General features: G+C 54.0%; 2 protein-coding genes across 6 annotated transcripts; one reads left to right on the top strand and one right to left on the bottom strand.

The window, feature by feature from the left end:
• Window positions 1–15,187: 15,187 nt before the first annotated feature.
• Window positions 15,188–37,944, top strand: HID1 (HID1 domain containing). 4 transcript variants are annotated; one of them, XR_004055121.1, is made up of 20 exons: window positions 15,188–15,403; window positions 23,727–23,876; window positions 24,414–24,584; window positions 25,244–25,360; window positions 25,995–26,101; window positions 26,348–26,464; window positions 28,410–28,632; window positions 28,721–28,777; window positions 29,604–29,744; window positions 29,892–29,982; window positions 30,176–30,327; window positions 30,435–30,513; window positions 32,700–32,864; window positions 34,431–34,658; window positions 35,055–35,161; window positions 35,613–35,693; window positions 36,035–36,122; window positions 36,336–36,427; window positions 36,615–36,773; window positions 37,046–37,944. XR_004055121.1 is itself a non-coding variant. In XM_010387638.2 (19 exons), exons 1-19 carry the CDS (start codon window positions 15,338–15,340, stop codon window positions 37,107–37,109), a joined length of 2,364 nt encoding a protein of 787 aa, XP_010385940.2. In that variant the 5' UTR covers window positions 15,188–15,337; the 3' UTR covers window positions 37,110–37,944. The 4 variants fall into 4 exon arrangements, 2 of the variants coding, with proteins under 2 accessions (XP_010385940.2, XP_010385939.2); XR_004055122.1 differs by lacking the exon at window positions 36,035–36,122 and having other exon boundaries at window positions 35,613–35,712; XM_010387638.2 differs by lacking the exon at window positions 36,035–36,122 and having other exon boundaries at window positions 25,247–25,360.
• A 757-nt stretch (window positions 37,945–38,701) lies between these two features.
• OTOP3 (otopetrin 3) lies at window positions 38,702–53,591 on the bottom strand. Of its 2 annotated transcripts, none has more exons than XM_010387640.2 (7): window positions 53,370–53,591; window positions 47,212–47,628; window positions 46,984–47,120; window positions 45,660–45,718; window positions 45,281–45,399; window positions 41,217–42,031; window positions 38,702–39,432 (listed from the first exon to the last, which is right to left on the bottom strand). In XM_010387640.2, exons 1-7 carry the CDS (start codon window positions 53,386–53,388, stop codon window positions 39,262–39,264), a joined length of 1,737 nt encoding a protein of 578 aa, XP_010385942.1. In that variant the 5' UTR covers window positions 53,389–53,591; the 3' UTR covers window positions 38,702–39,261. The 2 variants fall into 2 exon arrangements, with proteins under 2 accessions (XP_010385942.1, XP_010385941.1); XM_010387639.2 differs by having other exon boundaries at window positions 47,212–47,595; window positions 53,403–53,508.
• Between the last annotated feature and the right edge of the window lie 419 nt (window positions 53,592–54,010).

Below are 54,010 nucleotides of genomic sequence, written 5' to 3'. Positions count from 1 at the left end.
AGATTCAAGCATTCTTGTAACTCATTGTTATTGGGACCCAGAATGTGCTGGCGCCGTTGATAATCTCTGAATAATGTTGTGATATATCCAACAAATGACTTGTATCCAGAATATAGAAAGAACACCTGCATATTGATAAGAAAAAGGCATGCAACCCGGTAGAAAAATGGGTAAAAGATTTGACCAGGCAATTCACAAAAGAGGATACACAAATAACTCAATAAACATGCAACAAGGTACTGAACTTCTTTAGCCATCAGAAAAATGCATATTAAAACAACAATGAGGTACCACTACCCAATCACTAGAGTGGTTTTAGAAAAAACAAAACAAAACAGGCCAGGCTCGGTGGTTCATGCCTATAATCCCAGCACTTTGGGGAGGCCGAGGTTGGGAGGATCACTTGAGCCTGGAGTTCAAGACCAGCCTGGGCAACATAGCAAGACCCTATCTCTACAAAAAAATTAAAAAATAAAAATTAGGTGGGCATGGTGACACACGCCTGTAGTCCCAGCTACTTTGGGAGGCTGAGGTGGGAGAATTGCTTGAGCCTAGGAGGTTGAGGCTGCAGGGAGCTGTGGTCATGCCACTGCACTCCAGCCTGGGTGACAGAGCAAGACCCTGTCTCAAAAAAAAAAAAAAAAAAGACAAAAAATACCTAGTGTTGTCAAGAATGTTGAGCAACTGGAACTTTCTCACCATGCTGGAGGGAATACATAGGACGACAACCATTTTAGAAAACTGCTTGATGTGGCCGGGCGCAGTGGCTCATGGCTGTAATCCCAGCACTTTGGGAGGCCAAGGCGGGTGGATCACTTGAGGTCAGGAGTTGAAGACCAGCCTGGCCAACATGGTGAAACCCCGTCTCTAAGAAAAATACCAAATTAGCTGAGCATGGTGGCACATGCCTGTAGTCCTAGCTACTCAGGAGGCTGAGGCAGGAGAATCGCTTGAACCTGGGAGGTGGAAGTTGCAGTGAGCTGAGATTGTGCCACTGCACTCCAGCCTGGGCGATAGAGCAAGACTCTGTCTCGGAAAAAACAAATTGCTTGATAACCATGAAAGCTGAATAATGTAAGCTATTGTAGGTTGTGTTTCCAGGCAGCTGATCCTGAGATGGAGATTAGCATGCAGTAAGTTGATTAGGGATATCAATCATATTGGATTAGAGGGGAAAAAAAGAAAGGAAGTTGACTAGGGAGTGCTCTCAGGATCAACACCTGCAGGAAGGTGAGGGAAGCAGGGTTGGTGGGGGAGAAGCTGGGTTAGGATGTAGCCTCTGCAGAAGCCTCCTCTGATCCCTGAAGAACTTTGAATCTGGGGTGACCCTTCAAAGCTATTCCAAGTATCAGTGGGGGAGGGGGCCTTTATATCCTCCACCCTTACATATCAACCAGTCATTGAATGATGCAGGTCATCCCTAGGAGGCATGTGTGACCTTGGCCAAATACGTTCTTTTCAGCTGAGGCTAGTTTGCACAGAGGCCTGGACAGCTGGGACTGCCAGCCAGGGGTCCTCCCAGCAGCTAAGGGAACAGGTCCTTTCATTCTGAAAGAGCTAGTGATGCATCACAGCAGCCACCACACACGCATACCCTATAACCCAGCAGTTCTATTCCTATATATGTACAACAGAAATATGCACATACCTTATCCCAAGGACATGTACAAGAATATTCATAGCCACAGTATTCATAACAGCCCACACTAGAAACACCACAAATGTCCATCAACAGTTGACGAAGAATATGTGGCATGTTCATGTAATGGGATGTTATATAGTACAAATAAAATGATCTACTGTCATGGGCTTGGGTTAAAAAAAAAAAAGTTGAGTGAAAGATGCCAAACACAAAGAGTAAATACCTGTATTTGTCTCTTATTGCTTCTGTAACAAATGACCCCAAATTTAATCGCTTGAAACAATACAAATTTATTATTTTACAATTCTGTAGAAGTCTGACAAGGATCACTGGCTAAAGTCAAAGCATTGGTAGAAGCTGTGTTGTTTGTGGAGGCTCCAGGGGAGTATCTGTTTCCTTGTCTTTTGCACCTTCTAGAGGCCACCCATATTCCTTGGCTCATGGCCTCTTTGTCCATCTTCAAAGTTAGCAACAGCAGGTGGAGTCCTTTTCACATCGCATCACTCTTACCTTTTCCACCCCCCTCTTATAAAGGACTCTTGTGATTAAACTGGGCACACTGAATAATCCAGGATAATCTCCCTGTCTCAATGTCCTTAACTAAATCACATCTGCAAAGTCTCTTATGTTGGGTAAGGTAATGTATTCAGAGATTCTGGGGGTTAGGATGTGGATATCTTTGGTGGTTATGATTGTGTCACAGCACTGCACGATTCCATTTTATATAAAGTTCATGGCCGGGCAAGGTGGCTCATACCTGTAATCCCAGCACTTTGGGAGGCTGAGGTGGGCGGATCACCAGGTTAGGAGATTGAGACCATCCTGGCTAACACGGTGAAACCCAGTCTCTACTAAAAAAATTAGCCAGGCGTGTTGGCAGGCACCTGTAGTCCCAGCTACTTGGGAGGCTGAGGCAGGGGAATGGCGTGAATCCGGGAGGTGGAGCTTGCAGTGAGCCGAAATTGTGCAACTGCACCCCAGCCTGGGCAACAGAGCGAGACTCCATCTCGAAAATAAATAAATAAATAAATAAATAAATAAATAAATAAATAAAGTTCATGTGTCTGGAATCCCAGCTATTGGGAAAGGTGAGGCAAGAGGATCACTAGAGGCCAGGAGTTCGAGACCAGCCTGGTCAACATGGCAAAACCCCATCTCTACCAAAAATACAAAAATTAGCCGGGCCTGGTGGTGTACGCCTGTAATCCCAGCTACTCAGGAGGCTGAGGCAGGAGAATCATTTGAACCTGGGAGGCAGAGGTTGCAGTGAGCTGAGATGGCCCCACTGCACTCCAGCCTGGGCAACAGAGTGAGACTCTGTCTCAAAAATAACATAAAGTAAAACAAAACAAAACAAAATAAAATAAAATAAAATAATTAGATGAAAAACACACTATGACTGGCCTAAACTCTTCCATGAGGAGGAAAATCAGGTCTGCCTTCAAGGAGGAAATTCTTCAGCCTCCATGAGCTACAGGTCAACCAGCCCCAGATCCATTTCAAGCCTTTTCCTGTGATGTAGTCAAGCAGGGTAGAGAGCCCACCCAGGGGTGGCAAGTACAGACCACCTGACCTGACCTTGGTATCCCAGGACCTGGCACCTCACCTGAGTGTCAGGAAACCTATTTTGTGGTATTCCTTGTGGCAGCCATCAAAACACGGCGCTGATGGCAAAGAGCCCTGGGTGGGCTCGATGGCCCCCAAGCCTTGGGCACTGTGTAGCCCTAGAGTTTTGTGACCCCGGCGGCCGGGAGCACTTCCCTGCGTGCACCCCAGGCTCCCAGAGCTCCCTGGCACCTCCAGCCCAGGTCCTGGATGGGGGGAGCAGGGCACAGGCAGGGGACCCCGGGAGCTCCCGGCCACCGCGCGAAGATGGCCAGGCCCTCCCCGCGAGCGCCGCTTCGGCGCGGGGCGGGGCTGGGGACCCCGATACGACAGCTGATGGCACCGTCGCTGCTGCTCACCCCTAGCCTGCATCCCCCACCTCGGTGCGCAGCCCGGATCGGCCCAGCTCACAGGAAGTGACGGCGCGCGGGCTGAGCTGGCGGCTGAGGGACCGCACCGCCCCCAACCGCACAGCGGCGTTGCGGGAGGCGGAGGGCGTCGACCGACCTCGGGCGCGGCGCATCTCGGGTTAAGGTCAAAGGATCGGGCGACACCTGGAAACCTTCCTCGGGTCCCCACACCTCTGCAGGCGGCTCCTCCCTCCCTGTCCCCGCACACGGTCGCTCCAGCGCTGGGCGCACACTATACTGAATGATCTCGCCCCATCTGTCCCCTCCGCCAGTCTGAGGTCAGCGCCTGGCGGGGTAAGGCGCTCAGGACATTGGAGTGAGTGAGGTCATCTGCTGCCCATCCCCCTCTCCCCCATGCACCGTCTGAGTTTGTTCCAGACAACGTGTGCTCTGAAGGGTATATTATTTCAGATTCTCACGGTCCTTGTGGTCGGGGAGTGCCTCCATATGTCTACCTCAGATCCCTGCAGTGTGAACCCTCCAGTCCTGTCATCGGTGGGGTGAACCTTAGGAGACTTGTGCTGATGATATCCAACCTTACTCCTCTGATACCTCCTGGGCTGGTTGGGAGGGTAGGATGAGTTCATGCACGCCCAGGCCTTAGATCAGCGCTGGGGTCTGCCGAGCACTAGTCAGTGACTATTAGGGTCTTATTATCGGTTTTCACCTGGAGGAACTATTCCTTGTCCCTCACTACCCCGTCTCTGGCAGGGCTCCTAAGGCAGGCTCGGGATGCCTGTGCAGGGACTTTACCTTCCTGGCTGGGGAGGCAGATGGAGCCTGCAGTCAAGGCTCAGTCTCGGGAGAAGAGACCTGGGGAGAAGCCTCAGGTGCCTTTGCCCGCTGCGGGCCGCCTGGGCTCCGCCGCCTCTAGCACAGCCGCGTCACAGCATGGAGGCCCTCTGTGTGGGACCCTTCCTCTTCCTGGCAGACTGAGAACTCCTTGAGGGCAGGGACTCTGGCTGGCACATGGCGGGTCCCCCAATGAATGAAGAAACGTTCTAAGCGATTTTTCTTGGCCTTCTTTCTTCATCCTTCCTCTCAATGACCCCCTAACTCCACATTTCACAGCTTTCCTTATCCTTTTGCCCCAGGTCAGATCCACCTGCCCCGCCTGAAAAACTCCTAAAACTACTCAAAGATGAATCTGCCAGGCGCGGTGGCTCACGCCTGTAATCCCAGCACTTGGGGAGGCCGAGGAGGGTGGATCACGAGGTCAGGAATTCGAGATCAGCCTGGCCAACATGGTGAAACCCCGTCTCTACTAAAAATACGAAAATTAGATGGGCATGGTGGTGAACGCCTGTAATCCCACCTACCAGGGAGGTTGAGGCAGGAGAATCGCTTGAACCCGGGAGGCAGAGGTTGCAGTGAGCCGAGAGTGTGCCATTGCACTCCAGCCTGAGTGACAGACTCCATCTCAAAAAAAAAAAAAAAAAAAGAAAAAAAGATAAATCTGAGAAACAGTTGGCCAAAATGTGTCATTCCTATTGACTAAAGTGGGCTATCAAGTGGCTCCTCCTCCTGTAATCACCCAAGCTGGAAGCCCAGGAGTTATTGTCATTCATGTATCCAATAAATATTTATGATGTGTTAGGCACGGTGCTGAGTGCTGAGGATACAGAGAACAAGATGGACTCAGTCATTGCTCACAGGAAGCTTGAATTTCAGTAGAAGAGAATAGGCTGGGCGCAGTGGCTCATTCCTGTAATCCCAGCACTTTGGGAGGCCGAGGGGGGCGGATCACAAGGTCAGGAGATCGAGACCATCCTGGCTAACATGGTGAAACCCCCGTCTCTACTAAAAATACAAAAAAAAAAAATTAGCCAGGCGTGGTGGCGGGCGCCTGTAGTCCCAGTTAGTCAGGATGCTGAAGCAAAAATATTTACAATAGTGTTAAGAACACAGGGGACCGAAGTAACAACGGTGGAGCTGCGAAATATCTCAGGGAAAGAGACTTTTTTTTTTTTTTTTTTTGAGGCGGAGTCTCACTCTGTCACCCAGGCTGGAGTGCAGTGGCATGATCTCGGCTCACTGTGACCTCTGCCTCCCACGTTCAAGTGATTCTCCTGCCTCAGCCTCCCAAGTAGCTGAATGATCTCACCCCAATCCAAGTAACTGGGATTACAGGCACCTGCCACCGTGACCGGCTAATTTTTGTATTTTTAGTGGAGATGGGTTTCACCATTTTGGCCAGGCTGGTCTTGAACTACTGACCTCGTGATTCAACCCCCCTAGGGCTCCCAGAGTGCTGGGATTACAGGCGTGAGCCACTGTGCCCGTCTGGAAAGAGACTTTTAATATAAGACCCCGGATGATGAAAAGGGGACAGTCACATGAGGAGTGTGAGGAGGGATGTCCCAGACAGAACGAACAACCTATACAAAGATCCTGGGCAGAAAGACATAGAGCAGTGGAGAAAAATGAAGGAAGACCCACGTGGGTGGAACCCAGGGACTGAAGGGAGGAGAAGCAGGCTCAGACCTTGCAGGGCCTTGGAGATTGCTCCTGACGCAGTGCTCAGAGGAGTCTTCGTGGGGGAGTGTTGTGAGTTGCATGTTCAAATTACTTGGGCTGCAGAGAGTACGTGGGAGAGGGGATGAGTGGAGGCTGCTACAGGAGGTGATGGGAACCTGGCAAAGGTGAGGGCGGGGGAGATGAAGGGCAGTAGGAAGATACAATATATATGTTTGACTGGATAGCACCATAGGACTTGGTGATGGACTGGCCGGGGTTGAGGGGGTTGGTAGTAGGAAGAGAGGCATCAAGGGTGACATGGGGCCAGGCGTGGTGGCTCACGCCTGTAATACCAGAACTTTGGGAGGCCAAGGCAGGCAGATCACTTGAGGTCAGTAGTTCGAGACCAGCCTGGCCAACATGGTGAAACCCCATCTCTACTAAAAATACAAAAACTAGCGGGGTGTGGTGGTGCACACCTGTAGTGCCAGCTATTTGGGAGGCTGAGGCAGGAGAATCCCTTGAATCCAGGAGGTGGAGGTTGCAGTGAGCCGAGATTGCATTTGCACTTCAGCTCAGGCAACAAGAGCGGAACTCTGTCTCAAAAAATACATACATACATACATACATAAAAATAAAAATAATATAAAATACGGTAGCAAATTATGTGACACTCCTTCCATGGAGAGGTGGGGTAGAGGTCCTCTCCCTGGGAATCTGGTGACCTTGTGATTATTTTGAGCAATAGAGTGTGCTACAAGTGACTTTCTATGTTACCCCTCCCAGGCTGGGTGCTGAACAGACATGCAACTTCCCCCTTGTTCCCTTGAACACCCTGTTTCCTTTTCTTTCTTTCTCTCTCTCTCTTTTTGGTTTTTCTTGAGACAGGGCCTCGCTCTGTCACCCAGGCTGAGTGCAGTGGTGAGATCATAGCTCATTGCATTCTCAGCCCCTCAGGCTCAAGTGATCCTCCTGCCTCAGCCTTCGGAGTAGCTGAGACTACAGGTACTCACTACCACACCTGGCAAGTATGTTTTTTCTTATTTTTTTTTATAGAAACGGAGTCTTGTTATGTTGCCCAGGGTGGTCTCGAACTCCTGGGCTCAAGCGATCCTCCTGCCTTGGCCTTCCAAAGTGCTAGGATCACAGGTGTGAGCCACCGTGTCCCCCTCCTCTTTTCATATGCATCTTTTGGGTGTTCCCTCACAGAGCCCAGTGTCCTTACTGAGAGAGGCCCAAGCCACGTGGAGAGATCACACGTTGATGTGTCTATCTTCAGCCTCCCTGAGCCCAGCCTTTGGGTCCTGCCAGCTCAGGCATCAGATATATGAGTAAAGCCACCTGGTGATTTCAGGTCCCCAGCTGCTCCAAGTTAACCCCAGCACCAGCTATTCTGGTCTTCGCAGCTGGGACTCCAGACATTGTGAAGCACAGACCAGTCACTGCAGCTGAGTAGTGTCTGAATTACTGACCCATGGAATTTGTGAACATAATAAAATGGTTATAGTTTTACACCAAGTTTGGTGGAGAGGTTGTTATGCAGCAAAGGTACCTAGAACACATACGAGATAGAAAACCAAGTTCCAGCCAGGCACAGTGGCTCACGCCTGTAATCCCAGCACTTTGGGAGGCTGAGGCGGGCGGATCACAAGGTAAGGAGATTGAGACCATCCTGGCTAACATGGTGAAACCCAATCTCTACTAAAAATAGACAAAATAGCTGGGCGTGCTTGTGCACGCCTGTGGTCCCAGCTACTTGAGGGGCTGAGGCAGGAGAACCGCTTGAACCTGGGAGGTGGAGGTTGCAGTGAGCCGAGATGGCACCACTGCCCTCCAGCCTGGCAACAGAGTGAGACTCTGTCTCAAAAAAGAAAAAAAAAAGAAAAAGAAAACCAAGTTCCAAGACTCCATCTCGTCAATACCACCTGCCTGCTTCCTCTCCATCCACCTGTGACTGCTTTGGTTCAGCCCTCATTAGCTTTCACCTCCCAGCTGGATTCCCCAAGTTCAGGTCATTTCTCTCTCCTGCTGCAGCCAGGATGGCTTCATTAGGATCTAACGACATCTCATGACATTGCTCCCCTGCTTCTCAGGCTCTTTGTTGCTCATGGAATAAGATGAATGCCTCTTATCAGCATGTATGCAGCCCTTTATGGTCTGCTCCTGGTCCACGTCAAACTTATCTCCTGTCTCTCTACATTTCACTCAAACCAGGTGTCTGCCTTCCTCCCTCCCTCCCTCCCTCCTCTCTCTTTCTTTTTTTGATTTTTGAAAATATTATAATAGAGGCCAGGAGTGGTAGCTTATGCCCGTAATCCCATCACTTTGGGAGGCCAAGGTGGGCAGATCACCTGAGGCCAGGAGTTGGAGACCAGCCTGACCAACAAGGTGAAACCCCGACTCTACTAAAAATACGAAAATTAGCCTGGTGTGGTGGTGTGTGTCGGTAATCCCAGCTACTCAGGAGGCTGAGGCTGGAGAATCACTTGAACCTGGGAGGCAGAGGTTGCAGTGGGCCAAGATCACGCCACTGCACTCCAGACTGGATGACAGAGAGACTCCGTCTCAAAATTAAAATAAATAAAATAAAATAAAATAAAAATACTATAATAGAGACAGGGTCTCACTATGTTGCCCTGGCTGGTCTCAAACTCCTGGCCTCAAGCAATCCTCTCACCTCGGCCTCCCAAAGTTCTGGGATTACAGGCATGAGCCACTGTACCTGGTCTTATTTATTTATTTATTTAGAGACAGGGTCTCACTCTGTGGTCCAGGCTAGAGCATAGTGGCGTGATCGTGGATCCCCACAGCCTTGAACACCTGGGCTCAAACCACCCCTGACCTCAGCCTCCCAAGTAGCTGGGCCTACATGTGCATGCCACCTTGCCCAGTTAATTATTTTATTTTATTTTTTGTAGAGACAAGGTCTCACTATATTGCCCAGGCTGGTCTTGAATTCCTGGGCTCAAGAGATCCTCTCATCCCAGCCTCTGAGTAGCTGGGATTATAGGTGCGTGCCACCATGTCCGGCTCAACCAGGTGTTTCTGTTCCCTGATGAGCCAGGCTCTCTTCACTTCCAGGCCTTTTTTCTGCCTGCTCCCCCGAATAACTGGATTCTGGAAATTTTTTCTTTTCCTCCTTCCTTCCTTCCCTCCTTCCCTCCCTCCCTCCCTCCCTCCCTCCCTCCCTCCCTTCTTTCTCTCTTTCTTTCTTTCTTTCTTTCTTTCTTTCTTTCTTTCTTTCTTTCTTTCTTTCTTTCTTTCTTTCTTTCTTTCTTTCTTTCTTTCTTTCTTTCTTTCTTTCCTTCTTTCTTTCTTTCTTTCTTTCTTTCATTCATTTTTTAAAGGGAGTCTCGCTCTGTTGCCCAGGCTGGATTGCAGTGGCATCATCTCATCTCACCGCAACCTCCTCCTCCTGGGTTCAAGTGATTCTCCTGCTTCAGCCTCCCAAGTCGCATAGACTGCAGGCACATGTCACCATGCCCTGCTAATTTTTTTTTTTTTTTTGTATTTTTAGTAGAGATAGGGTTTCACCATGTTGGCTAGGTTGGTCTCGAACTCCTGACCTCCAGTGATTCGGCGGCCTCAGTCTCCCAAAGTCCTGAGGTTACAGGTGTGAGCCACTGCAGCCTGGCCTGCCCTTCAGATCTCTTTCCATCTTTTGCACTCTGCTCCATGCCCCATCAGGCTGAGCTTCCGTGGGGTCCCTTGCTCTCTTGTTTTGTGTGGGTTTGTCTGATGGGAAGCACCAGCAGGAATTTTGAGGGCAGTGGAGTAAAGGTGGGGTATTCCACAGCTCCGTCCCTTCCAGACCCTGGGAGGCCTCATCTCCTGCTGGGGCTCTTCTGCAGCAGCCTTTCTCCAGGTTCTGACAACCATTCCATCCCTGACCCTGTCAAGGCAAAGTTCCCCACTGCTTCCAGCCCGAATGCTCCGTGGGCCTTTTTGTCTTCCCTTATTTTTGTAAATTGTCCCTTGATAAACTCTGTTTGGTTACTCTGTATGAATGTTCCATTGTTCCATGTGTTTCTGTTGAGACCTTGGCTGATACCCTCTGTCATCTTCCAGCTTCAGCCTGGCTTCCTCAACTCTGTCGAGTCTTTCCTTCTCTGTTTCCAGTAGGGCCCTGGACAGACTTCCTCTCCTGACCCTGTGAGTCTCTATGGCCTGTATTGTTGCCCTCGGTGTCTCCCTCTCTCCGCAGTAGAAACTTGCCATTGTAGCTGAGTCACTAGCCCCTTGTACTAGCAGATACTCAGTACCCAGTACTAGCAGATGATCAATAAATTTTATTTATTTATGTATTTATGTATTTATTTTGAGATGGAGTTTCGCTCTTGTTGCCCAGGCTGGAGTGCAATGGCGTGATCTCAGATTGCTGCAACCTCCACTTCCCAGGTTCAAGCGATTCTCCTGCTTCAGCCTCCCAAATAGCTAGGATTACAGATGCCCACCACCACGCCCAGTTAAATTTTTGTATTTTTAGTAGAGACAGCGTTTCACCATGTTGGCCAGGCTGGTCTCAAACTCCTGACCTCAGGTGATCCACCTGCCTCAGCCTCCCAAAGTCTTGGGATTACAGGCGTGAGCCACTGCGCCGGGCCTCAGTAAATGTTTGTTGGATGATTGACGGTTGAACTCAGAAAAAGGGTGCCAGGGAGGGCCATGACAGCCACAGACCTGCGAGTCTTCCTTTTATGCTGGGCAGTGAAGGAGAACAGGACATGGTTTCTATATGAGACATCACAGCAAAGAAACTACCAGGGAATAGCAAATTGATCAGGGACACGTCATTTAAAAAATTTTGGGCCGGGCGCGGTGGCTCAAGCCTGTAATCCCAGCACTTTGGGAGGCCGAGGCGGGCGGATCACGAGGTCAGGAGATCGAGACCATCCTGGCTAACACGGTGAAACCCCGTCTCTACTAAAAAAATACAAAAAAACTAGCCGGGCGAGGTGGCGGGCTCCTGTAGTCCCAGCTACTCGGGAGGCTGAGGCAGGAGAATGGCGTAAACCCGGGAGGCAGGAGTTTGCAGTGAGCTGAGATCTGGCCACTGCACTCCAGCCTGGGTGACAGAGCGAGACTCCTTCTCAAAAAAAAAAAAAAAAAAAAAAAAAAAAAAAAATTTTGAGACAGTCTCGCTCTGTCACCCAGGCTGGAGTGCAGTGGTGCGATCTCGGCTCACTGCAAGCTCCACCTCCTGGGTTCATGCCATTCTCCTGCCTCAGCCTCCCGAGCAGCTGGGACTACAGGCACCCACCACCATGCCCAGCTAATTTTTATTTATTTATATTTTTTTTAGCAGAGACGGGGTTTCACCGCATTAGCCAGGATGGTTTTGATCTCCTGACCTCGTGATCCACCCATCTCGGCCTCCCGAAGTGCTGGGATTACAGGCATGAGCCACGGCGCCCAGCCAAGAATATTTTTTCTTCACACATCCAGACTTATTTCTTAAGGTGTTTACTATAAAAGTTTTCACACACACAAAAGTAGAGAGAATGGTGGAACAAATTGTTTTTCTTTGCTGCAGAAGATTTAAAAGCAAATACCCAGTCACCACAGACATCAATATGCATCACTGGAAAACAATTGACAGCATTTTAAAAACATGATTATTGGTGGAACTAGCGAGGATGTTAAGCTTAACTTACAGAATGTAAACAAGGGGCAGGGATGAATCGGTATTTTTCCACTTAGGTATGTTAGTGGCCAAGTTCCTAAGGACAATGTTGTTTTTTTCCATGCCATGGTGGGGTGAATACACAGGGACATTGTAAGATTTCCTGGCATTAAGATGATCTAAGGGCCGGGCGCGGTGGCTCATGCCTATAATCCCAGCACTTTGGGAGGCTGAAGCGGGTGGATCACGAGGTCAGGAGATGGAGACCATCCTGGCTAACACGGTGAAACTCCGTCTCTACCAAAAATACAAAAAAAAATTAGCTGGGAGTGGTGGCGAGTGCCTGTAGTCCCAACCACTTGGAAGGCCGAGGCAGAATAATTGCTTGAACCTGGGAGGTGGAGGTTGCAGTGAGCTGAGATCACACCATTGCACTCCAGTCTGGGTGACAGAGCAAGACTCCGTCTCAAAAAAAAAAAAAAAAAAAAAAAGATGATCTAAGGAGGAGAATGCCCACTTGAGTGGGAGAAAACCCCCTGAGGCTAGGTGAGGGTGGACTCAATTAAATCCAGTAATATTTCCATGTCACTTGGAGTTCCTGGTTGCAAACCACAGAAATGGCTCTGAGTGATGGGCAAGACCAAAGGGGTCAAAATTTCACCTGGAGTGGCTGGTTAGCAAGAGTTCTCAATTCTTTTCTTCTCCTTCTCCTCCTCCTCCTTCTTCATACCTTCACTTGCCTTTATTATTTTTTCTTCTTTTTAAAGGCTGAGCACAGTGGCTCCTGCCTGTAATCCCAATACTTTGGGAGGCCCAGGCAAGAGGATCACTTGAGCTCAGGAGTTTGAGACCAGCCTGGGCCACATGGCAAAACCACATCTCTATAAAAAATACAAAATTAGCGGGGGCATCATGGTGTGCACCTGTAGTGCCAGCTACTTGGGCTGAGGTGGGAGGACTGCTTGAGCCTGGGAGGTAGAGGGTGCAGTGAGCTGTGATCATGCCACTGCACACAACCTGGGTGACAGAGGGAGACCCTATCTCAAAAAAAAAAAATAAATAAAAAATAAAAAAAGAAATAAAGAAATAAAGAAACTGTCAGCATATTGCCAGTTTTTGAAAGTCATTGTGCTAGCTATGTAGTGTTATCTTATTGTGGTTTCAATTTGCTTTTTACTAATGATTATGATTGAGAGTTTTTAATGTCACTCTGGCCTGGAATGCGGTTGAGTGATTTGTAGAATAGACTGGATTTTTTTTTTAAATGCCAAATAAAGGAACTATTCATTCATTATCTTGGAATGATTAGAAAAACCGTGAAACCTGCCAAGGATTTTGCCCAGGGCGGGGAAAACTCACCTCTGGAGAAAGGCTAGAGTTACCCTGTGATTGGAGTTTGTTTGTTCAGTGAAATGGCGACACCCTTCGCACTCCTCTCTCCCTCCACACCCGCTCCACCCTGCCACACTTTTGCTCCCAGATGGCGCGCCTCTCATTTTTCACCTGTAGAATTCCTCTTTAAGTGAATGTCACATCCTTTTGAAGCATTTAGGGTCCAGGCATGGTGGCTTACATCTGTAATCCCAGCACTTTGGGAGGCTGAGGTGGGAGGATCCCTTGAGGCCAGGAGTTCGGGATTAGCTTGGGCAATGTAGCAAGATCCTGTCTATACAAAAAATGGAAAAAAATTAGCTGGGCATGGTGGTGTGCACCCGTAGTCCTAACTACTCAGCAGGCTGAGGAAGGAGGATTGCCTGAGCCCCAGTATTTGAGGCTGCAATGATCTATGTTTGCACTACTGCACTCCAGCCCGGGCAACAGAGTGAAACCTCATCTCTAAAATGAATGCATGAATTAATGAGTAAATAAATTATAGGGCTGGGCGTGGTGGCTCATACCTGTAATCCCAGCACTTTGGGAGGCCGAGGCAGGCGGATCATTTGAGGTCAGGAGTTCAAGACTAGCCTGGACAACATGGTGAAACCCTGTCTCTACTAAAAAATTAGCTGGGGGTAGTGGTGGGCCCCTGTAGTCCCAGCTACTCTGGAGGTTGAGGCAAGAGAATTGCTTGAACCCAGGAGGTGTAGGTTGCAGTGAGCTGAGATTGTGACACGGCACTCCAGCCTGGGTGGGCGACAGAGCGAAACTCAATCTCAAAAAATAATAAATAAATAAATAAATAAAAATAAAAAAGCATCCAAGATTTCCAGCAGCTTCCAGACATAGCTTGCAAAATTATGTTGTGGAAAAAGCGCAGCCTCATTTGGATGAGCTCCTTACTATCTGTGGGACTTTGGGCAAGTAACTGCTTGAAGCCTCATTTTCCCCAAGTGTAAAATGTGGATACAATAATATCTCAGAAGTAGCTATTACAGATATCGTCATCGTCGTCTTGTTCTGATTTTTATTTTCCCCCAAGATGGGGTCTTGCTCTGTCGCCCAGGCTGGAGTGCAGTGGCGTGATCTCAGCTCACTGCAACCTCTGCCTCCCAGGTTTAAGCAATTCTCCTACTTCAGCCTCCTGAGTAACTGGGACTACAGGCGTGTGCCACTATGCCCAGCTAAGTTTTGTATTTTTAGTAGAGACAGGGTTTCACCATGTTGGCCAGGCTGGTCTTGAACTCCTGACCTCGTGATCCCCCTTCCTTGGCCTCCCAAAATGCTGGGATTACAGGCGTTAGCCACCGCATCCGGCCTTGTTTTGATGATGAATCTGCCTCTATTACAGGCTTACTTGGCTGTACCCTGGCCGCTTCTTTCCTTGTCCCTCTCCCTAGCTGCTCACCCATAAAGAGCAGGCTGTATGATTTATGTCCGCTGCGCCCCGTCCCTGACACAGAGTTGACAAATACCAGACCCTGAGCACATTTGTTGAAATGGATGAATCTCAAAGGATTCTCTGGGAATCTGGTGGCTAGAGGGGTCGGGACCACGAGGGACTCCCGCTCTCATCAAGGCGAGGAGCTGCGTTCTTGGAGTAGGGAAACTGAGTCAGCGCCTCCCCCCCTCATAACCGAGGGCCTGCGGGACTGTCTGAACACGTGGGTTTGACAGGTCAGAAAAAGGGGGAACCAGGAGAGTGGATGCTCAGAAAACATTAATGGGAAAGACAGACTGAGAAGGAGGAAAGTGGGGTGGAGAAGGCCAGCTGAGACGTGGGCCCAGGGCCGGAGCAGGGATGAAGGGTGAGGACCTTGGCGGGTGACGAGCTGCGAGGAGGGTTTTGGGCCCTGGGGACTGCGTGGCAGCGGAGGAGATGGAAGCGGAGGCGGGTACAATGTTCCGACGCAGAAGGAAGAGCTCCGAGGCTCCGGGTGGGAGCTGAGAAGGCACCCAGCGTGCGGCGGCGCTGGGTTGAAACCGCGGACTCCGCGGGTCTTCGGCGGCGGGCGCGGCAGGTGCAGGAGGCGGAGCCACGCGGGGGCGGGGCCTGTCGGGGCGGGGCAGCGAGGGGCGGGGCCGACGCGGGCCGTGGGCGGGGCGCGCCGCTAGTCTCCTGCTAGAGCCGCGGGGGCCGCGGAGCTGGAGCTGGAGCCGGAGCTGAAGCCGGAGCCGGGCTGGAGTCGGGGCGGGGGCCGGGCCAGAGCGGGCTCCAGCGCCATGGGGTCGTCCGACTCCAAGCTGAACTTCCGGAAGGCGGTGATCCAGCTCACCACCAAGACGCAGGTGCGCCAGGGGGGCCCCGGCCTCGCCATCCACCTGCCGGGCTGGGGGCTGGGCAGGGCCGGGGGTAAGCGAACTTGGCTAGCCGGGAGATGGGGGACGGGCGGGCCCCGAGCGTGACGCCAAGGCCAGCGCCGGAACGGGACCCTGCGGCCTGTACCTCAAAGCTCCATCCCCTGGCGCTAGTCCCCCACCCTCAGCCTCCTCTCCTGGGAACACCCCTCTCCCCGAAGCCGCTGCTGCCACCTTAGGCTGACGTGTGCCTACTCCCCGAGCCGGCGACACCGCTGTCCGCCTCCTGTCCCGCCCCCCGGCGTCCCCAGCTTCGCGTCTCCAGCCTCCTGCCGCCCCCACCCACCCATCCACCGTCCGCTCCCCTCCCTGTCCCTCATTGCCCGCGGGTCCCGGACGCAGAGTCCCGGTTGACTCAATACAAACAAAGCCTGGATGGCGCCGGCCCCGGGTCAGAAAAACAGCTGGTGTGCGCGGCAGCGGCCTCGCTGGGCCCTGGTGGATGCCCGTGGGTGGGCAGGGAAGGCCCAGGTGTTCCTGGGAACACGCAGAGAGTCGCGGGCAGCGAGGCAGCCTGGCGAGGGCCCCTGTCCCCAGGCCTATTGAGCACAGCCTCCCAGCTGGGGACCTCTCCAGGGGCCTCCCCGCGAGGCCCTGCGAGGGAAAGACTGTTAGCCTGTGTGCTCTGTTCTCTGGCTCAGGGGTGGGAACCCACAGGATGGCCCTCAGTCAGCTGGTGAGGGGCCTAGGGACCCTCCAACCTAGTCCGTGCTCTTAACTCTCCGGTGAGTCCACAAGTGGCCCAATGGCCACCTCCTTGTCCCTAACACACATCACCTGGCCACAGCAAGACTTCTTGTCTGCCCACCCCTTCTCTCCTGAGTTTTTGAACCAGGCCACTCTGGCCTCAGAGATGCTCAGCCCTGACTCCCCAGCTCCCCCATATTCAGGGGACTTAGGACCTGCTGCCTTCTGGGACCTTCCTCTTTCCTGGTTCCCCACCTCCTGCTCTCCAGGGCTCTCTCTTGCTGCAGGCAGAGTGGGATGGAGGAAGCCAGCTCCCATGGCCAGCTGGTCACAGTTCCAGGGGCCAGACCTTGCTCCCTCACCCGTTTCCCCACCCTGGAAGGGTCAAGTGCGCAGCAAATGCCCAGAGCCTTTGGAGAGTCCAACCTGGGCTGAAAGACTCTTGATAGAAACCAGACCGCACTTCACTCCCCACGGCTCCTGGGTCGTTCTGGAGCTTGGCTTTTTTAGGATGGGGTTTTCGTTCTGTGGGTGGCAGGGAAGGTGGCGAGTGGGCTAGCCCCTCAGTGTAGGGCTGCAGGGAGAGGAGCGGGGAGGCAGGGAGGAAGGGAGGCTCCCATGTTTAACTGCCTAGAGAAGAAACACCTTGCTGGAGGATTGCACTGTGGGTTCGGCAGCTGGGGTCCTTTGCCAGGCCAGTGGGGCCAGCTCAGCAGGGTACCAAAGGCTCTGGAGTGGCCTAGATTCCTACCTGCTCAGGCCTTTTCCCCAAAATACTGTGCTTTTCCCCAAAATACTGTGTCCCTCTTTCTTTCCCTGGCTACAGCCCTATGATGGGCCACTTGAGATGGTGCTGTTCTGTTTCCCAGCTGAGGAGAGTGAGTGGCCTTGGAATAGAACCTGGATAGGCTGGAGATAAGACCAGCCTTCCGGAGAGCACTAGGTCCTGTAGGCGGGCAGGGGCCTGGGATGCCCGGAGAGAGAGGCCCTCAGCGGCTGAAGCCTTGAACTCTGTGTAAGTGACCTGGCTTGGGTGGCTTGGGTGTGAGGACCAGAACCCAGATGGTCATCACTGACCTTACCACTTGGAGTCCCCAAGGAGATTCAGGCCAGTTGTCCATAGGATGATATGTGGTTCCAGGCTCTTACAGGGTGTGGCTTGGGCAGCAGACAGGCAGACCCAGCACCTCTTCCCGTGGCCTTCCTCGCCTTCCTGCCCTGCATCCTGTTTTCTTCCTGCCCCACCGTCCAGTCCTGGGTCAGGCCTGACCCTGGTCCTGAGAGCCAGCCGCTTTGGCTGTTTCCTGGCCATTCCTCATAGTAGGTGGGGCTCTGGAGGGAGACATTCCCAGACTTGGAAGCTTCTCCCAGATCCCGCGTGTTTGGAGTTCTCTGCTGCAGGCCGGATGAACCTGGCGGGTGCAGATTTACACGTGTATACATGTATATGCATGGAAATGCATGGTGACACAGTCCTCCACAGCAGGCTTAGCAGGCTCGAGTACTGGGGTACCTTCCCCCTGCACACTTGAGAGTCAAAAGATACAACTGCTCCCCAGGTCTGAGTGGGGGTCTGGTCTGAGCAGGGGCCTGGAAAAGCTGAGTTAAGAATATCTGATTTTGGGGGGCTGGGCTCGGTGGCTCACACCTGTAATCCCAACACTTTGGAAGGCCGAGGCAGGCGGATCACGAGGTCAGGAGATCGAGACCATCCTGGCTAACACGGTGAAACCCCATCTCCACTAAAAAAAAATACAAAAAATTAGCCAGACTTGGTGGCGGGCGCCTGTAGTCCCAGCTACTCGGGAGGCTGAGGCAGGAGAATGGCGTGAACCCAGGAGGCGGAGCTTGTAGTGAGCTGAGATCGTGCCACTGTACTCCAGTCTGGGTGACAGAGCAAGACACCATCTCAAAAAAAAAAAAAACATCTAATTTTGGGCCAGGCGCGGTGGCTCACGCCTGTAATCCCAGCACTTTGGGAGGCTGAGGTGGGCGGATCACCTGAGGTCAGGAGTTTGAGACCAGCCTGACCAACGTGGAGAAACCCCATCTCTACTAAAAATATAAAAAGTTGGCTGGGTGCGGTGGCTCAAGCCTGTAATCCCAGCACTTTGAGAGGCCAAGACGGGCAGATCACGAGGTCAGGAGATCGAGACCATCCTGGCTAACACGGTGAAACCCCGTCTCTATTAAAAAATACAAAAAAACTAGCCGGATGAGGTGGCAGGCGTCTGTAGTCCCAGCTACTCGGGAGGCTGAGGCAGGAGAATGGCATAAACCCGGGAGGCAGAGCTTGCAGTGAGCCAAGATCTGGCCACTGCACTCTAGCCTGGGCGACTCCGTCTCAAAAAAAAAAAAAAAAAAAAAAAAAAAAAAAGTCAGATTTTTTTGGCCAGGCGTGGTGGCTCATGGCTGTAATCCTAGCACTTTGGGAGGTGGAGGCAGGAGGATCGCTTGAGCCCAGGAGTTTGAGACCAGCCTGGGCAACACAGCAAGACCCTGTCTCTAAAAAATAAAATAAAATAAATTAGCTGGACTGGGTGGGGTGTGCCTATCGTACCAGCAACTCAGAGGCTGAAGTGGGAGGATTGCTTGAGCCCAGGAGTTCGAGGTTACAGTGAGCTATGATTGCGCCACTGCACTCCAGTCTGGGCAATGGAGCAAGACCCTGACTCAAAAACAAACAAAAGAAAAAGAATAAGGGAAGAAGAATACCTGGTTTTCCACCAGAGTAGCTCAGTTTCTGTGACCCTAGAAGCAGGGGCCTGCCTACCTCCAGCAAAAACACTTCCTTCAAAGATCAGATATGAGAAGCTTCCTTGGGCCGGTGGAGGCCAACTGGGGTCATTGAGGTAGGCGCCGAGCCATGTATCTCCCATTAGAAGCCTAAGGGGCCTCCGTGACCCTGACTAATGCCTGTAGCATCAACTTGGCCTGGGCAGGTGATCACCAAATCTGAATGTCCAAGCCACAGTGGGACCAGGAGAGGAGGCCCAAGCTGAGGAAAGAGGGAGGCAAAGTCCTCTTCCTAAAGTTCAAGGCTGGGATCTGTCACGGCTGGGATCTCTCCTCTGCTTCCGGAATGGGCTATTAAGTCTCTTTCTTCATTTTGGATTTAGTCCCCCAGTGACACTGCCTGATGAGCTAGGTCAGAGGTCATGCCTGCTTGTGCTTGGTTTCTGCCCTTTGAAGGGGGTAGTAGCTACCTGGGAGGTGGGAAAAGTGTCAGGGATGGCAGGTTCCCAGAGGCGCTCCCAGATGGTCAGAGGTCATGCCTGCTTGTGCTTGGTTTCTGCCCTTTGAAGGGGGTAGTAGCTACCTGGGAGGTGGGAAAAGTGTCAGGGATGGCAGGTTCCCAGAGGCGCTCCCAGATGGCTCTCAGGAAAAGGACATTTCCTGGGATGTCCTTCCTTACCCCACCATGGCGTTGGGGTGCCATGTCCCTGCACTCCAGGGAGTGCCAGAGGGCTGTCCTGGCTGAGGGCCCAAGGGCCAACAAACCCCAGCCCCAGGGCCCTCCTTTAGCCTTTGTTCCTCTCCCCCAGTGAAGAACTCGCTCTACCAGTTCTGGGACTGAGAGTCATGGCCACATGTTACCCTGCAGCTCCCTGGGGTGGGGTGGGGGTGTCTGCTCGGGGAGTGGGCTGGGGTATGCTTGGACCTTGGTGAGGCATGCAACCCCAACTCTGAGTTTGGAGAGCTCCACTGGTGCTCAGCCCTGCTCTGTGGTCAGGCTGAAGGGGTCCCCAGGACTGAGGGCAGCTTCGGTGGAACAAATATTAGCTGAACATCTGCCATATGCTTTACCGGCAAGGTCAGGAATTGACAGGGCTTCAAGGCATGTGCACCCACACTGTGGAGGCAGGGACTAAGGCACGTGCACCCAGACTGTGGAGGCAGGAACTACGCAGGGTGCGGGGAGGGGTGGGGCTGGAGGTTCCCAGGTGGGAGCAAGCAAGTCTGGGTTCTGGGAGGCTTCTTAGAAGAAGTAGCTTCAGAGAACAGAATTATTATTATTAAATATTTAGAGACAGGGTCTCAGTCATGTACGCTGGAGTACAGTGGCACAATCACAGCTCACTGCAGCCTTGAACTCCTGGGCTCAAGCGATCTTCCTGCCTCAGCCTCCTGAGTGGCTGGGACTACAGGTGCGTGCCATTACATGTGGCTAATTTTTTCTTTTTCTTTTTCTTCTTCTTCTTTATTTATTTTTTTTGTAGAGATAGGATCTCACTATGTTACCCAGGCTGGTCTCCAACTTCTGGGCTCAAGTGATCCTCTCGCCTCAGCCTCCCAAAACACTGGGATTACAGGTGTGAGCCACTCTGTCACCGAGGCAGGAGTGCCGTGGTACGATCCTGGTTCACTGCAGCTTCAACCTCCCTCGGCTTAGGCAGTCCTCCCACCTCAGCCTCCCAAGTAGCTGAGATGACAGGTGTGTGCCACCATGCCCAGCTAATTTTTTTTGATTTTTTTTTTTTGTAGAGATGGTATTTCGCCATGTTGTTCAGGCTGGTCTCAAACTCCTGGGCTCAAGCAATCCATCTGCCTCAGCCTCCCAAAGTGTTGGGATTACAGGTGTGAGCCACCGTGCCCAGTCATTATTATTATTATATTTTTTATTTTTTTATTTATTTTTTATTTTTTATTTTTTTTGAGACGGAGTTTCGCTCTGTCGCCCAGGCTGGAGTGCAGTGGCCGGATCTCAGCTCACTGCAAGCTCCGCCTCCCGGTTCCCGCCATTCTCCTGCCTCAGCCTCCCGAGTAGCTGGGACTACAGGCGCCCGCCACCTCGCCCGGCTAGTTTTTTTGTATTTTTTAGTAGAGACGGGGTTTCACGGTGTTAGCCAGGATGGTCTCGATCTCCTGACCTCGTGATCCGCCCGTCTCGGCCTCCCAAAGTGCTGGGATTACAGACATGAGCCACCACGCCTGGCCCCAGAATTATTTTTAAACAAGATATATATTTTTTTCTGATGATAAGAGTAACGTGTATGAAGTGCAGACTTGTGGTGGTAGCAGCGACCTCAGGTTTTATTGGCTGTAGGATTTCAGAGAAGGAAGAAAGCTGTGTTGGAGAAAGCAGGAAGGGTCTTGCAGGAAGTGACACTCGGAAGGAGCCATAAAGCGATGGGCCTGAGGAGGTGCACGTGCCTTGGACACTCTGGTCCCTTAACAGATGAACATTCAAGAGAAGAAAAATAGTAACGTGTTCTTACAGAAAAACATAAAGAAAAATATAAAACCACCTAAAGGGAGAGTTGCTATTAACATTCTGGTTCATTTTCTTCTAGTCTATTTTTTTTTTTTTTTGAGACAGAGTCTTGCTCTGTCACCCAGGCTGGAATGTAGTGGCACGATCTCGGCTCACTGCAAACTCCGCCTCCTGGGTTCAAGCAATTCTCTGCCACAGCCTCTTGAGTAGCTGGGATTACAGACACCTGCCACCATGCCCGGCTAATTTTAATATTTTTGGTAGAGAAGTTTCACCATCTTGGCCAGGCTGGTCTTGAACTCCTGACCTCGTGATCCACCTGCCCCGGCCTCCCAAAGTGCTGGGATTACAAGCGTGAGCCACCTCGCCCAGCCTATTCTAGTCTTTTATTCATGTATAATTTAACATGAATTGTGAGCATCCTAGAGGAGGTTTTATATCTCGTGTGTGTGTGTTTTTTTTGAGATGGTGTTTTGCTCTTGTTGCCCAGGGTGGAGTGCAGTGGCATGATCTTGGCTCACTGCAACCTCTGCCTCCTGAGTTCAAGTGATTCTCCTGCCTCAGCCTCCTGAGTAGCTGGGATTATAGGTGCCTGCCACCACGCCTGACTAACTTTTTGTATTTTTAGTAGAGACCGAGTTTCACCATGTTGGCCGGGCTGGTCTCAAACTCCTGACCTCAGGTGATCCACCCACCTCATTCTCCCAAAGTGCTGGGATTACAGGCGTGAGCCACTGTGCCTGGCCATCTTGTCTTTTTTTTTTTTCTCACATAACAGTGTAATCATTTTCCATTTGTTAATATTCTTGGAAAACATGATTCTGATGGCTGCATAATATTCCCTTGTATGGCTTTGCCTTCATTTTTTTTTAAGCCTTCTCCAATTGTTGTTTATTTGGGTTGATTCCAACTTTGCACTGCTATCAATAATATACATGCTCCTGCGTGCACATCTCTAATGATTTCTTTTGGAGAAATTTCTAGAAGTGAAATTTATGATTCAAATTAGTTGCCTTCATTGCCTAGATGACTGCCTAGATGACTTGAAGGGCATATATGTTTTTTTTTTTTGAGATGGATTTTTGCTGTGTCTCCCAGGCTGGAGTACAGTGGCACGATCTCGGCTCACTGCAACCTTCGCCTCCCAGGTTCACACAATTCTCCTGCCTCATCCTCCTGAGTAGCAGAGATTATAGGTGCCCGCCACCACGCCCGGCTAATTTTTGTATTTTTAGTAGAGACAGGGTTTCACCATGTTGGCCAGGCTGGTCTTGAACTCCTGACCTCAGGTGGTCCACCTGCCTCGGCCTCCCAAAGTGCTGGGATTACAGACACGAGCCACTGTGCCTGGCTGGGCATGTGTGTTTTTAAGGCCTGTTGCCTCCGTGGGAATGGATTTTGGAATACATTGTTGTGGTGAAAAGGGAAAGAGGAGAAGAGAGAACAGCTCAGGTGAAGGTAAAGAGAAGAGATGGCAGGGTGGAGTCCTGGGGTAGTAAATGCAGGTGTGTGTATGTATGACATACACATGTGTACGCATGTGTGTCTGTGTGCATGTGTGTGAGGCATGTTTCTGTGAGATTTTGGTTGAGTGCTGGGCTGAGATCTGGACTTGTCCCAGCAGGCAGTGGGGAGCCCTTGAAGGGCTCTGGGTGAGGAAGCAGTGCCTGTGGCAGTGGTACATGTAGGATGCCACCTGGGTGCATGGGTGGGCAGCAGCGTAGAGGCAGGGTTGAAGGAGGTGGATGTGAAGGCGGGAGCCCTGGCGAGGGCAGCCTGAGCTGCAGCACTGGAGGTGGGCGCTGAGAGGGGCGTGTTGGGGTCCGAGAGCAGCAGAGGTGAATTTACCAGATGTGGCAGCTGTTTTGGGTGTACTGCGAGAGGGCAGAGACTGGAGGCCGTGGCGGGCAGGCTGAGTGACTGGGAACGGAGTACAAGTTGCCTTTGGTCTTCTTCCCATGGAGAGAGGGCACAGTCTTGACCTGGATCCCCGGGCATTTGACCTAATGGTGTGGCCTGGAGCTGTGCCGAGGTGCGAAGGTCATCCTGCCTTGTCAGGGGAGGATGGTGACTTAACCAGGGTCACGCAGCCCCTCAGGGGTGGCGCTGGGCTTTGGCTGACTGTGCCTAGCTCACCCCTGACCATGCACACCCAGTGTCTCCAGCCTGACTGTGCTATCCAGGGGTTGTGGTGGCTGAAGGATGTCCCCCACCCATGTGGGAAGGCTCTGGGACCCCAGCTGGTAGGGGGACTCTGGCTTCCCTCTCGGGGTCTCTCCTGGTCACAGGTTGGGCAAACTTGGGCCCTCTGGCCAGGAGTTGTGTAACTCTGGACTCTTGGTCCCCCGACAGCCTGTGGAAGCCACCGATGATGCCTTTTGGGACCAGTTCTGGGCAGACACAGCCACCTCAGTGCAGGATGTGTTTGCACTGGTACCAGCAGCAGAGATCCGGGCCGTGCGGGAAGAGTCACCCTCCAACTTGGCCACCCTGTGCTACAAGGTGAGGGCTGCCCAGTCCCTCGCTGCCACTATTCCACCCTCCCAACCCACAGCAGGAGAAGGCAGGCACATCCAGGACCTCCCGACCCCCCAGGTCCTGTGGCTTCACCCAGCTCTCCCACTTCTCTCCCTGTGGTTCTCCTCGCTGGGCGGAGGGACCATGGCAGCCGCCATTTATGGGGAGATCCTCCGGGCCACATCTAACTGAGCACATTCTATAGATGGGTTCATTCAGCTCCCTCTGTGGGGTGGGTACTGCTAGTGTCGCCAGTTTACAGATAGGGAAACTGAGGCTGGGAGACTGACTTAGCAAGGCCTCAGCCATCCAGTGACGAGCTGGGCCCTGGCTGTCCTGATGCTTCAAGCTGCTCTGGCCTGTGTCCCAGTCCCCCCAGGCTGGCTGACCCCAACTCCAGGTGGCTCCTCCGCCTGTGGCCCCACTGTCTCTCCTCTGCAGCCTGGATGCCCACCTGACCCCAAGTGCCAGGGTCCTCTCCCCACTTTCCAGCCTGCCCTCTGCTCCTGCCTGCCCCCACAGGCCGTTGAGAAGCTGGTACAGGGAGCTGAGAGTGGCTGCCACTCGGAGAAGGAGAAGCAGATTGTCCTGAACTGCAGCCGGCTGCTCACCCGCGTGCTGCCCTACATCTTTGAGGATCCCGACTGGAGGGGCTTCTTCTGGTCCACAGTGCCCGGGGCAGGGCGAGGAGGGGTCTGTGGGCCTGGCCAGGGCTGGGTGGGAAACAGAGTTGGCGTCACAGGGAGAGTGCCCTTCAGGGCCGGCCATGCTCCTCCAAGCCTCTTCTGGGATTTGGGAAGTGCAGGGGTGGGGCCAGTGGGTGCTGCTGAGGGATGGTGTTCATGCCACCTCCTTGGGCCCTCAGTTCTCCTCCTGTGGGGGTTTCTGTGTCCACAGTCCAGAAGAAGTAGGGTATGGAGAGAAGCTGAGAGCCAGGGGTCACTGGGCAGAGGTGGGGGCAGAGGAACTGGGCCCTCTGAGGGCTGGAGAGGGACCGTACTGTCCTCTCTTCCCTACACCACCTGCCCTGGGTTTATCTCTGGGTGAGGTGCCGAGGGATGCAACATAGCGATTCCTAGCAGGGCTGAGACTCTTGATGTTGGGGGTCGCTGCCCGGTCCCCTCCGGTCAGTAGGGGAGTTTCCCTTGATGTTCCCAGCCCGGCTCCCTGCTCTGCCCCACTTCTGCCTTGGGAGGTTTGGGGCAACCAGGAGTCCACTTCCTGTCCCTTCATTCCTCTGCCCATGGGTGCCTGCCTGGGCTCAGCCCCTGTCCTCCACCACCCCACAAGCCCTGGGCCACCTCTCCCTGGCCAGCTATCACTGAGGCAGCCTGTGGGTGCTGTGTCCCCAGCAGGGAGAAGAGGATGATGAGAATGCCAGGCCCCTGGCTGAGTCCCTGCTCCTGGCCATTGCTGACCTGCTCTTCTGCCCGGACTTCACGGTCCAGAGCCACCGGAGGAGCACTGTGGTGAGGGTCCCCCAGCGCCCCACCCCCAGGCTGAGCAGGCTCTGGTCCTGGGTTGGGGCCGGGCCAGTTGAAGTTCCCTTGGGCAGATTGCCCTGGGGGCCAGGGGGCTCCAGGAGAGCTAAGCTGCCTGGCACGTGTAGGCCTGGGTGGTGACTGGTACAGCTGGAGGGAAGCCAGCTGGGGCTGGCCCTGCTTGCTGCATTCGATGGCTGGGCACAGACACCCATTGTCTTTGCCTGCCCAGGGTGGGTGCGGGTGCAGGGCTCGGACACAGGAGGCCTGGACCTCTTGCTTCCTGTGGCGGCATGGACTTCACCTTGAGTGTTCTCTGCCCACCCCTAAACGCGCGGCACCCAATCCCCTGCCCCTCCCTCCCTCTCTCCCTGTCCCACCCTGGACTGAGCAAGTGAAAGAACCAGTGTGAGATGGAAGAAAAATGAGCTTTCAAGAGACCTAAGAATATTCATTCCCGCCCTTGTGCATGAGGACCGGGCCATTTTGAGGACCTGTCTTTAAGAGAATTGGGGGTCTCTGCCCCATGGGACTGTGCGAGGCTCTAGGTGGTAGGGTTCTGACCCAGGCTGCTGTTCACCTCTCGACCCCTAACCCGGCCTCTTCCTGGCCCTGTCCCGAGGACTCGGCGGAGGACGTCCACTCCCTGGACAGCTGTGAATACATCTGGGAGGCTGGTGTGGGCTTCGCTCACTCCCCCCAGCCTAACTACATCCATGATATGAACCGGTGAGCTTTGCCCAGGCCCAGAGCCCTCTTTGCAGCTGGACCCCGGGCCGGGCCCCCACACAGCTCAGAGAGAGCCCATAGGCTCTCCCCAGAAGACCATCCTCACCTGTGACCTGACCTTGGCCTTACAGGGGTCAGCAGGGGTCACTTCCTTCCATGGACCTGGGCTGGGGCGCTGGGCTGGGTGGGTAGCACCTCCAAGAGGGAACTGGGATCCTAAGGTCCCCTCCCCCTTCCCCCGCCAAGGATGGAGCTGCTGAAACTGCTGCTGACATGCTTCTCCGAGGCCATGTACCTGCCCCCAGCTCCGGAAGGTGGCAGCACCAATCCATGGGTTCAATTCTTTTGTTCCACGGAGAACAGGTGAGGTCCCGCCTTTCTGCCGCTCTCCTCCCTCTTATTCCAGGCAACCCAGAACTGAGTCCACTCGCCAGGCCTTAGTCTCGTTTGAGGGGAGGTGCTGCCCCCTGGTGGTGATAAACTTTAATTTACCAGCAACACCTTACACCAGCCCCTTCAGTCTCTCCTTGGAGTCCTGGACAGGACAGAATCTGGGGGCCCCTCAGTGATCCGTCCCTGGGTCCTCCATCAAGAGCCGCCTGTCCAGTAGAAATAGGATGCAAACCACGAGTGCAATTTTAAAATTAAAAAACGTTAAAAAGTAAAATTGGGCCAGGCGCGGTGGCTCACACCTGTAATCCCAGCACTTTGGGAGTCCAAGGTGGGCAGATCACCTGAGGTCAGGAGTTCGAGACCAGCCTGGCCAACATGGTGAAACCCTGTCTCTACTAAAAATACAAACATTAGCTGGGCTTGGTGGTGGGCGCCTGTAATCCCAGCTACTCAGGAGGCTGAGGCACGAGAATCACTTGAACCCGGGAGGCAGAGGTTGCAGTGAGCTGAGATTGCGCTATTGCACTCCAGCCTGGGTGACAGAGTGAGACTCCATTTCAAAAATAAATAAATAAATAAAATTAATTAATAATATATTTCATATAACCCGATATACCCCAAACTTTAGCATTTAACATGGAGTCAGTATACAACATTATTGAGCTGTTTTACATCCCCCCCCCCTTTTTTTTTTGGAGATGGAGTCTCGCTCTGTCTCCCAGGCTGGAGTGCAGTGGTGCGATCTCGGCTCACTGCAAGTTCCACCTCCCGGGTTCACGCCATTCTCCTGCCTCAGCCACCCCAGCAGCTGGGACTATAGGCGCCCGCCACCTCGCCCGGCTAGTTTTTTGTATTTTTTAGTAGAGACAGGGTTTCACCGTGTTAGCCATGATGGTCTCGATCTCCTGACCTCGTGATCCACCTGCTTTGACCTCCCAAAGTGCTAGAATTACAGGCATGAACCACCGCGCCCGGCTGGCACATCCCCCTTTTCATACTAAGTTTTCAGAATCCAGTGTGTATTTTGCACTTATAGCAAGTCTTGGTTCCAATCAGCTACATTCCAAGGGCTCGACAGCTCCTTGTGGCTTGAGGCTGCTGTGTGGGATCCTGCAGTTCAGAGACCGGGTTGGGGTATGTGTGTGACAAATACCCCGAAGGGCAGGGAGGCCCAGCCCACATGAGACACTTATGGACTGTGGGGGACACGTGAGCACGGGGCGGGGGGCTGTCACACGTGTCACATGGCAGGGTTGAGTATTTGAGCAGGTAGCTCCCACTGGGAGCTGCGTTGGCCGCATAGGGTCAGTGCCCAGCAGGGGGCGGTCAACCTCTACCTTCCAGACTTTGGTCCCTACATGACACGCCTTATTCAGGTTTCCTAGTCTTCTGCTCAACCTTCCACCCTACTCCAGAAGAGAAGGGAGCTGGGCAATCCCCTCCACCAGCCATGGTCAGAGGCTGGCCAGAGTTTTCTTTCTCACCAGCCTTATCAGGCAAACTGCCACCCTTTGTTCCTCACTTAACCTCTCTGCGTCTCAGCTTCCTCATCTGTAAGATGAGCAGCTTGAACCCTGACATCTCTTGAGTCTAAGTGGAGTCATTCTGTGGCCTGGGAACTGGTTGGCTGAGCCTGGGCTCTGCTCCCCGAGCGGAAGCCCACCTTCTCCATGGGCCTCCAGTCCCATCTCTGAGGCCCTGAGGGAGGGTATCTGCCCCTTAAGACCCTAAGGGGTATGAATGTATCCTACTCATGGTTCTGGGCTTCCCCCACCCACTCTTTCCAAGCCACTCCCTGGCCTGGCGCTAAAATGCTTGTTGAATGAGGCTGACCCTCCCATGTGGCCAGAGGGGTGTGGCCAGGGGGCTGGGCCCCGGTGGAGCCTCTGCAGCCTTGTCCCCTCTCCTGCTGCAGACATGCCCTGCCCCTCTTCACCTCCCTCCTCAACACCGTGTGTGCCTATGACCCTGTGGGCTACGGGATCCCCTACAACCACCTGCTCTTCTCTGACTACCGGGAGCCCCTGGTGGAGGAGGCTGCCCAGGTGCTCATTGTCACCTTGGACCACGACAGCGCCAGCAGTGCCAGCCCCACTGTGGACGGCACCACCACTGGCACCGCCATGGATGATGCCGATGTAAGGATGGGAGCATGGAGGGGACATCTGCTGGGGCTGCGGGTGGCCGGGAGGACGCCTACTTACCACGGGCTTCTCCTCTTGGCAGCCTCCAGGCCCGGAGAACCTGTTTGTGAACTACTTGTCCCGCATCCATCGCGAGGAGGCAAGTCCAGTCCCCACAGTGGCTTTGCAGGGGGCGGGGGGATGCAAGTGAGACAGGGATATGGGGGATCCTGACCCCTCCATGAAGGAACTATGCTCTCTGTGGGCTGGGGCCACCCTAGATGAAATATTGGCAGGGCTGTGGGGGTTTCAAGATGCAGGAAGGGCTGATGGCCTCACCTGGGTAGAGGTAACTGGGAAGGCTTCTAGGAGGAGGCAGCTGATGTCATTTCAGAGGTGGTGGGGAGAGAGGGGAATGACAGTGGGCAAGGGCTTCAGGCCAGGCAGTCCCAGTTCACATGTCTTGTGATCTTGGTGGGAAGTTGCTTGAACTCCCAGAGTTCTAACTTCTGCAGCTAAAACACAGGACACTAGCTGCCTTCTCACCCCAGCTGGTAGCAGGTCTCAGTAAATGACAAAACAGTGGAATGCCCCTTGAGTGTGATGGGGTGATGGGGGAGTATTTTGGGGAGGGGTAGAACGATGGAATCTGTCAACCATGAGTCTAAGGTGGGCAGGGACGAGGTTGAGGGTGTGCATGTGTGGGAGCTCACTGGGAGCGGCAGCCTTGCTCAAGGGGCGCACAGCCCAAGGACAGAGAGTCTGCAGTCTGGTGGAGGGGCCAGGGCTGTCCACACCTATGAGGGACTCCGTTTCCTGAGGCGTTGCCCCAGGACAGCTATGGATGACAGCATCAGGGCCCTCAGTCTCTGGAGGTGGGATCTGGCTCTGGGGGAAGGAGGAGGCATTTGTGGGGGGCCTGGGCTGGGAAGCTGGAGCTGTGGGGATCATGCTGGACAGGTCCGCTGCTCTGCCCTCACCCCCAGGACTTCCAGTTCATCCTCAAGGGTATAGCCCGGCTGCTGTCCAACCCCCTGCTCCAGACCTACCTGCCCAACTCCACCAAGAAGATCCAGTTCCACCAGGAGCTGCTAGTTCTCTTCTGGAAGCTCTGTGACTTCAACAAGGTGGGCCAGCCTCGAGGGGCCCTGCAGGGAGATGGAGAGCAGCCGCTCCAATAGCCCAGGGGCGGGGACAGTGTCAGACTGAGGGGGGTGGGGCAGAGCTGCCCCTCCCTCGAACTCAGCCCACTTGGTCCCTCCCCGCACCCCCAGAAATTCCTCTTCTTCGTACTGAAGAGCAGTGACGTCCTAGACATCCTTGTCCCCATCCTCTTCTTCCTCAACGATGCCCGGGCCGATCAATGTAAGACCAGGGTGGGGTGGGATGCTGGGAGCTTTCCTGGTGGCGAGGTGGAGGGCCCGCCATCTGCCCTGCCTCCCAGGAGCTCAGGCCTGGCACTCTCACCTCCCGGGAGGGAGGCCCCCAAAATGGTCCCTGTCTGGGCCCCTCCCTCCCCCTCCCACCCGAGTGACCCATCCCACGTCACCTGCCGCAGCTCGGGTGGGCCTGATGCACATTGGTGTCTTCATCCTGCTGCTTCTGAGCGGGGAGCGGAACTTTGGGGTGCGGCTGAACAAGCCCTACTCGGTTCGCGTGCCCATGGACATCCCAGTCTTCACGGGGACCCACGCCGACCTGCTCATTGTGGTGAGGGGGCTCATGCGGCTGGGCCCAGCTGGTGCAGGGGCGGCGTCCTCTTGGCTGAGTCTGGAGGCAGCAGGGACCCCACAGTGCCCCTGTCCCTCCCGGCACAGGTGTTCCACAAAATCATCACCAGCGGGCACCAGCGGCTGCAGCCCCTCTTCGACTGCCTGCTTACCATCGTGGTCAACGGTAGGGACCCGGAGCTCGCACTCCCCGCACTCACCACCAGGTGGTGCCAGGCCACAGGCCAACCTGCCACCCGCTCCGGGGTTCAAGCCCCTCCAGCCCACAGAAAGAAAGCAAACTTGTGTGCCGTTCATAGTAGCCACATTAAAAAAAAAAGGGTGACAACAATTTAATAATATGTTTTATCTATTCCACTATATCCCAAACACCATCATCTCAACATGTAGCTTATGTAAAAATTACTAATGAGATATTTAATATTCCCTTCTCACACTCAGTCTTGTCGCCCAGGCTAGAGTGCAGTGGCGTCATCTCAGCTCACTGCAACCTCTACCTCCTGGGTTCAAGCTATTCTCATGCCTCAGCCTCCTGAGTAGGTGGGATTACAGGCGTGTGCCACCACACCTGGTTAATTTTTGTGTCTTTAGTAGAGACAGGGTTTTGCCATGTTGTCCAGGCTGGTCTCGAACTCCTGACCTCAGATGATCTGTCCACCTCAGCCTCCCAAAGTGCTGGGATTACAGGCATGAGCCACTGCGTCTGGCCTTTTTTCTTTTTTTCTTTTTTTAATTTTAACCATTTCTTTGACATCTGAAGGAGTTTAGCCCTATTTATTGGAGCCATTGGTAGTCCAATAACACTTTTACTTTATTTATTTATTTATTTATTTATTTTTTAAATATTTGAGACAGAGTCTTACTCTCTGTTGCCCAGGCTGGAGTGCAGTGGCACAATCTCCATTCACTGCAACCTCCCAGGTTCAGGTGATTCTCATGCCTCCCAAGTAGCTGGGATCACAGCATATGCCACCATGCCTAGTTTTTTTTTTTTTAGTAGAGACAGGGTTTTGCCATGTTGGCCAGCCTGGTCTCGAAGTCCTGGCCTCAAGCAATCTGCCTGCCTTGGCCTCCCAAAGTTCTGGGGTTACAGGCATGAACCACCACACCCGGCCATATTTCATTTTATTTCTAATTATAGTGACGGGATCTCACTATGTTTCCCAGGCTCATCTCGAACTCTTGAGCTCAAATGATCCTCCTGCCTCAGCCTCCCAAAGTGCTGGGATTATATAGGCGTGAACCACTGTGGCCTCTCGTGTGTTTCATTTGTGCAGCATACGCATTAGGACTAGTTGTGTTTCAAGCACGAAGTGGCCATACATGGCTGATGTCCACTGTGTTGGGCAGTGCAGGTTTGGACAATTGGAGTCACACAGTATGGGGATGTGGAAGTCCCACCCTTTCTGCCTTTGCCTTCCGTGTCCAGTCCCCACCCCCACCCAGCAAGGACTGCACACAGCTGCTGGGGAGGGGAAGCAGAAGGAGCCAGGCTCCCTGGGGTTCAGGACCCAGCAAGGCAGGTGGCCATGGGCTGGGGCAAAATGCCTTCAATGTGAACATCTTTTGGAGAGGATGGTCGTGGCTAGGGCCGGCTGGCCTGTCTGTGGCCTGGTTTAGACTGCAGGGTGGGTAGTGTGGGGTGGTAGAGGCCTCTAGCTGGGCTGTGATCTCTGGGACCAGGACTGTCCCTTTCCCTCCTGGTTCACCCTCTGGCTCCATCTCACAAATCTCCACTGAGGCAGTTCTGAGAACACGTTTGTGAACAAGACAGCCCCGGTCCCTGCCCTGCGGGGCCCTCAGCCTAGGGAGGGAAAATGACACAAGACAAGGAAGTGTGCAGATAGATCAGCATGGAACGCCAGGCTGGGTGTGCCCCCAGGGCTGGGCCCCAAAATACATCTCTAGTGACATGACAGCTTGACATTCTGGAAGGATTTAAAGTCCTGAGTTTGTATCCTTGCATGATCATTTCATTACTTGGGATCTTGGGCCAAGTTTACAACCTTCTTTGAGCCTCAGTTTACCTATCTATAAAATGGGGGTGATCTTGTCCCTGTCCTGCCTCCCTCATGGTATGGGGGGACTGGCATGGGTGGGATGCATGTGGCTGTGTAAGCAGGACAGCTGTCTTCATAGTCGAGGGGTGAGGGTGAGGCCTAACTGCCTCCCAGGACTCTGCACGCAGTATGGCCAGTGTGGACTCGGCCTCTTGGGCCTTGCACTTCCTGGCTCTGCAGGGGTCAGGGAGGGATTGGGAGCAGGAGTCTGTTGTTCCACCCAGGCCCAGGATGTGCAGGGATGGCTTGGTGGGGCGGGGGGCCCAGGAGTGAGCTGGCCCCTCCCCTACAGTGTCCCCCTACCTCAAGAGCCTGTCCATGGTGACTGCCAACAAGTTGCTGCACCTGCTGGAGGCCTTCTCCACCACCTGGTTCCTCTTCTCTGCCGCCCAGAACCACCACCTGGTCTTCTTCCTCCTGGAGGTCTTCAACAACATCATCCAGTACCAGTTTGACGGTGAGGCACCAGCCTGAGGCCCTGGTGATCAGGGTGGCCAGTGGGCCTCCTTCCTACCTAAGGAGGGCACAGCCCAGGAGGTGGCCTCTGGGAAGTGCTGGACTGCTTGCCTTCTGCCCCCAGTTCATTCATTCAGTGTACATTTATTGAGCATCTATAGTGTACCTGGGTGCAGGGGATACAGTGGGGAACAAAGCTTTGCTTCTTGCCCTGTGGAGCTCACAGCTGGGGCTGGAGGCAGGGAGGCAGGCTTCAAACAGATGATTACCCTCTAATGGACATCTGAATTTTTTTTTTTTCCGATGGCATCTCACTCTGTCGCCCAGGCTGGAGTGCAGTGGTGTGATCTTGGTTCACTGCAATCTCCTTCTCCCAGGTTCATGCAATTCTCCTGCCTCAGCCTCCTAAGTAGCTGGGATTACAGGCGCCCTCCAATATACCTAGCTAACTTTTTGTACTTTTAGTAGAGACAAGCAATCTGCCTGCCTCGGCCTCCCAAAGCACCAGAGTTACAGTCATGAGCTGTTGGGCTGGGCCTTCCCCTTTGTGGGATTTCACCACGTCAGCCAGGCTGGTCTCAAACTCCCGACTTCAAATGATCCACCTGCCTCGGCCTCCCAAAGTGCTGGGATAATAGGCGTGAGCTGCCACACCTGGCCTGAAGTGTGATAAAAGGGAAGTGCAGAGTAGTAAGACCCTGATGGGCATCTTAGCAGCCCGTCTGCCCAGTGTTGCAGACACCCGGCTGCCTGCTGTCACTTCAAGCCTTGCCACTCGTTAGCCCTGTGACCGGGGCATGTCACCTGACCTCTCCGAGCCTCAGTGCCCTCATCTGTAAGTTGCTCATAACAATGGTTCTAAGAGTCCTGGTCTCAGAAGGTATTGGGAAGATGGAGCAAAATAACCCCCAGAAGGCACTTAGCACAGTGCCTGGCAACTTAAAAATGATCGATTTTTATTATTGCTATGTCCAAAGTCGGTCAAATTTGCAGTGATCTCTGAGGGAGAAATAGGGGTAAGGTGGGGCAGGAGACAGCACATGCAAAGGCCCTGGGGTGGGATGTGGAACTGAAAGTGAAGAGTATGGCATGAGGCGGGACCAGAGATGGGGACTGGGGCCTGAGAGCTGGGAGAAGTCAGTGCTGGGGGATGGACGGCAGGCACATGCCACATTATCCTCCGTGACTCCTCCTGGCCACCGTGCTCGGGAAGAGAGTCAGAATGCATAACAGCTGGCCTGCTGTGGACGCTGCCATGCTGGGGCCTGCCCTCTTTGCCAGGTGTTAACCCGTTAGTGCTGGGTTGTGGAGGGGGACTCAAAGGCACTGGGGCAGGGGTGTTGTGGGGTGCTCTGGTCTGACATGCTGGGATAGCCATAGTGGGCACACATAGCCAGTGCCAGCAGCCCTGCCCCAGCACTCTATCTTGGGCTCCCTGTACCATCTCCAACCCCTTGGGCAGGCACCCTCCTGTCCTCCAAACTCCCCCTTCCGGGAAGCCCACCCAGATTGGACCGGGGGAGCTGGAGGGGGCCTCCCTGAGGTGAGGCATGCTCCCTGCCCACAGGCAACTCCAACCTGGTCTACGCCATCATCCGCAAGCGCAGCGTCTTCCATCAGCTGGCCAACCTGCCCACGGACCCGCCCACCATTCACAAGGCCCTGCAGCGGCGCCGGCGGACACCCGAGCCCTTGTCTCGCACCGGCTCCCAGGAGGGCACCTCCATGGAGGGCTCCCGTCCTGCCGCCCCTGCAGAGCCAGGCACCCTCAAGACCAGCCTGGTGGCTACTCCAGGTCTAGTGCTAGTGGAAGGGAGAGGAGCGTGGATACTGGTGTGGCTGGGGGAGGGACACGGTCTCAGGGGTGTCACCCCCATCTCTGGCAAATAGCGTGGCTTGTGTATGGAATCTGAGGGGATGGGGCTGGGCAACAGGGATGGGGGGAGGGTACTGGGTGGGCTTAGCATGTGTAGCTTGGTGTTGGGGGCAGAGCCTCAGGGCGAGTGTAGACTGTGGAGGGATGAGCACAGAAGAGGGTGTTGCAATGATCAGACACTGCCTCTAGAGCCAGTGGAGGTTCCAGAGGGAAGCAGGAGTAAAACAAATACAAATAAAAAGTAAAGTGGGTGGAGGAAGGGCTAGAAGGGGCACTGTGGCGGGTGGTCCTCACTCCCACCTGTGCCCTGCCCAGGCATTGACAAGCTGACGGAGAAGTCCCAGGTGTCAGAGGATGGCACCTTGCGGTCCCTGGAGCCTGAGCCCCAGCAGAGCTCGGAGGACGGCAGCCCAGCCAAGGGGGTGGGTGATGGGGACTCCTGGAGCCAGGCGTGGCTGGCCCTTCCCTTCTCCCCTGGCCTCTGCAGTGGGGGCTGGGCCGGGGCACTCTGGGGTCACCTGCAGCAGAGGGGCAGACACCCAGTGCCCAGGACGTTAGGGCCAGCGCTGCTGACTCCCTTGGGGGTGGGGGACTCTCACAGATCCCTCCCTTGTTTCCTGGTCCCGGCGAAGCCCTTGGCCTTCAGACTTCTCATCCCTCCGCCTTATCTGAGCTGGCCTTTACCCAGCCTGCCCTGTCAGCCACTGGCCCTAAACCTGTCACTAGGTTGGGTTGGGCCTGGGGCAAAGGCTGCTGGGCTGGGCCTTCCCCTTTGTGGGATTTCCAGCTGCCAGTGGAGAGGGCTCTTTGCCCCCCACTCTACCCCTCACCCAACCCTGCCATCCCTCACCCCTGTTCTTTTCTGGGGGCCAGGAGCCCAGCCAGGCATGGAGGGAGCAGCGGCGACCATCCAGTTCATCAGCCAGTGGGCAGTGGAGCCCAACGCCGGAGTGGGTGAGGGACCCCATGCCAGGCGAGCAGGGGCTGGGGTTTGGGCAGATGGTACAGGGGCGGGAGCTGGGTTGGGGTTCCCTGGCCCGGGGAAGCTCAGTGAAGATGGCAATGAGTCCGAATCAGAGGACCCTGGCGTAGCAGCCTGGCTCCGGGTCCGTCCTTCTGGCTGGTGACATCCCACGTGTTCGGCCTGTCTGGCTCGGTTGCTTCCTTCGTCTACACTGTTGCCAGAGCCCCCAGCAGGATTAAGCCCCAGGCGCCCACAGTGCTCTCTTCCTTAATAAATCACTCTTTCCGACTTCCTTCCCTGAATCTCATCCCCACGCCCTGTGTCTCCTGAGATCACGCCAGTTGCACTGGAACAGGGATCATTGCTGTTCCTGCCTGACCACGCTGTTGTGAGGGCTAAAGGCGACAGTCTCCCGAAAGGCACGTGGCACAGCCATGGCTTAATGCGGAGCCGTGGCGCTTGCCATCCATAACAATGAACTGTTCAGGGGTCCTGCTTGGTGCCAGGCTTATGCTGCAGGGATCAGGGGTGCTTTCTGCCTTGGGGAGGCTGTGGTTCTGGGTCAGGGTCAGGCTTGCCCTGCAGCCCCCAGGGGTTGCTTTCTCAGCCCCAGGAACCCCATCCCTCCCCAGGTCCTCTCCTGGAAGTCAAAGCTGCCGCTGCAGACCATCATGAGGCTGCTGCAGGTGCTGGTTCCGCAGGTGGAGAAGATCTGCATCGACAAGTGAGTCGGGCGCCAGCAGGGCCAGGGGGCGTGGGCGGGGCCGGGGGTGTGGGCAGGTGGACTCTGGGCGGGGCCAGCCTAGGCTTAGGTGGGTGTATGATGGGAAACATGGGTCTTGGGAGTCCAGAGTGAGCCCTGTGCTCCTCTAGACCATGTGAGTGTGCTGGAGACACCCCTCTCCCTGCAGGGGCCTGACGGATGAGTCTGAGATCCTACGGTTCCTGCAGCATGGCACCCTGGTGGGGCTGCTGCCCGTGCCCCACCCCATCCTCATCCGCAAGTACCAGGCCAACTCGGGCACTGCCATGTGGTTCCGCACCTACATGTGGGGCGTCATCTATCTGAGGTGGGCCCCAGGGGGTGGGGTGGTGTCCGCCTGAGAGCCTGCCCAGCAGGGCTCAGCAGGGACCTCAGCTCTGGGCCCCACCACCCATGGTGGACTTCATGTCAAGACAGTCAACTAAGGCGGCCTTGCTTGGTTGAGGGTGGCACCTGCAGCCCAGGGTGGGACATCGCAATGGAAAGTGTTGGCTTGGCCATTCCTGCCACCCAGCTCCTCCTGGTGCCTTGTCTGCAAGGTGCCCCAGCACGTGGGTAATCCCCCCACTTCCTCCACAGGAATGTGGACCCCCCTGTCTGGTATGACACCGATGTGAAGCTGTTTGAGATACAGCGGGTGTGAGGATGAAGCCGGCGAGGTGCTCAGTCTAGGGGAAGGCAGGGCCCTGGTCCCTGAGGCTTCCCTGACCCACCATTCTGAGCTTTAAATGACCACGATCAGGGCCTGGGACAGGCAGAGTGGCTGAGTCCTAAATGTCAGGCCCCAGAGACCCCTGTGGCCAGGACAATGTGGACCGACTCTGATCTCCCTCAACCCCTAGGCTGGACTCACAGGAGCCTCATCTCCGGGGCTAAGCCCCCATCAGAGACCACTGCCCCCACTACTCAGACTCCCCCTTTAAGACCTGGCTCAGTGCTGTCTCCTCAGTGCCCACCCACTCCTGTCCTGCCCAGCCCCAGAGGCAGAAGCCATCAGGTCACTGTGCCCTAGGGGATTTGACCAAGGAACCACGGGCTGTCCCTTGAGGTGCCTGGGCAGGGTGAGGGGGTGCTTCCGGCCTCCTAACCCTGAAGCCAGCTGTTCCAGGCTCCAGGGGAAATAGGTGTGGCCAGGCTGCTCCTCGAGGAGGCTGGGAGCTGGCTGACTGCAAAAGCCAGGCTGGGGCACCTCCCGTATACTTGGGGCATGGTGTGGGGTGGTGAGGGTCTCCTGCTGTATTCTCCTGGGTCCGTGGAAATAGCCTGGCTCCCTCTTACACAGTAATGAGGGGTAGGGAAGGGAACCGGGGGGCAGCCATTTAGTCCTCCCTGCCCTGCCCACTGCCTGGATGGGGCGATGTCACCCCCTCATCCTTCCCCCAGCTCTGGCCCCTGGGTCCCGCCCCCCAACCCCTTGTGTCAGAACAATCTTTGCTCTGTACAATCAGCCTCTTTACAATAAAACCTCCTGCTCCACATTCTGACTCTGCGGTTGAGGCAAGGGGCCAGGTGTGGCTCTTGTCTTCATTGGAGCTGGGGACTCTGCACCTCAGAGGGCCCCCAGTGCATGACTGGGAACCAGCATTTGTTATTTTCTTGGATGGGAAAGCAGGATTAGACCCTGTCACCTAGGGTTTGGGGCCCCTGAGCTGTTGCCACCCAGAGAAAGGGCCCACAGGAGAGGCCATAGGGCCACCCCAGGCAGCCACTGAGACAGCGCGGGGAGGGCTGTGCTTGCTAGTGATTCACGTCAGTGGCAGGGGGCGGGGGGGCATGAGGAGGAGGGCAGAGCCTCATCTGCAGGGCCAGGGCTGCCCTCTCTGGCCTCGCTCCAGGCAGAGCCCGCTGTTTGCACTGGGCTCAGGGAGATGGATGGCCTGCCACACCTACCCTTTCCCTTCCATTCCTGCCCCACCTGATGGCTCAGGAATCAGCCAGGGGCCACAGCCTGCATGGAGAGCCAGCTGAAGAATGTCACTGGGGGATCTGTTCTAGACAGAGGGTGTGCTGGGGAGGGGTGGGGGTGGAGAGACACGAGCCCCGACCTGTCTCTCCCACCTCCTCCCCTGGATCGGACCAAGGAAGAACTGGGTGACCCTCCTGGCCCAGGAGGACAGTCCCAGGAGCAGGACTGTCCCGGCCCCACAGCCCTACCCAAAAGGACCATTCCTTCCCACCATGCCCGAAGGAGCAGTTCTGTCCCTGGGAACAAATGCCACAAGCCTGAATGCAAAAAATCGATCAAACAAATAGGGTTTATGCCGCAGGAGAGAGCTGTTGAACCCTGCCTGGCACCTAATGAATGAGCTCATTAGGAGATAGATGTGTGGGGAAAGGAGCTGGCCTCCCAGCTCAGAGCTCTGAGCTCTGAGGATGTCCAGAGCCACACTAGGACCAGGTGCTCTTCTTGCAGCAGGGGGCAGACCCCTGAGGCCTGGCTGGACAGGGGCACCCCTCGCTAAGCTCCCCAGACTCGGTCATGTAGGTCTGACCCTCCCAGAAAGTAGCCGTGAAGGGGCCCCTGCCAGCCTCCTGGGGTGCACCGTTGGCTCGCTGATTGTGGTGGGAAAGCAGGGGGCAGGCATGTGCCCAGGCCTGGCCATGGGCATCAGAAGCTCAGTGTCCAGGCCCCCGCCCTTGGCCTCTGACTATAGGCCGTGTCCTCCCCTTCAGTGAGGCTCTGGGGGGCAGGAGGCCTTGGGAGCCTCAGGCTGGTCTCCGCACCTCAGAATGAGGCATCTGGGCTACCATCTTCCCTGCCTTGGCACGTCAAGGTTCTGCCGGGGTGGGCAGCCTCAGGCCCCCAGGTAGACCTCCACAAGGCCTCCCACAGAGTGCATGCGGTAGAAGACCCCCAGAGGCAGGCCGAAGTTGACGATGGTGAACCATATCTGGTAGCCGTAGAAATCCTTTTCTAGCCCATTCTCAAACTCCGGGTGTATGCCAAATGCAGGCATCATCCACAGCTGGGGGAGAGGATGTGCTGAGTTAGGGAAGGGCTCTCCTGTGCCCTGAGGTGCTCAGTTGAGGGGAGGCAGCCCCCAAACCTGCAGCCCCTTCAGTGCCACCCCCACCTCCCACTCAATCTTCCTCTAACCCTTGGGCTTTCAGCATGAGGATCTTTCTCACTCTACTGCAGAAGGCCTTAGCCATCCCCAGCCATCTCCATGAGCTTGCCTGTGGCCAGCCTGAACTTCAGATGGGTCAGGAGACCCCAGGCTGCCGCCACGTGTGGGAAGAAGCAGGAATTCCCAGCGTGCCACCTGCTCTGTCAAGCTGGGCACCCCCACCCTGTACCCTGAGCTCGGGCTTCACTCCTCAGCTAGCTACTTATTATTTTTATTATTTATTTATTTATTTTTTTGAGACAAGGTCTCACTCTGTCACTCAGGCTGGAGTGCAGTGGCAGGATCACAGCTCAATGCAGCCTCAACCTCCCGGGCTCAAGTGATCCTCCCATCTCAGCCTCCCAAGTAGCTGGGACTACAGGCATGCACCATCATGCCTGGCTAATTTTTATTTTTATTATTATTATTTTTTAAGAGACAGAGTCTCACTCTGTCACCCAGGCTGGAGTGCAGTGGCACAGTCTTGGCTCACTGCAACCTCTGCCTCCTGGGTTCGAGTGATTCTCGTGCCTCAGCCTCCCGAGTAGCTGGAATTACAGGTGTGCACCACCATGCCTGGCTAATTTTTGTATTTTTAGTAGACATGAGGTTTTACCATGTTGCCCAGGCTGGTCTCCAACTCCTGGCCTCAAGTGATCCACCCACCTCAGCCTCCCGGAGTGCTGGGAGCCACCATGAGCCACTGTGAGCCACTGTGTCCAGTGAGCCACCGTGTCCAGACTAATTTTAAAATTTTTTTGTAGAGGCAGGGTCTCCCTGTGTTGTCCAGGTTGGTCTTAAACTCCTGGGCTCAGGGGATCCTCCTGCCTCGGCCTCCCAAAGTGCTGGCATTACAGGTGTGAACCACTGTGCCCCGTCATTTCTGCTAGTTATGACCCCCTACCCCCTCCTACCTTCCTGTCCAAATTCTACCCATTCCTCAAGGCTCATATCAAACCTTCATGAAGCCTTCCTTGGCTATGCAGACCCGCAGTTCCTTTGCTGAGCTCCTAATGCACTTTAGAGCCAATTTATTCTCTGCCTGGCCCAGAGGTTTCGTTTCTGGGGTATATTTTCAGTGCATTGAGTGCTTGGGGTCAAACAACCCTGAGTTGTCCCAGCCCTGCTACTTACAGGCTGTGGGTACTTGGGCAGGTCCAATAACCTAAGCCTTAGTTTCCTCCTCTGTGAAAAGGGACAGCAATAGTGTCTGTTGCATGGAGTTACTGTGATGATTCAATGAGGTATGGAGATATTGCATGGAAAGGTGTACCTGGGATATCCACCAGAAACTGAGCAACCGTTATCAACATCTTCCACTAGGAGTGTCTTAGAAAATCAGGTACTTCCTGATTTCTTCCTTTGACCGAATCCAGGGATGATGAATTCAGTGGTGTCTTCCCAACTAGGTGGGAAGTAACTGGAAGGTAGACGTCTTACATATTTGTTTGCGAAGAGCACTTAGCCAAGTGCTTGGCACATTCATTCATGCCAGGCACCCTGTAGGGAACTGGGGGGACACTCTTAAGCACCATCAAGCTAGTTGGAAGAAGATGTGTCCTTGATCCATCCCTTCCTGAGTGAGGATTTCCGGGTCTGCCTGGCCGCCTCTATCCCCCAGACCCCTTAGCCCAGTCACTTACTGTGATATTGCAGAGGATGAGGAAGAGTGAGATCTCCTTGAGGGCCCGCCGCTTCCAGTTGAGGTGGCTGTAGGAGTGGATGTAGGCCAGTGAGGCCCGCTGCAGGCCCTGGCCCAGCTCTAGCAGGGAGCCTCTGCGGGGAGGCTCACCCTCCTGCTTTCTTGCCAGGCCCTCGGGAACTGCCTCCCAGAGTGGGCGCCGGTGCAGGCCCTCGATGATGAAGAGGTTCTGAGCGATGTGCTCCAGGATAAGCAGCAGCGAGTAGGCCAGGATGAGGCGGTTGAGCAGCTCATGCGGGCGCTTGGCCACAATGGCCACAATGGAGAAATAGGCGATGCCCATCTGGCCCAGTGCAGCACCCATCAGCAGCACCACATCCAGGCTGCGGGTAGGGTTCTTGACCGTGTCCAGCTCTCGCTCCTCCAGCCCGTGTATGGCTGTGCCCGCCAGGCATGCCAGGCTCATGGCAGGCAGCACAGCCACATAGAAGGCATAGTAGAGGGTGAAGTACTGGTAAGCAATGGCAGAGCCACTGGCCTCGATTTGGAAGAGCACAAAGACGCACACGCCTGCCAACAGCACCAGCAGGCCCAGCAGCAGTCCGAAGATGGCCCCATGCAGGTGGAAGGGCACAGTGCCAGGGTGGGCACCCATGTGGGGTGCCACGCGGCGGCCCACATTCTTCCACATGACAAACAGCACGGCGCAGCAGATGAGGCAGTACTCAGTGCTGAAGGGGTACAGCATCAGGAAGCCCCTTTGGAAAGCTTCACACGCGGTGGCATTGAGGCACAGACAGGTGTTGGTCTCATTGCCTGGCGCGGGGGGCAGGGTGGGAGGGCAGACATTCAGGCAGGCCCAGCTCTGAGGAGACTGGCTACACAGATCCCTCCCATTCCCTGGAATACACCAGAGCTGAAAGGGACCCAGTCGCTCGTTTTGTGGATGTGGAAACTGAGGAGATCAGAAATCCCACAGAATGGTCATTCTTTTTCAGAGGACTTGAGATGCCAAGCTTATGTAAAGCATTAAAAACATGATGCCAGCCAGGCGCAGTGGCTCATGCGTGTAATCCCAGCCCTTTGAGAGACCAAGGCGGGAAGACTGCTTGAGCTCAGGAGTTCAAGATCAACTGGAGTAACATGGTGAGACCTCGTCTCTACTAAAAATAAAAAACATGGCCAGGTGTGGTGGCTCACGCCTGTAATCCCAACAGTTTGGCAGGCTGAGGCAGGTGGATCACCTGAGGTCAGGAGTTCAAGACCAGCCTGGGCAACATGGTGAAACCCTGTCTCTACTAAAAATACAAAAATTAACTGGGCATGGTGGCACATGCCTGTAATCCCAGCTACTTGGGAGGCTGAGGCGGAAGAATGGCTTGAGCCCAGAAAGCGGAGGTTGCAGTCAGCCAAGAATGTGCCACTGCACTCCAGCCTGGGCGACAGAGCAAAACTCCATCTCAAAAACAAACAAACAAAAAACCAAAAACAAACAAAAATTAGCTGGGTGGCACACGCCTGTAATACCAGCTATATGGGAAGCTGAGGTGGGAGGATCACTTGAGCCTGGGAGGTGGAGGCTGCAGTGAGCCGTGTTCCCATGACTGCATTCCAGTCTGGGTGACAGAGTGAGACCGTGTCTCAAATAAACCAAAAACCGAAACCCCCAAAACCCTCACGTGATGTCTCTGGTGCCAAAGGTCACCTCCACAGATGACTTCCTGGGCTCAAGGGAAAACCCGTGGCTGTGACAGCTGAACCCAGCGATCGGCCTTAGCAGCACTCAGTGTCTGGCCATCAGTCATTAGTACCTTGGCATCGCTGTCCTTCAAAGCACACAGCATCACCTGGAAGAAGCTGGGGCCAAAAATATCTAACCTGAATCTAATCAAGATTTTGTCCATACTTCCCATTCCAAGGAAAGGTAAGGGCGAGGGATGTGAGTTAAACACTGCCAGGAGGAAGAGACCTGACAAGTCTCAAGGTCAGTGGGAAAATACCAATTTAGATTTAACCAAATGCATTGCGTGTTTGAACAAAATGTCTGTAAAAGACATTTCTCGGTGGCTCACGCCTGTAATCCCGGCACTTTGGGAGGCCAAGGCGGGCGGATCATGAGGTCAGGAGATCGAGACCATCCTGGCTAACACAGTGAAATCCCGTCTCTACTAAAAATACAAAAAATGAGCCGGGCGTGGTGGCGGACGCCTGTAGTCCCAGCTACTTGGGAGGCTGAGGCAGGAGAATGGCGTGAACCCGGGAGGCGGAGCTTGCAGTGAGCTGAGATCGCGCCACTGCACTCCAGCCTGAGTGACAGAGCGAGACTCCGTCTCAAACAAAACAAAACAAACAAAACAAGAAACACCCCCCCCAAAAAAAACAAACAAAAGACATTTCTGGGGTTAACTGGAGAAAGTGGGATATAGATTGATTCAGAGGACAGAACGAAGTTGAAGGATTTTGTTAACAACCGTAACAGCATTGTGGTCATGTGGGGGAATACATCTGTTTTTAAAGAGATGCACACTGGGCCCGACATGATGGCTCATGCCTATAATCCCAGCACTTCAAGAGGCTGAGGGGGGAGGATCACTTGAGCCCAGTAGTTTGAGACAAGTCTGGGCTCAGAATTTTTTTGTGGGACCCCATCTCTACAAAAATTTTAAAAATGAGCTGGGCATGCTGGCATGTGCCTGTGGTCCCAGCTACTCAGGAAGCTGAGGTGGGAGGATAGCTTGAGCCCAGAAGTTTGAAACTGTAGTGAGCTATGATTGCACCACTGCACTCCAGCCTGGGTGACAGAGTGAGACCCTGTCTCAAAAAAAAAAAAAAAAAAAAGATGCATACTGAACTATTTTGAGATATAATGTTATGATTTCTGTAACTTAAGTACTTTAGCAAAAAGTAAAAATAAATAAATATGGCCAAATGTTAATAATTATTATGCCTAGGTGATGGGTATGTCTTGTTCTTCTACTCATTTGTAATGCTTGAATTATTTTATTTTGTTTTACTTTATTATTTTATTTTATGACAGTTTCAGTCTTGTCACCCAGGCTGGAGTGCAATGGCGCGATCTCAGCTCACTGCAACCTCCGCCTTCCGGGTTCAAGTGATTCTCATGCCTCAGTAGTTGGGTAGATTCTCCCAAGTAGCGGGGATTACAGGCACCCACCACCAGGCCTGGCTAATTTTTGTATTTTTAGTAGAGACAGGGTTTCACCATGTTGGCCAGGCTGGTTTCAAACTCCTGACCTCAGGTGATCTGCCTGCCTCGGCCTCCCAAAGTGCTGGGATTATAGGCGTGAGCCACCGCGCCCAGCCTTGAATTATTTTATAATATCAAAATCCATGATGTCACTTGGCAAAAATTCTCTCTTTGCACTGCTTTTCTGAGAAATGCAAGCAGAGTATATAGAATGCCCACAGTTCACAGGCGTGTCGTGACTGATGCAGCGGGTATGTGAATGTGTGGATGTGCTGGGAGGGCTGGGCTGCAGGGCGTGATGGTGATGCCGCCTGGGGTGGGGTGGGGCATGTACATACAGGTGTGGCTCAATCCCACAGAGCAGTGTTCCCATGTCGGGTACGGGATGCAGCCTCTAAGATAGGAGGTGAGGCATATGGGACAATCTTGGGAGTATTTTTCTGCCCAGAAATCTTCTGTCCCACCTGGTTGATAAAGCCAGGCACCTAAAATTGTATTAGGAAGACATTCCTTTCAGCCCTGGAGGCTGTTGAGTTGCTTGCAAGTAAAATGCAAATACCATGGGTGGGGTGCATACCTGAAGGACTTAGTGGCTAGCTCAGCCGGGATCAGTGGCTAGCTTGCTGACGCCTGGAGTGGGGTGCAGGGCGTCAGCACCTGATGGGGTGGGATGGGGACCACTGGCAAACTTCAGTTTTCTGTTAATTCCTAATCTGGCCTCTAGAGTTTACTCCCAACTCTATAGACTTACTGAGCCTCACCTGTTTTAGGGAGTGTAGCGTGTGTGTGTGTGTGTGTGTGTGTGTGTGTGTGTGTGTGTGTTTCAGGGCAAGGAAGACCTGGTCTCCTTTCCATACCTGTGTATTTTTCCATGAGGATGCCAAGCTCAGCTTCGATCTCTCGGTGCAAGGAGTCATTGGTAACGGCCAGAACCCACAGCAGCAGGTTCGTGGCCAGGGTCAGCATCAGGCCACATCTGGGGGAAGTGCCACACTCTTCTCACACACCGTGGCTGGCTCCCCAGGCGCCAAACCTTCACCATCCGCTGTTGCTGGGCAACCACTCACTCCCAACCACTCACTCCCTAGTGTCACGCTGGCACTAGGACACAAGAGGCAGCCCTGGGGCCACCTAGGACACATCCCAGACTAACCTATAGCCCCAGGGCCACCCTGACCAGGGAAGTGGTGAGGAGGACAGAGAGGCCAGAGGGTTTGGGAGGGAGAGAAGTCTTACCTAGTGAAGTTGGTCTGGACCTGAACACAGTCTTTGCAGTGTTTCCAGAGCACCCAGGTCTGAAAGAGACAGGGCTTTGAGCCCAGGGACTGGTGGAGGTGGTGGGACCACAGTGTGAGTTCCTGGGGCGCATGCGTGTATTTTACAGTGAAAGACACAAGGAGAAAGACTGGGTCGGAATCTTGGCTCTACTGCTTCTTGCTGTGTAGTATTGAGTCAGTGGCAAACCATCTCTGAGCCTTAGTTGCCTCAACTGTGAAAAGGGACCAAAACACCCACCCTTTGCGGAAATGCCTTCTTGTTGGGGAAATAAGACAGTGGGAACAAAACACCCAACACAATGCCTGGCGACAAGAGAAACCTAAGAGGAAGTTGGAGATTGTATTCTTTTTTTTTTTTTTTTTGAGACAGAGTCTCACTCTGTCGCCCAGGCTGGAGTGCAGTGGCACAATCTTGGCTCACTGCAACCTCTCTGCCTCCTGGGTTCAAGCGATTCTCGTGCCTCAGCCTCCCAAGTAGCTGGGACTACAGGCATGTGCTGCACCCGGCTAATTTTTATATTTTTAGTAGAGACAGGGTTTCACCATGTTGACCAGGCTGGTCTCAGACTCCTGACCTCAGGTGATCCACCTGCCTCGGCCTCCCAAAGTGCTGGGATTACAGGCATGAGCCAACACGACCGACCGAGATTGTATTCTTTTTGTTTTGTTCTGTTTTTTGAGACGGAGTCTCGCTTTGTCACCCAGGCTGGAGTGCAGTGGCCCAATCTCAGCTCACTGCAAGCTCTGCCTCCCGGGTTTACGCCATTCTCCTGCCTCAGCCTGCCGAGTAGCTAGGACTACAGGCACCTGCCACCTGGCCCAGCTACTTTTTTGTATTTTTTTTTTTTTTTTAAGTAGAGACGAGGTTTCACCGTGTTAGCCAGGATGGTCTCGATCTCCTGACCTCATGATCTGCCCATCTCAGCCTCCTAAAACGCTGGGATTACAGGCTTGAGCCACCGCGCCCAGCCCTGAGATTGTATTCTTAAGAGGAGGTTTGTGCATCTAGGGAGTGTTTATTCAGGGATACGCCTACATACACATAGGCAGCTGGACTTCTAAGTGTCTACATTTAGTGCCACGGTGTGTGTGTTGATGCAGGAACCCATGGTATGTGTGGACATGGACACTTGTGTGACGGGCGTGGTGTGTGTGCAAAGATCCTGGGGCATTAGGTATTTGCCTATGTGGCTGCTCCTAGGCACAGGTAGTGGGAGGTGTGTGCACACCATGGGTAGATAGTATATGTCCCCGGTGGTGTGGGGACGGGAGAAGCCTGTCACCTGGATGCCGATGAAGACCATCTCGATGACAGGGAAGACAAGCTCCAGCTGTGACTTGCAGCGGATGTGGCTCACATCATAGCCCACTCGGAAGATGTTGAGGCAGAAGGTGCAGGTGCCGAAGAGCACTAGGGAACCTGGCCGGACGTGCGGGTGGGCGTTGGCACCTGCCCGGAACCAGCTCTCCCTTCCCACTCCTGCCCAGCACCCCAGCACCCTGACACTCACCCCGCACCCAGAGGGGCCCCGCGTGGGGATCTTGGTAGAGCACGGCTTGTGGTCGGCGGGTGGTGCTTGCCACGTAGTAGAGAAGCCAGAGCAGGGAGAGGACCTTCAGCGTGGCCAGCAGGATCCACACGTCGCCCAGAGTGACGGCCACTTTGTTGAAGATCATGCTGCAGATGAAGGCCCCGCCCAGGAACACCACGTTCAGGGCCAGGAACCCCGAGAAGAGTTGCCCGGCCTTCTGGGCCTGCCGGTCCCGCCGCAGCAGCAGGGAGAAATGCCGCACCAGCCAGGACTTCTGCCGGAGCGGGTCGGTGGCCGCTCTCTCCTCGGCCCCCATATCCACTCGGTTCTCCTTATGTGGGGCTGCTTCAGTCTCCTGTGCTTCTGAAGAAGGCATGGCTGTAGCCTCAGCAGGGGCTGGAGATGGAGAAAGGGTCCTGGGTTAACTGCCAGGCTGTCCTGGGTTGAAGTCCACCCCGCCCCTAACCGCTGTGTGACCCAGGGTCAGCTATGCGGCCTCTCTGGTTGGGACATTGGAACTAATAGCAGCTGCCCCACCTACCTTACAGGACCTGAGGAGGTTCAAACAGACCAGGAGACCCTGTGGAAGCCCCTTGCGCTGCACATAAACATGGAGAATTAGTTTGACTGGCGTGAGGATCACATCCTCCCTCTCCACCCCACTTCCTGACTTGTGCCTGATCCTAAAGTGAGTGTTGATCCTAAAGTGAGCCTCTGCCTAGTGCCTGGTCAGTTTCCAGGGCTGTGATTTTTTGCCATCAAAAGGCAGCAGTGTCCTTCCGCCTTCTGGGAGGAATTTCACCTCGGACACCAGGGAGGGCAAGTTCGTGGCCTCTCTTATTCTGACCCTGATTGGTTGGGAAATGATTGACTAAAATGTTTTGCAGAGAAGCATCCTGAGGCTGTGTCTGGGCTTGGTAGGAAAGAATGGTGTGATCTGAAACAATACTGTATTACGGGAATGTACAAGAACCTATACAATTACTTTTTTTTTTTTTTTTCTGAGACGGAGTCTCGCTCTGTCACCCAGGCTGGAGTCCAGTGGCGCTATCTCAGCTCACTGCAAGCTCTGCCTCCCGGCAGATCACGAGGTCAGGAGATCGAGACCATCCTGGCTAACATGGTGAAACCCCGTCTCTACTAAAAATACAAAAAAATTAGCCAGGCGTGGTGGCGGGCACCTGTAGTCCCAGCTACTCGGGAGGCTGAGGCAGGAGAATACAATTACTTTTAAGATGTCTAGACCAGCAGTCCCCTCCCCAGCTTTTTTGGCACCAGGGACCAGTTTTGTGGAAGACAATTTTTCCATGGATGGAAGGTGGAGGGATGGTTTTGGATTGAAACTGTTATACTTCAGATCATTGGGTATTAGATTCTCATAAGGAGTGGGCAACCCTTTGATCCCTCGCATGCACAGTTCACGATGGGGTCTGTGCTGCTGTGAGAATCTATTGCCACTGCTGATCTGACAGGAGGCGGAGCTCAGGGTGTCATGCTCCCTCCCCATCACTTACCTCCTGCTGTGTGGCCTGGTTCCTAACAGACCATGGACCGGTACTGGTCCGCAGCCTGGGGACTGGGGACTCCTGGTCTAGATGATACCCATCGATTTCACAGTAGGAGTTTCTTCTGGGATGAGGGTACTGGGATTGGGAGTAGCAGACTTTTTGGATTTACTGTTCTAGTTTTTTTTTTTTTTTTAATTAGCACAGTACTTATGTAATTAAAAGTAATTTTAGGTTGGGCATGGTGGCTGATGCCTGTAATCTCAGCACTTTGGGAGGCTCAGGTGGGAGGATTATTTGAACCCAGGCATTCAAGACCAGCCTGGCCAACACAGGAAGACACCGTCTCTACAAAAAAAAAAAAAAAAAAAAAAAAAAAAAAAATATATATATATATATATATATATATATATATATATATATATGTATGTATGTATATGTGTGTGTGTGTGTGTGTAATATATATATTAGCCAGGTATGATGGTTTATGCCTATAGTCCTAACTATTCAGGAGGCTGAGGCAGGAGGATGGCTTGAACCCAGGAAATCAAGGTTGCAGTGAGCTATGATTGGGCCACTGCACTCCAAGCTGAGTGACAGAGCAAGACCCTGCGTTTAAACATAAATATATAAATAAAATAATTTTAAAGTACATTAAAGGTTTAGGGAAAAGGTTCTGGGGTTGATTTACAATGTCTGCTGAGAGCATGGGACAGGCCTGGATCAGCACCGTGGCCATGCCCTTAACTTTGAAGGAACTGACTTCCATTTCTCTGCCCCTCCCCTCACTCCTGGAAGTCCCACGAGTGCCTGGCATAATGTAGCAAACACGATCTTTTACCCTCCTCTTTTCCTGAATGTCTCCTGCCATTTCCTCACCTCTCCCAAGCATTCATGCAGGCCAACCACTTTGTCACCACTTGCTTAGACCAGATTTTGGGGCATCCAATGACTGCGGCTCTGAGTCCAGCATACTGTCTCCACTGGACACTCCTTCTTCCTGGTGGGACTGAGATACTGTTGAGAGTGGGGACAGTTCTGCTGCTTCTGGGTGCTCTCCTGGTGGGGAGGCTGAGCTGACCCAGAAGGCTCCCTAGAGCCCCCCTGTTCTGCCCAAGCTCTTTCTTTGTCCTGCCGCTGCCTCGTGCTCTGGGCTCAGGGTTCTAGGTGCTCACTACTCCCATTCTCTTGCTTCCTAATGTCACAATCTCAGAGAGACATCTCCATCTCCATACCTCCTAGCAGAGAACTAGGTGCCTCTTTGCCTCTCCCCTCATCCCTTGCATTCTCTTAGGTCCCAAGCTTGTTCATTCCAGCTCAAAAGTTGCTCTTAGATTTTTATTTATTTATTTTTAGAGCTGGGGTCTCGCTCTGCGACCCAGCCTGGAGTGCAGTGGCACCATCATAGCTCAGTGCAACCTTGAACTCCTGGGCTCAAGTGATCCTCTCGATTCAGCCTCATGAGTAGTTGAGACTACAGGCGTGTGCCACCAAGCTCGGCTAGTTAATTTTTTTTTTTTTTTTTGGAGAGACACCGTCGAGTTATGTTGCCTAGGCTGGTCTTGAACTCCTCGCCTCAAGTGATCCTCCTGTCTCAGGTTCCCAAAGTGTTGGGATTACAGGTGTGAGCCACCATGACTGGCACGGATTTTTCTTGACCTCAACCACTGCCTAGTCTGGGCCCCCTGGTCTCCTTGCCCAGAGTGCCTCTCCCCTACTGAAAGTCCTGCAAAGGCAAATAATTGCCCTCAGTATAAAGTCCAAACTGCTGACACAGCCTGCATGGCCTCTCAAAATGAGAGATATATGATTAGTATGGGCCTGGACAAGGTTCCAGGTTCTCTGCCCAAGGCAGAGTAGCTGCTTCTGCTTCCTGGTCTGGCTTCAACTTACCCTTCTAGCATTGTCTTCAGACCTTACTACCCTCTCCTTGGGCTACACTATCTTGCTGCACTTCCTGGAAAGCCCCCAGTCTTTGCCTACACCCTATCCTTTGCCTTTAATGCCTACCCCTTTTACCCCTTGGGTAACTCTAGCTTGTGCTTCAGGACTTGGCAGAGACCCCGCCTCCTCTCTGCGGCCTTCCCTCATCAGCACTCCCATCTCACCCCACACTGACCACCCATTGTCCTCTGCTTCCATTAGCTGTGCTTTGCTCTGTCTCTCCCTTGAGACCTTGGGCTTCAGGAGCTTCAGACGTGCCCTCTATGCAACAGCAGAAGACCCTCACCATATCTGGCTTGAAAATGCAACCTCTCCAGGCTCCCATTCTCCCTTGGGCATATTCTCCCATTCTCCACCTGTTCCATATTTATACTTTCTGCTGTTCTCTTCTGGGGCAGATGGAGAACTAAAACTTGAGCCCCTTTTCAAGATTCTATAAATTATTTTCTCCTCTTTCCCAGTCCACTCTGTCATCCTTGCCCAAGTTCTGTCTCCTCCCTGTCCCCACCCACCTCCGCTGCCGTACTCAAGGCACCTGCCTCCCACATCCACCCAGGCACAGGTAGAGAGTTCTCTGTTTCTCCCGTGGTCTCCTGACTCCTGCCATCCCTCCTGGACACTGCTCTTCTTTCTGCCCCTCCCACCCCCGGCCACTCGCCCATCCTCCTCACCCACCTGGAAAGGCTTTGTCTCTGCCTAAGCCTTCTGGTGCTGCTTTGCTGGGGCCACTCCCCTCTATTGAGAGTAGGTGTGCCCTGTTTGGTGTGCTGTGGGTGTGGCTAGCTCCCATTAAGGCCTGGAATGCCTCCAGGACAGAGACTGGGTCCTGCTTAACTCGGACCCCCCAAACCTAGCGCAGACATGACATTCACCCAGTGTTTGCCAGCTGACTCTGGCATCTTTTGGGGAATTTTCAGCACCAGAGTTGTGGACAGAGACCCTTCCCATTAAACTCTTTCCAGGCTGGCTGGGGAGGAGACTCCAGATGATCTTTATTTTTCCCTCCTAAGCTCCCCCACCCAAATTGAGCAAGGCTGGGTCTCACTGGGATGCCTCCCTGCTCCACATCTCCCAACTCTAACTGCTTTACTTCCCCTTCCCCCAAACCTGCACCCTCTCCTCCGGCCCTGAAGTGGGGTAGATTAATGATCAAGAGCTCAGATTCCAGCACTTGTTACCTCTGTCATCTTAGACTACTGGGACTACTACAGAGAGCTACGTAGACTCTGTGCCTCAGTGTTGTCATCTGCAAAACGGATATACAATTATGGAATAGTAGCTGGTGCATAGTAGATGCTCAATAAAGACTTCCTGAATGAGGCTGACTGCAGTGGCTCACGCCTGTAATTCAAGCACTTTGGGAGGCTGAGGTGAGCGGATCCCTTGAGCCCAGGAGTTGGAGACCAGCCTGGGGAACATGGCAAAACCCCGTCTCTACAAAAAATACCAAACAATTAGCCAGGTGTAGTGGCATGCACCTGTGGTCCCAGCTACTCGGGAAGCTGATGTGGGAGGATTGCTTCAGCCTGGGAGGCTGAGGCTGCAGTGAGCTGTGATTGCGACGTTGAATTCCAGCCTGAGGGACAGAGTTAGACCCTGTCTCAAAAAAAAAAAAAAAAAAAAAAAAAAAAAAAAAAAAAAAAAAAAGAAAAAAGAAAAGAAAAGAAAAAGAAAAAAAAGGGATTAATGCCGAATAGGGGCTTTGTCAGAATGACATGATTTAATACATGCAAGAAGCACAGGTAGAGAGTAATGCCTGTAATGCCTGGCGCCCAGAAAGCTCAGTATTGGTTATCTCTGCATTTCCTTCCAGTTCTTTTGAGGTCCTGGAGAGCTGGGAAGGGTTGGGATTACTGGTGAATTTCAAGGGTGGATTTTATTCAGACTGGAGGCCTGGAGGGGACACTGGTGGACAAGGTTCCAGGTTCTCTCCCTCTGGGGTCTTTGCCCTGACAGCCTCCACGTCTCCCACCCTGGGGTCCAACCCTCCAAAGGCCGCTGGAGTGAGCCTTCAAAGGAGCAAATTTCGTCCCGGGCTGGGCAGGGGGCTGGAGTGGGCATGTAGGGGTCTCGGGCAGAGAGCTAGGGCAAGGGCGCCTGGAACTGACAAGCAGGACTCTGCCGCCCCCTGGCATGCCCCTGGGCGCGACGCCAGTCCAAGGGAGGGTGAAGACACCGGACTGGTTTGTGGGTCTCGGCTGGAGCGGTGATGAAAGCCGCGGAGCCGTCGGGCCCGGCGCCCGGCCCAGGAACGCAGGGCCGGCTCCGAGGAGGCTGCTAGTGCGGACGCCTTCGGGATTTCCTTCCGAGCCATTTTAGGGACTGCGGGGCCGTGGGTAGACGCTTCGTGCGTACCCCAGACCCAGCATCCAGACAGCCCCAACCAACCCCACACCCCAGGCCTCCGCTCCCGCTTTCTGCTATGTGGGCCCCGCCGGGAGGGGCCGCGCCCTGCGGCCCTCTGTGCCCCCCGGGTCCACCGAAAGGAGTAGGGACGCGGAGCCCGGGTTGCGGGGCGGGTAGAGGGGCCGGCCTCGGATCAAAGGGAGTTGACCTCTCCACAGTCACCCCACTTTCCCGTTCCAATCCCTGCATCTCCTTCTCATGAACCCCGCTTTTGGGGGTGTAGTATGTGCCAGTGTCTGGGGTGCGCAAGCTGGGAAAGTTCCGCCGGTGCTCCCGGCTTACCTGAGGCCGGGGCAGGCATCGCCGCGGGCTAACCACCGACTGCGGGCGCTGAGCGGATCGTCGGACCAAGTGAGACCGATGCCCGCGACGCCCTCCCCCAGCGGGACTGCGCAGCCGCCGCTCGGGCTCCGCGGCCCATCGATTTTTCTGTTGACTTTGGAAATCTCATTAATCCCTCGTTAATTACCCTGCCGGGGGCTCGGACCCAGAGGGTGCAGCCAATTGCGAGGCAGCTGGATAAGCGGGCGGGGCCGAGGGCTGTGCAGGCGCGGACCTGCAGGGTCTCCAACTCGCAGCCCGCCCTCGGGTGGGCTGGAGAGGGGTGCAGTGTTCTCAGGCCCGCGGTAAAGAGCTTGCAGGATTCAGGCCTCGCTTTCCTTTAATGATAAAGCTGGGAATGGACGCCCTCCCTTCAGGCCTGGAGTCGCTTTTTCCTGTACCCTACTTAGCCCCGGGCCCGGAGGCACCCTCACAGGACCCTGTGTTTTCCTTAAGTCAAACCTAAACTTGGTGGGGAAGAGTTGGAGCAGAGCGCCATTGTGACAGGGGTGGAGGCCTCCCCAGCTCCACCTGCGGCCTCTGAGAACTACTCACCTCCTTCTGCTGACAGCGTCCAGGCACAGTTTCCTCAAAGTCCCCTG

Source organism: Rhinopithecus roxellana, chromosome 19 (genome assembly GCF_007565055.1).
Source record: "Rhinopithecus roxellana isolate Shanxi Qingling chromosome 19, ASM756505v1, whole genome shotgun sequence".
NCBI lineage: Eukaryota > Metazoa > Chordata > Mammalia > Primates > Cercopithecidae > Rhinopithecus > Rhinopithecus roxellana.
This window is presented reverse-complemented; position numbering and strand designations above follow the sequence as displayed.

Coding starts and splice junctions, on each gene's coding strand:
- HID1 (XM_010387637.2), top strand. CDS start 15,338: ATGGGGTCGTCCGACTCCAAGCTGAACTTCCGGAAGGCGGTGATCCAG. Junction 25,361..25,994: donor GCCACCGGAGGAGCACTGTG/GTGAGGGTCCCC, acceptor CCCTGTCCCGAG/GACTCGGCGGAGGACGTCCA. Junction 30,514..32,699: donor GCTTACCATCGTGGTCAACG/GTAGGGACCCGG, acceptor CCTCCCCTACAG/TGTCCCCCTACCTCAAGAGC.
- OTOP3 (XM_010387639.2), bottom strand. CDS start 53,508: ATGGGCCGCGGAGCCCGAGCGGCGGCTGCGCAGTCCCGCTGGGGGAGG. Junction 45,400..45,659: donor GTCCAGACCAACTTCACTAG/GTAAGACTTCTC, acceptor CACTTCCCCCAG/ATGTGGCCTGATGCTGACCC. Junction 39,433..41,216: donor TCATCCTCTGCAATATCACA/GTAAGTGACTGG, acceptor CCTCTCCCCCAG/CTGTGGATGATGCCTGCATT.